The sequence below is a fragment of the Marmota monax genome, unplaced genomic scaffold, assembly GCF_021218885.2.
Source record: "Marmota monax isolate L192 unplaced genomic scaffold, Marmota_monax_Labrador192_F-V1.1 WCK01_AAM20220418_F8-fsc00499, whole genome shotgun sequence".
Taxonomy (NCBI): domain Eukaryota; kingdom Metazoa; phylum Chordata; class Mammalia; order Rodentia; family Sciuridae; genus Marmota; species Marmota monax.
Window position 1 is genome coordinate 4,290 of NW_026693013.1, and position 72,089 is coordinate 76,378.

The 72,089-nt window shown below is 44.0% G+C and overlaps 4 gene segments (V, D, J or C); all 4 read right to left on the reverse strand.

Moving 5' to 3' along the window:
* Positions 1-12,823: 12,823 nt before the first annotated feature.
* Positions 12,824-13,390, reverse strand: LOC124098436 (immunoglobulin heavy variable 3-74-like; the record flags this gene model as incomplete). The annotated part of the segment is given in 2 exon segments: positions 12,824-13,178; positions 13,283-13,390. Coding segments are annotated over 2 exon segments (401 nt in total), but the record flags the coding sequence as incomplete, so codon positions are not given.
* Positions 13,391-20,978: 7,588 nt separating this feature from the next.
* LOC124098425 (immunoglobulin heavy variable 4-30-4-like) lies at positions 20,979-22,032 on the reverse strand. The segment is given in 3 exon segments: positions 20,979-20,996; positions 21,538-21,851; positions 21,937-22,032. Coding segments are annotated over 3 exon segments (378 nt in total).
* A 19,996-nt stretch (positions 22,033-42,028) lies between these two features.
* Positions 42,029-49,786, reverse strand: LOC124098426 (immunoglobulin heavy variable 4-38-2-like). The segment is given in 4 exon segments: positions 42,029-42,115; positions 43,039-43,349; positions 43,435-43,483; positions 49,640-49,786. Coding segments are annotated over 4 exon segments (594 nt in total).
* An 11,675-nt stretch (positions 49,787-61,461) lies between these two features.
* Positions 61,462-62,021, reverse strand: LOC124098427 (immunoglobulin heavy variable 3-23-like; the record flags this gene model as incomplete). The annotated part of the segment is given in 2 exon segments: positions 61,462-61,802; positions 61,907-62,021. Coding segments are annotated over 2 exon segments (387 nt in total), but the record flags the coding sequence as incomplete, so codon positions are not given.
* Positions 62,022-72,089: the final 10,068 nt, after the last annotated feature.

A 72,089-nucleotide genomic window follows, 5' to 3' on the forward strand; every position in this document is an offset into this window, starting at 1 on the left:
CTTATACAATGAAAACTACAGAACCCTAAAGAGAGAAATAGAAGAAGATCTTAGAAGACGGAAAAATATACCCTGTTCATGGATAGGCAGAACTAAAATCATCAAAATGGCGATATTACCAAAAGTTCTCTATAGGTTTAATGCAATGCCAATCAAAATCCCAACGGCATTTCTTGTAGAAATAGAGAAAGCAATCATGAAATTCATATGGAAAAATAAACGACCCAGAATAGCAAAAACAATGCTAAGCAGGAAGTGTGAATCAGGCGGTATAGCGATACCAGACTTCAAACTATACTACAGAGCAATAGTAACAAAAACAGCATGGTACTGGTACCAAAACAGGCGGGTGGACCAATGGTACAGAATAGAGGACACAGAAACCAATCCACAAAACTACAACTACCTTATATTTGATAAAGGGGCTAAAACCATGCAATGGAGGAAGGATAGCATCTTCAACAAATGGTGCTGGGAAAACTGGAAATCCATATGCAACAAAATGAAACTGAATCCCTTTCTCTCGCCATGCACAAAAGTTAATTCAAAATGGATCAAGGAGCTTGATATCAAATCAGAGACACGCCGTATGATAGAAGAAAAAGTTGGCTACAATCTACAGTCGGTGGGGTCTGGCTCCAAATTCCTCAATAGGACACCCATAGCACAAAAGTTAATAACTAGAATCAACAAATGGGACTTACTCAAACTAAAAAGTTTTTTCTCAGCAAAAGAAACAATAAGAGAGGTAAATAGGGAGCCTACACCCTGGGAACAAATCTTTACTCCTCACACTTCAGATAGAGCCCTAATATCCAGAGTATACAAAGAACTCAAAAAATTAGACAATAAGAGAACAAACAACCCAATCAACAAATGGGCCAAGGACCTGAACAGACACTTCTCAGAGGAGGACATACAATCAATCAACAAGTACATGAAAAAATGCTCACCATCTCTTGCAGTCAGAGAAATGCAAATCAAAACCACCCTAAGATACCATCTCACTCCAGTTAGATTGGCAGCCATTATGAAGTCAAACAACAACAAGTGCTGGCAAGGATGTGGGGAAAAGTGTACACTTGTACATTGCTGGTGGGACTGCAAATTGGTGCAGCCAATTTGGAAAGCAGTATGGAGATTTCTTGGAAAGCTGGGAATGGAGCCACCATTTGACCCAGCTATTCCCCTTCTCGGTCTATTCCCTAAAGACCTAAAAAGAGCATGCTACAGGGACACTGCTACATCGATGTTCATAGCAGCACAATTCACAATAGCAAGACTGTGGAACCAACCTAGATGCCCTTCAATGGATGAATGGATAAAAAAAATGTGGCATTTATACACAATGGAGTATTACTCTGCATTAAAAAATGACAAAATCATAGAATTTACAGGGAAATGGATGGCATTAGAGCAGATTATGCTAAGTGAAGCTAGCCAATCCCTAAAAAACAAATGCCAAATGTCTTCTTTGATATAAGGAGAGTAACTAAGAACAGAGTAGGGTCGAAGAGCATGAGAAAAAGATTAACATTAAACAGGGATGAGAGGTGGGAGGGAAAGGGAGAGAGAAGGGAAAATGCATGGAAATGGAAGGAGACCCTCAGAGTTATACAAAAGTACATACAAGAGGAAGTGAGGGGAAGGGGAAAAATAATATAAGGGGGACAAACGAATGTCAGTAGAGGGGGCAGAGAGAGAAGAGGGGAGGGGAGGGGAGGGGAGGGGAGGGGAGGGGGGATAGGAGAGGATAGGAAAGGCAGCAGAATACAACAGACACTAGTATGGCAATATGTAAATCAATGGATGTGTAACTGATGTGATTCTGCAATCTGTATATGGGTTAAAAATGGGAGCTCATAACCCACTTGAATCAAATTGTGAAAAATGATGTATCAAGAACTATGTAATGTTTTGAACAGCCAACAATAAAAAATAAAAAAAAATGGCGATATTACCCAAAGTTCTCTATAGGTTTAATGCAATGCCAATCAAAATCCCAATGGCATTTCTTGTAGAAATAGATAAAGCAATCATGAAATTTATATGGAAAAACAAAAGATCCAGAATAGCAAAAGAATTCTAAGCAGGAAGTGTGAATCTGGAGGTATAGCGATACCAGAGTTCAAACTATATTACAAAGCAATAGTAACAAAAACAGCATGGCACTGGTACCAAAACAGGCAGGTGGACCAATGGTACAGAATAGAGGACACAGAAACCAATCCACAAAATTACAACTTTCTTATATTTGATAAAGGGGCTAAAAACATGCAATGGAGGAAGGATAGCATCTTCAACAAACGGTGCTGGGAAAATTAGAAATCCATATGCAACAAAATGAAACTGAATCCCTTTCTCTCACCATGGACAAAAGTTAACTCAAAATGGATCAAGGAGCTAGATATCAAATCAGAGACACTGTGTCTGATAGAAGAAAAAGTTGGCTACGATCTGCATACTGTGGGGTCGGGCTCCAAATTCCTTAATAGGATACCCATAGCCCAAGAGTTAATAACAAGAATAAACAAATGGGGCTCTGGGCTGCTTTCCCATCTTGAGTGGGCACGGAGCCCCAGCATGCTGGTTCAATAAATCCCCCTTCTGCCAATTGTATGAGTGGTCACTTGGTGGTCTCTTTCTCTGACGTTTCGCGCGACCCTTACATTTGGTGCATGGGCCGGGAAAAGCGCATTGCCGGACAAGGAGACCTCCAACAGACTCCTTTAGGGGACTTAAGGCTCTTGAACAAACCCAACAATTCCTGTGGAAGCAGCTGGCTACTGTCTATCAGCCCGGAGACGAAGGAACCCCACATAGATATCAAGTGGGAGACTTCGTCTACGTGAGACGGCATCAGGTGTCATCCCTAGAACCCCGCTGGAAAGGACCATACCAGGTGCTACTCATAACACCTATGGTGGTGAAAGTGGATGGAATCACTTCTTGGATCCATGCCTCCCATCTCAAGCCTGCACCCTCCCCAGACTCCAGCTGGAAACTGGAAAAGACTGCTAACACTTTCAAATTGCATATTTGCTGCATGGATAGGGCTATGGATTCTCCCCATGACCAGCAGCAGTCCTAATCCCCATCAACCTGTTCAGCAACAATGGCAAGTTATAAACCCCACTGGACAAGTAGTATGGTCCATTTCACAGACAGCCCCCTTATGGACTTGGTGGCCATCCCTACATCAGGACATTTGTCAACTGGCCATAGGCCTCCCTAACTGGGACCTCCCTGACATAGAGGACCCCGCGCAGATCCCGTTCAACCCCAAACTAGGGTAGCGTTCCCCAGGCGGACATATGCACTATGGATGTCATCGCCCTCATCATAGGTGTAGACTAGCCAGTCTTGATTATTATGTGTGCCCAGCTGATTTCCGAAGTTGCAAACAGGCCCGAACCTGTGGAGGGCCCAATGACTTTTATTGCAAATCTTGGGGTTGTGAACAAACGGGAGCTGCATGGTGGAAACCAAACTCCCCAGACAGTATGATTCAGGTAGGGCGAAACGACACCTGGATAAACCCTAAGAACTGTTTAGTTAGCCAAGTGTCAAGGACTCGCTGTGGAAAAAGTAGTCTATGTAACCCCCTCAATATAACTTTCACTTCCAAAGCAAGGGACTACCTCAGAACGACATGGCTTATGGGAAATACCTGGGGAATGCGATTCTATGTTTATGGCCCCACTTATGACTTTGGTCTCTGGTTCACAATCCGACTTAAGCAGGAAGAAAATCCTACCGCAATAGGGCCCAATCCCCTCAAGCCAGGAATTAAGCCTCCTAAACCTCCCATGCCTAGGGCTACCAGACCCCCCCTGCCATCTCATCCCACCCGGTTTCCGTCTTTGCCTACTCCCCCAGTCAGGAGTATAGCTGACTCCTCCCCCTGGAAATTGATTAAAGGAACCTTCATGGTACTGAACTACACACAGCCAGATCTCACCCAATCCTGCTGGCTATGCCTTATTATGAAGGGATAGCAGTTAATGGGACTTATGCTGTGAAGACGCAGAGTTCCAACTGTAGTTGGGGCGAAAATCCTAAGTTAACTCTCCCAGAAGTGACCGAGGCAGGTTTATGTCTAGGGTCCCCACCCAAAAGTAAACAACACATATGTTCCCAGATAGGAGAAATCAATGCTACACAGGTCTTTCTAGTCCCTGAGAAAGGAACTTGGTGGGCATGTGACTCAGGATTAACTCCTTGCATTTCAGCCCAGGTGTTTGACAGCTCCGTAAACTATTGTGTAATGGTGCAAATACTCCCCAGGGTGCTTTATCATGATGCAGAATCCTTTGAAGGTCTAGTAGGGGGACAAACAACCCGTTTCCGCCGAGAACCAGTGTCCCTCACTCTAGCCATCCTATTGGGAATAGGAGCGGCTGCAGGAGTCGGTACGGGAGCAGCCGCTATGATCCGGGGGTCACAACAAATGGCCCAGTTAGAAACAGCAATAGATCAGGACTTGAAGACATTAGAGACCTCTATCACAGCCTTACAGGATTCTCTAACCTCTCTCTCTGAGGTTGTTTTACAGAACAGGCGAGGATTAGATCTTCTCTTTATGAGGGAAGGAGGCCTCTGTGTAGCAATAAGGGAAGAATGTTGTTTTTACGCTGACCATACTGGAGTTGTAAAAGAATCCATGAGTAAGTTAAGAAAACGCCTTGATGAGGGACAGAGAGAAAGGGAGACTCAACAAGGGTGGTATGAGTCTTGGTTTGCCCAGTCCCCCTGGTTAACTACACTCCTATCAGCCCTAGCTGGACCCTTGATTATTCTTATGCTGTTACTGACTGTGGGACCCTGTTTGCCTAACCGTATAGTTTCTTTTCTCCAGGCTCAGATTGGACAGGTGAAACTCATGGTACTCAGACAGCAATATGCTCCACTGGCAGTAATGGAACATGAAACCCTTCAATAATTGTGATGCATTACTTTTAAGATTAAAAGTAGTCAGAAAAAGGAGTGGGGAATGTAAGGGTAAAAGAAATTGAAGTTAAAGCGTAAAAGTTAAAGGGTAAAAGACCGGGTGTTGTAAAGTTTATAAGCTGCAAGGTCTGAGTTAAAATGTAAAGGATTAGGTATTGTTAAGTTTCTATGCTACCTGCAAAACCTGAAATTTCTGTAGCTGTTGAGACAATGCTTGGAACTGCCCAGTAAATATTTCCCCTGAATATTGGTTGTTTAATAAGGGCTCTGTGTGGTCGCACGTAGGCATTGCAGGGCCTGGACCAATCAGTTTAAATGTAACCCCCTCCTTAGGAATGACCTATCACTCCAGCGTGACCTGTTCCCGCCAATGAATGAACCAATCATGTTTAGGAGTTGTTATTCAGTTTTCCCGTGCCTCATGATGATTTGTTCTGATGTATACAAAGCCCTCCGCCCTCCCCAAAAAGTGTACTTAAGCAGTGCTCAGCCCCTGCTCGGGGCTCTGGGCTGCTTTCCCTTCTTGAGTGGGCACGGAGCCCCAGCATGCTGGTTCAATAAATCCCCCTTCTGCCAATTGAAAAAAAAAAAGAATAAACAAATGGGACTTACTTAAACTAAAAAGTTTTTTCTCAGCAAGAGAAACAATAAGAGAGATAAATAGAGAGACTACATCCTGGGAACAAATTTTTACCCCTCACACTTCAGATAGAGCCCTAATATCCAGAATATACAAAGAACTCAAAAAATTAAACAATAAGATAACAAATAACCCAATCAACAAATGGGCCAAGGACCTGAACAGAAACTTCACAGAGGAGGACATACAATCAATCAACAAGTACATGAAAAAATGCTCACCATGTCTAGCAGTCAGAGAAATGCAAATCAAAACCACCCTAAGGTACCATCTCACTCCAGTAAGATTGGCAGCCATTATGAAGTCAAACAACAATAAGTGCTGGTGAGGATGTGGGGAAAAAGGGTACACTTGTACACTGCTGGTGGGACTGCAAATTGGTGAGGCCAATTTGGAAAACAGTATGGAGATTCCTGGGAAAGCTGGGAATGGATCCACCATTTGACCCAGCTATTGCCCTTCTCGGACTATTCCCTGAGGATCTTAAAAGAGCGTACTATAGGGATACTGCCACATCAATGATCATAGTGGCACAATTCACTATAGCTAGACTGTGGAACCAACCTAGATGACCCTCAATATATGAATGGATTAAAAAATGTGGCATCCATACACAACAGAGTATTACGCAGCACTAAAAAATGACAAAATCATAGAATTTGCAGGGAAATGGATGGCATTAGAGCAGATTATGCTAAGTGAAGCTAGCCAATCCTTAAAAAACAAATGCCAAATGTCTTCTTTGATATAAAGAGAGCAACTAAGGACAGAACAGGTAGGAAGAGCATGAGGAAAAGATTAACATTAAACAAATACGAGTGGGGGGAGAGAAAGGGAGAAAGAAGGGAAAACATATGGAAATGGTAGGAGACCCTCAATGTTACACAAAATTACATATAAGAGGTTGTGAGCGGAAAGGGGGGGGGAAACAAGGGAGAGAATTGAACAACAGCAGATGAGGTAGAGAGGGAAGATGGGAGGGGAGGGGAGGGGGACAGTAGGGGATAGGAAAGATAGCAGAATACAACAGTCACTAATATGCCATTATGTAAAAATGTGAATGTGTAACTCATGTGATTCTGCAATTCATATTTGGCGTAAAAATGGGAGTTCATAACCCAATTGAGTCAAATGTATGAAAGATGATATATCATGAACTATGTAATGTTTTGAACAACCAATAAAAAAAAGAATAAAACTTAAAAAAAAATTTAAAAAAACCAGCATGGATAAATCTCAAAATTTTTTGTTCTATGATATAAGCCTTCCCTAGAATATATATTGAATAAATGATTTCATTTATATGATTTTGTAGAACAAATAAAATTATTTGTGCAGATTCAAAAATAAATAAATAAATACATATATGTGTATTTTTATGTATTCTACTCTCACCCCACATACTTTTCTACCCTAAATTACTTCCTGTCTATTTTCTTGGTACTAACCCTCTTCATTAGATTTCTCTTTCACACTTCCTAAGATACATTAACTCTATATCCTCACATCCTTTCTCCTCAGCATATTGTCCTACTCCTCACCCCCAGTTCATTGTCCAACATCAGAAACTATAATCCTTTTTATGAAACTATTGATCATATTTTAGATAATAATTGAATCCAAAATTTCTGCACATTGAGACTAAACTGTAAATTTCTTAATAAGAACAAATTGTACATAGTGATATATTGTGGATATTGGGAATAGTTAATATTGTCCTTCCCCACAAAAGTGGGATCTTGAAACCCTATAAGGGCAATACAGACCTATAGAGTAATAACACACCAGACTTGCAGAGCTGGAAAGGAAGACACATGAGCAACATGAAAGATAAGGGAAGAAAGTAACAGAAACAAATCAAGACACCACATCATTAGAATCATTGGCAGCCACAGCAGAAAAAATGACAAAAAAAGAGTTCAGGATATACATGGTTTAAATATTCTGTGAACACAAAGAAGATATAAGAGAGCAAATACAAGCAGTGAAAGATCACTTTGACAAGGAGCTGCATAAACAAATCTAAGAAGCAAAATATAACATCAACAAGGAGATAGAGGTTCTAAAAAACAAAAGAAAAAGAAAAAAACAGAAGTCCTTGAAATAAAAGAAACAATAAACCAAATTAAAAGCTCAAATAAAAGCATCACAAACAGAGTAGACCACTTAGAAGACAGGACATCAGATAATGAAGATAAAATATGTAATCTTGAAAAGAACATAGACCACACAGAGATAATGGTAAGAAACTAGAGCAGAGCATTCAAGAAATATCGGATACCATAAAGAGACCAAATTTAAGATGCATTGGGATACAGGAAGGCATAGAGGTCCAAAACAAAGGAATGAACAATCTATTCAACAAAACTTAAAGAATGAATTGGAAATTCAAATTCAAGAAGCCAAATGTACAAAATCACAACAGATTCACACCAAGGCATATTATGATAAAAATGCCCAACATGCAGAATAAGGAGAGAATTTTAAAAGTCACTAGAGGAAGGAATCAAATTACATATAGGGGAAAACAAATTAGGATAACAGCAGATTTTTCAACACAGACCCTGAAAGTTAGAAGATCCTTGAACAACATATATCAAGCTCTGAAATAAAATGAGTGGCAACCAAGAATCTTATATCCAGCAAAATTAAGGTTTAGATTTGAAGATGAAATAAAAACATTCCACAATAAAAAAAAAGTTAAAATAATTTATAGCTAGAAAATTGGCACTACAAAACATCTTTGACAAAATATGCCTTCAAGAGGAAATGTAATACAACAATGAAAATCAGCAGAGGGAGGTAGTACCCTAAAGGAAAAACAAATCCAAAAAGAAAATCAAGGCAAGTTAAATAACAATAATAAATAAATATGGCTGGAAATACAAACCATGTCTCAATAATAACCCTGAATATGAATGGCTTAAACTCACCAATCAAAAGACACAGGTTAGCAGACTGGATTTAAAAAGCCCACTTATATGCTGCCTATAGGAGATTCATCTGATTGGAAAAGACATGCACAGACTGAAGCTGAAAGATTGGGAAAAATCATACCACTCACAAGGACTGAGGAAGCAAGCAGGGGTTTCCATCCTCATATCAAATAAAGTAGACTTCAAGCCAAAGTTAATCATAACAATGGACATTAAATACTGCTCAACGAAACCATACACCAACAAGACAAAACAATCATAAATATATATGCCTCAAACATTGAAGCATCTGTTCATCAAACAATTTCTTCTCAAGTTCAAGAGTCAAATTGACCACAACACAATGATCTTGGGTGACTTTAACACACTTCTCTCACCACTGGATAGATCTTCAAAACAAATTTGAATAAAGAATCTATAGAACTCAATAATACAATCAATAACATAGACTTAACTGACATATATAGAATTTTTCAACCTGCATCAAGTGGATACACTTTCTCCTCAGCAGCACATGGATTCTTCTCTAAAATAGACCATATATTATGCCACAAAGCAACTCTTAGCAAATACAAAATTGTAGAGATACTACCATGCACTTTATCAGGTCATAATGGAGTGAAACTGAAAATTAACAAAAAAATAATAAAAATTTCTCCATTACCTGGAGACTAAACAATATGCTACTGAATGAACATTGGGTTACAGAGGTTACATCAAGGATAATATTAAAAAATTCTTAGAGGTAAATGAGAACATAGACACAACATATCAAAATCTCTGGACACTATAAAAGCAGTACTAAGAGGAAAATTCATTGCATGGAGTTCATTCCTTAAAAGAAGAAAAGGTCAACAAATAAATGACCTCACACTACATCTCAAAGCCCTAGAAAAAGAAGAATAAATCTACAGCAAAAGAAGTAGAAGGCAAGGAATAACAAAAATTAGTTATTATTAGAGATGAAATCATGAAACAAAACATAACAAACAATTGAAAAAATTGACTAAACAAAAAGTTGTTTTTTTAAAAAAATAAGTCAAATTGAAAGACCCTTAGCTATGCTAATAAAGAGAAGGAGAGAGACAACTCAAATTACCAGCATAAATTATGAAAAAGTTAATATCACAACAGACACTACAGAAATACAGAGGATAATTAGAAATTACTTTGAAAACTTATACTCCAATAAAATAGAAGATAGTGAAGGCATCAATGAATTTCTTAAGTCATACGACTTTCTCAGATTGACTTCAAGCCAAAGTTAATTGTAATGATAGACATTACATACACACATTAAGATAAACACAATTTAAGCAGACAAATATCAAGTGATGAAATAGAAGATCCCAACAAAAGAGTACCAACCAAGAAAAGCCCAGAACTGGATGGTTACACAGCCGAGTTCTACAAGACCTTTAAAGAAGAACTAATACCAACACTCTTGAATTTATTTCAGGAAATAAAAAAGAAGTACTGCCAAACTCATTCTACTAGGCCAATATCACCCTGATTCCAAAACCAGGCAAAGTCACATGAAAGAAAGAAAACTTTAATCCAATATCTCTAATGAACATAGATGCAAAAATTCTCAATAAAATTCTGGCAAATCAAATACAAAAACATATCAAAAAGATCATGCAACATAATCATGTGGGATTCATTCCAGGATTGCAAGGTTGGATCAACATATGGAAATCAATAAATATAATTCATGACATCAATAGATTTAAATATAAGAAATTATCATTTCAATAGATGCAGAAAAAGCATTTGACAAAATACTGCACTCTATGTTCAAAACACTATAAAAACTAGGGATAACAAGAAAATAACTCAACATCGTAAAGGCTATCTATGCTAAGCCCCAGGCCAGCATCATTCTAAATGGGGCAAAATTGAAATCATTCCCTCTAAAAACTGGAACAAGACAGGGAAGCCTTCTCTCACCATTTCTACTTAACATAGTCCTTGAAACACTGGCCAGAGAAATTATACAAATGAGAGAAATTAAAGAGATATGTATAGGAAAATAAGAACTTAAATTAACACTATTTGCTGATGATATGATTCTATACCTAGAAGTCCCAAAAATCTCCACCGGAAAACTTCTAGAACTAGTAAACAAATTCAGCAAAGTAGCAGGTTATAAAATCAACACCCATAAATGAAAGGCATTTCTGTATATCCGTGACAAATCCTCTGAGAAGGAAATAAGGAAAATTATGCCATTTACAATAGCCTCAAAAACATAAAATACTTGGGAATCAACTTACTGAAATCACTGAAAGATCTATACAATAAAAACTACAGAACCCTAAAGAGAGAAATCAAAGAATACCTTAGAATATGAAAAGATCTACCTTGCTCTTGGATAGGCAGAATTAATATTATCAAAATGACCATGTTTCCAAAAGCACTGTATAGATTTAATGCAATTCTGATTAAAATACCAATGGCATTCCTCATAGAAAAGAAAAAGCAATCATGAAATTCATCTGGAAATATAAGAGACCCAGAACAGCTAAAGCAATCCTTAGCAGGAAGGGTAAAGCAGGTGGCCTCACTATACCAGAACTTAAACTATACTACAGAGCAATAGGAAAAAAAAAGACAGCATGGTATAGGCACCAAAACAGACTGGTAGACCAATAGTACAGAATAGAGGACACAGAGAAACTATAATTATCTGAGACAAAGGTGCCAAAAACATGCATTGGAGAAAAGATAGCCTCTTCAACAAACGGTGCTGGGAAAATTGGAAATTCATATGCAACAAAGTTAAATTAAACCCCTATCTCTCACCATGCACAAAAGTTAACTCAAAATGGATCAAGGACCTAGTAATTAAACCAGAAACCCTACATCTAATAGGAAAAAAAGTAGGCCTTAATCACCATCATGCAAGATTAGGCCCCAACTTCTTTAATAAGACTCCTATAGCACAAGAATTAAAACCAAGAATCAATAAATGGGAAGAAACCAAACTAAAAGTTTCTTCTCAGCAAAAGAAACAATCTGTGAGGTGAAGAGAGAGCCTACATCCTGGGAGCAAATTTTTACCCCTCACACCACACATCAGACAGAGCACTAATCTCTAGGGCATATAAAGAACATAAAAAGCTAAACACCAAAAAAACAAATAACCCAGTAAATAAATGGGCCAAGGACATGAACAGACACTTCTCAGAAGAGGATATTCAATCAATCAACAAATATATGAAAAAATGTTCATCATCTCTAGAAATTAGAGAAATGCAAATCAAAACCACTCTAAGATTTCATCTCATTCCAGTCAGAATGGCAGCTGTTATGAAGACAAACAACAAGTGATGGGGAGGATGTGGGGAAAAGGTACACTCATATGTTGCTGGTGGGACTGAAAATTGGTGCAGCCAAATTGGAAAGCAGTATGGAGATTCCTTGGAAAGCTGGGAATGGAACCACCATTTGACCCAGCTATCACTCTCCTGGGTCTATACCCAAAGGACTTAAAAACAGCATACTACAGGGACACATCCACATCAATGTTTATAGCAGCACAATTCACAATAGCTAAATGGTGGAGCCAACCTAGATGCCCTTCAGTGGATGAATGCATTAAAAAAAATGTGACATATACACACAATGGAATTTTGCTCATCAATAAGAGAAAAAAGCCATGGCATTTGAAGGTAAATGGATAGCACTGGAGAAGACAATATTAAGTGAACTTAGTCAATCCCAGAAAATTAAATGTTGAATGTTTTCTCTAATATAAGAAGGCTGCCTCATAGTGAGGTAGGGAGGGGGAGCATGGGAGAAATGGATGAATTCTAATTAGGCAAGGGGGTGGGAGGAAAAGTGAGGGGGCACAGATTAGCAAGGATGGTGGACTCTGATAGTCAATGTTATCCAAAGTACATGTATGAAGACATGAATTGGTGTGAATGTAATTTACATACAAACAGAGGTACGAAAAATTGTTCCATATGTGTAATAAAACTTGTGATGCCTTTTGCTGCCATGTATTTAAAAAAATAAAACAAATTGAAAAAAAAACAAATATATACGCACAGGGACACAAAGATTAACATGTGTACTGTGCAGCCTGACCTGAGAAGGTGGAGAGAGACACTCCTGACTCCATAAGAGAACAGCATGGGATGATCTGAGGCAGAAGAGACCTCCAGATTCTCCATGATGGGATCCAGGGACACACTGATCACCTGGAGAGAAACCATCCACTCTCCTATGCTGCTCTGAAGGGGGCACCTGAGGTCCTGTGTGCTGAGCGCCCTCTGCTGGCCCTGGGCACCGTGCAGGAGGTTTGTGTCTGGGCTCAAACTGAGATCCCCTCACTGTGTCTCTGGTACAGTAATAGGTGGCCGTGTCCTCAGCTCTCAGACTGCTCATTTGCAGGTAAAGTGTGTTCTTGGAGTTCTCTCTGGAGATGGTGAATCGGCCCTTCACAGAGTTGGCATAGTTTGTTGTACCACTACTTGGGTTAATTTCTCCAACCCACTCCAGCCCCTTCCCTGGAGCCTGGCGGACCCAGATCATCCAGTAGTTACTGAAGGTGAATCCAGAGGCTGCACAGGAGAGTCGCAGGGAACCCCCAGGCTGCACCAGGCCTCCCCCAGACTCCACCAGCTGCACCTCACACTGGACACCTGCAAACACAGAGGCAGCCTGGTCAGGACACTGGCACTCATCCACTCTCCCTCTGACTCCTGTCCACTCACACACTCAGGATCTCTGGTTCTCCATTCATTACCTTTGAAAACAGCCACCAGGAAAACCCAGCTGAGCACACTCTCCATGGTGAGCAGCTGTGTTCAGTCCTGATCACTGAGTGGGCTGAGCTGGGAGTCCAGGGCTGGGCTCCTGTGCAGAGCTGCAGGGTCAGGTGGGCTGGTTTTCATGAGCAGAGGGAGGCCCTATTTGCATGTCCTCCTGCTATATAGCAGCTCTTGTTGGAGGCCTTAGAGACATCTGTGCTCAGAGAAAACTTGAACATGTTAGAGAAGGTTGGTGGCATTTTATTCATGAAAGATTAGCTCATAGTATTAAACTTGTTGTTCACACTGTCCAGGAAGATGTAAGTGACAGGAATAGCCCAGTGTCTAGGCATGTGATTGTCCCTTCAATTCCTCTGCTCCATGAAGCAGTTCATGGACAGTACTGGACAGGGCTTGTGGGGTCTCTGGAGCCCCTTCTTGGATGAAGAACAGGGTGTGGGTTTGCAGAACCCAGTGTCCATCTAAGGATCATGAAGGTCCTGGTGGATGACAGTCCATCTTCAGAATTCTGGGCCACTGTCAGCTCACTGCGTCTGCCTCTGGCTTCCCACTCCCCTCTGCACCTTTGGCTGACTTGAAGCAGCTGTACTGATACATAAGAGTGTGAGCACAGCTGTGCCATCGTCCCCACCAGGGCAGCATTGAGGTCAGTGTGGAGCACAGGTCCCTGGACCCTTGTCCTCTCAGCTTCAGTCTGTGATGGTGCAGATGAGGAAAGTCCTTCAGCTGGGACCACAGATGTGGACAGCTCAGCTTGGCCAGCTCTCCCCTCTGCTCTACAGACCCATATGCTGTGTCCCCAGGCAGTATATCCCCACTGTCTGCAGCAGCTACAGCGTCCCAGATACCAGGAGCATCCCTGCAGTGCACCTGGATTTGGGCTTCTCCTTCATCCTGGAACAAAGTGCATGGACACTGTGCAGCCCTCCCCAGCCCACATGTGAAGCACCTGTCCTGCATTCCCTGGTCTTTGGGCCTCTCTGTCTCTGGGGACATCTGACTGGGGCAGAGCAAGTGGAAACCAGGCTGCTCTTCCCAGAGTCACTGCTGCTGTCCCTCAGGGTCAACCAGACACTTGGCCTCTGATCACCTGAACAGGATCTCAAGTGTTCTCAGACATTGGGCTTCTTGGCCTGTGGTTCTGGGGGCAGAGCTAGTGCAGGAGAAGCCATGTGGGTCACACTGGGTCAACCAGGAGAGGACAGGTCCACTTTTCAAGGTCCTGGGCTTGAAGAGGGTTAATCAAGTGAGTCCCTGTCACTGGTGGGTCAGCTCCAAGGTGGCTTTGTTTCACCACAGATGTGCAGTGGGTCTCCTTCAGTTCAGGCAGTCACATGATAAGGAAGGTCACCTTGTGGAGGCAGCCCTGTGTGTCCTTTATGGTCATGGTGGAGATGCCCTGGCATGTCACAGAGGTCACTGTGGGAGGTGAAGCAGCACAGCTGGTCACTAAGGTCACAGAGCTGTGATCTCCTGCTCTCTCAGACCCAGGAGAGAACCTTACCATCACCAGGAGCCTTTAGTTCCCTTTAACTATTGATGTGTCTCATGGAGACCACAGTTGAACTGTGTCCTTGTGAAATTTGATGACATCTTTGTCAATGCAGGTAATTAGGAATCTAGCAGATGATGGGGTTTACTGGTGATGCCCCAGGTGTGGATCAATGCCACTTCAATGGGAGACTCCCCAGGGCTGGTAGAGGCTTCCTGGCACCCTGAGCCCCAGTGCGACCCCAGCACCACTCAGGGGTCCAGCCTCGTCTGCCTCTCTTTGCCTCCTGCCTCCTGCCATGTGGTGCTGCAGCCTCAGGAGCCCTGGTCAGCAGCAACACCTGGGTGTTTGTACCCTGGTCTCCAGAACCTGCTGCAGCACAGCTCTTTCCTTGTGAATCCTCAGCCTCAGGAGTGACCTAGAGTAGTAGGGACTGATGCTGGACAGGACCTCTGCCCAGTGCGCACAGCTGTTGGAATGTACAGTCCACAAGATGTTTCCTTACTCCTCTCCCAGGGCTGTTGAGCCTTATTCTTGATCACATATTGGCCCTTAATGCACTTGTAGAAAATATGCATTCTATACAGGAAGATTGCAATTTAGCACAAAAGAATGGCATTCTGTCCCTCCTGGCATGGCCAGGAGCACATGGACCTAGCTGTAAGGCAGAGGGAGACCATCACCACACCATCCCTCATGTGGGGAAGCTACTGCAGCAGGTCCTGGAAAGAGAGAGGACAGTGGCCTCTTGAGATTGGAAGGTGCAGGGAGGGTAAGGGTGAGGGTGGGTGGTGAGGGCCATGTGCAGAGAGGGCCTTGTCCTGGGGCTCTGCAGATCACAGGGCAGCTGTGGCCCACAGCCAGGCTGTGCTTCACAGTGACTGGAGCAGAGCAGCTGGTGGGCTCCCCACACCAAGGAGGCACAGCCTGGGATCCACCATGGCACCTGGCATCTGGCACCCCTGTGTCAGGGTGCTGTCCTCTGCCTCAGTAGAGCTAGGTTTAGAGTAACTGTGAAAATTCGGCTGGAATCACCAGCTGTTGTCTGATGGAGTGAGATGCTGACATTCTTAATGATGTGGCTGATGAGATATCATTACATATGTAAGAAAAATATAACATATAATTGCTCATTCTGCCATCGAAGATAGCTGAAGAAGGAATTTTTCATTATTTCCATGGATTTAGGTTTCGAGATAGAGAAGCACTGTATGCCTGGGGTTTATATTTAATAGTGCCCATCTACAGTTGCTTAGCTTAACATGTTTGGCAACACAAAAATTGGGGTAATTGAATCCACTAAACTACTGATGAGATCAACATGGCATAAAATAAAAACAAATGAAATGGACTATTATTCCATGCATGGCTGTGAACTAATCTGTAGCCTAGTCTGAGGCAAAATTTGTGAAATCCATTATTTGACCACGTAAGTAACCAATTGGTTTATGTTGGAATAACTTTCCGTTTACAGCTAGCAGCTAGCAGCTATGAGCAGCTTGGAGTGCTTGAAGAATCTGCACTCGTTCAGGCCTGATAGGAAGGCCTGCAGGATGGGATGCTCTGCTCTAGTGAGCCGTCAGTGAAACCACATCCTTAGCTTTGTGGTTAGCATTGCCAAGCTGCCAGGCCAGGAAACTGATAGCTAGTGTTAGACCAGGACACAAGAAAAGACCACTGACTCCAATTAAAATCAAATTAAAGCAAGCTTATTATTTCAACAAGCCGGGCTGCCTCTCCCACCCAAAACCACAGGAACAAGACAGCCCCGCAGCTTTCTTGCAGTATAGCTTTATAGCCCAGAAAGTTACACAAAGGGGGTTACAGATAACAAAACTTTGATGAGCATAACATTTTTGCTGGCCCCGGCATCAGAATTTATGAAGGTCATTAGAGCCTCAGAGAGGGTCATTATCCGGCCAGGGAAGGCCAAGATTTAGGAGGCATCACTAAATTTCAGAGGGCTGGTATCTGGTCAAAGAGCCAGGCATGTGTGAGTTCAAGGCATGGGCAGACATTCCAAGTAGGCTCAAAATTTGCAGTAATTTATAATGAAGCTGAAGTTAGCTTTTCCTGGCTTTGTGGTGAGATGGTTCCCAATTTTAAGAGAAAATCAGGTTGGGTCTATCACTAGGAGCTTCAACATGGAACTCCTAACATAGAAACCCCCTCCTCTAGGGACAAAGACCCTTCCTGATGATAGCAATATTTAGAACATCCTCCTAGTGTGGTTACATTAGGCATAAGATGATTGGCTTATGGATACTATCTTGCTTGTGTATGATTGATGGGCACGCCCCATTTAAACCCTATAACAATTGTATGCATTCCAAAAATAAACTGAGCTACTGGACGACGACATGAGGTGGGTCTCCAGCCAGTTCTGTCACCAGCTACTGGAGTCTTTGTGTTGATTCCACATCTCTACCCCCCACCCCCACCCCCCCACTACCCCCCACTCCTGAGACATGGTAGCTGAGCAACTAATTGACAAGAACCACAGCAGGTTTATCTCAGCCTGAATTTGTATATAATGATTATGCAACTCTGAGAAGCTAAAGCTTTAAAAACATCTCACCACATTTATTTTATCTTCAGTTTCTTTTGCTAAGTCATCATAATTACCTGAATGTAAAGAAAATCATTTACATATCAACTAATGTGCTCATATTTTTAAAAATTCTTCTTTTTATAAAAAATTAAAAAAAATTCTCATTGATTTCTAATTATTAAATTGTGCACTTTTGTTTGTTGTGAGATTTTAGGAAGTTTGCAACTATCAACTACTTATTTACTATGGAAATTTGCTTAAAATTTATACTAAATTAAACTGCGTTTACTGGCAAAACATTTATGAGTAGTCTATCTACTAGCAGCTTCTTTCTTTAATCCCAAATGTTGAGATATTTAAAACTGTTGATATCTTTTCAGGATTTATTTAAAAGTTTTAAAGTACATGTATTTATTGAATTATATATGAGCCTATGTGTTTTATATATGTGTTCATATTTGGAATTTAAAAGTGCAATGGATAATTTGTTTAGATAAAATTAATTGGATATGAAAGAAAAAAAAACCTTTTCAACCTACAAATTCCTGAAATCTAATTTACATAAATACATTCTAATATTATACTCAGAATAGCAGGCTTAAACTCTAATACAGACTCTCTGCAGATGAAGGAGGTCATGTTTAGCGAAGGTGACCCCAGTATTCACCAGGGCTCAGGAGATAGCTGAGTGATCCCCCTGAGCAAGTCTTGAGGTTTCAATGAGGCAGAGGACACAGGAAGTAGAACATTGTGGAAATTGAAGCACTCAGAAAATGCCCTGTGGATGCAGATGCAGTATATACTGTTTTGCAAGAGCAAAACCTTTTATTTAAAAAATAGAACAGAGAGAGAGGGACAGAGGGTCCTCTGCAGAGGAGGGGTCCAAGTTGGTGCCTGAGGGAGTGGGGGTCCTGCCCCTTACAAAGAGTTTAGATTTCCTCTGTTCTCATCCCCTCCTCCTCCCAACCTGACCCTGTGACACAAAAGGTGGAGGGATCCAGAGTGGGAAAGGAGCTCCCCAAGGGTGCAGCAGGAAGGGAGCTGCCCAGGGCTACTCACTAACACCTCCAAGCAGGGAGGAGCAGGTCCCTGGAGGCAGGGATCCTTGGCAGCAGCTTGGAGGAGGGAGGTGCCCTGGAGGTGTTAGCATTTTATCTCCTGCAGAGTCAGCCCCCATCTTGCTGACCCAGTCACTCATCACCTACACTGAAGGACCTGTGCCACCCCCACCTGACATCAGTCCCCCTCTGAAAATGGAACCCTGACTGCTGTAAGGGGAAATGGGTGACTGCCTTGGCTGATTCTGTGTGACAGGGGGCGACGAGGGGCAAGAAGCTTGGGTTTTCCTTTAGGAATGGTTTGGATTAGTCAAAGGATCTGTGGCAACATTCTGGAAATATGATTTTTGTTCCCTAAAACACTAAAATACAAAAAAAATTGCACATTGTATTGTTATGGCCAAGCTATATGGGCAATGACCAAGCAGACTCCACTTTGCCCTGAGACCCCACATCATGTAACACATGCTTCTCCCAGGAAAGCCCCACCTCTGTCCCCATCTACAGTTGCTTAGCGTAGCATGTTTGGCAACACACAGTGACAAGTCTTACACAATGTAACAGTGTTCTTCCTTTGGTTGCTGTTTTTCTTGGACAATGTGCCCTGTCAGAGATTGAGTGTGTAGACATTGGTAACCATTCTTTATCTTGTGCCCAACTGGGGACGTGTTGGCCCACTCTCTTTTCTTCCTATGATTTTAGATCTTATGATATTTATTTATGGTTTTGAAATACAGCAGCAACCCCTTATGCTTTAATGTGGTTTTGGACTATAAAAGGTGTACTCAAACCCCAGGATGGGGTCAAAGGGTGTACTTGCAGCCTACCCCTTGGCCCACCAGCTGGTGGATCTGAACCTCCAACTGATGAAAAAATGCTCCATCTCCTACTTTAAGATCAACATGGAGATTTATTGCAATCTGACTTGAACATTTTGAAGGCCCCAGTGAGATGATCCTTGGAGTCAAGACTGTGGCTCTGGGACACAAGGGAATCCTGGATCCTCTGAAGATACCAGAGGTGACCCCACTCATAGTTTTGGAGCTCTCTGTGAAGTGCTGGACATTTTGTGGTGACTGATTTGAGTGTTCCTATGAAAGCTCTGGTGTGATGCACATCTGTAAATCCAGAGGCTTTGAAGGAGGATAGTGATACTGCAGGTTATCGGTGAGGAGTCCTGCTTCCCCACAGGTTGAAGTTTGAACGTTAGAGAAACACAGGGAGGCAAGCATATGAAGCAGGGTTTGCTTAAAAAGGGGTGACCTAGACTTCTCCTACGAGGGAGAAGGGGCCCTAGCTGGTGTCCTGGTATCCCGAGAAGTGAGGTGTTCTGCACTTTTATATGTCCCAGGATTCCTTTGTTCTCCTGTCTTTCCCCCTTATCTTTCTCCTTCCTGTGGACATGACTAGGCCCAGGAGTGCTGGGTGGGAGGGCCAAAGGTGGGAACCAGGTGGGCTGAAGGGGGAAGGGCAGGTGGAGTAGACAAGGATATATTAACAACCCTAGAGCACCCTGGAGGGAGGGGCAATTCCTGGGGCAGGTTACCCTGGCAACAGGTTGGAGCAGGGGCAGGTTCTACATAAGATCCCTCAGGGGACAGTGTCCAACTTCCCAGATTCACTCAAAATTGGCCTCCTTGACTGACCTGACTCAATTTACCTGTCTACACTGACTGCCTAATTCTGGCTTCAATGGAAGTGCATGTGTTGGGAGGTCCCTCATTTGCTCTATCTTAATTGTAAAGCCTCAGAGGTTCCAAGTGCCTGATAGTAAATGTTTTGAAGTGTGTCAGGGGCTCCTCTGGGGGTGTATCAGCACTTGATTGTAAATCTTTCCAAGTGTTTCAGGTGCTTGATTGTAAAGCCCAAAGGTGTATAAAGTGATCTTGAGCCTGAGGAGGCCTTGGTCCAGACCCAGCAGAGCTCCCATAAGTGGATCCTGAGGAGGGTCTGGAGGCTGGGATTATGTGGAGGAGAGTGACTTTCTTGTGTTTTTGTCTTGTCCTATTTGTTGTTTGCTATGGTTTGTTCCCATGTTGTCTGTTTAGGTTGATCTCCATTTCAGTTTGCTCATAACTTTTTTTCCCCCAACTTTTTCACTAGTGAGACAAGATGGGGACTGGTGACCTACCACCTTTGGACACAGTCACACTCGCTGCCTGGTTAAATTCTTGTCTCTCACCTTCCTTTTATTTCTGCCCATTGTTTGACTGTTAGCCTCCTTGTGGGAAACCTAATCCCACCTGGCCTGACACCTACCTAAAAAACAATGGTTAAAAAGATTTTCAACTGGGCTGACTAAAGCTTGCATTGAAAGGGCTGCCAAGAGATGTTAAAAGTAAAAGCCAAAGGTCATAAAGCATGTGGAGATTGCCTTCATTTAGGAACTGGCCAGGTGGTCAGCAGAGTAGACAGACAGTTCCTACAGAGGTCAGCTTAGAACTAGAGAGTTTTTAGGATCATCATTTCTAAGATATATAAAGTATCCTTTTGTCTAGGAAACTTGGCTTTTGTCTCTCAGCCCCAGATACTCACAGCAGCAACAACAAAACCTCAAAAAACTTAAAGGGTTACAGAATCACTTCCAACTATTGGAGGTGACCCAAAAGAGTTTTTAACTGTGACAGTCCAGGTGCTAAATGTGTTTCAAAATGCCAGGCTAAGATTTTTGTGGCCCCTATGAAGAGACCAGAAACAACAGTTTAGAATGGGACCCTGACTTGCGGGAACTCTCCTGAGGGGACCCATGGATCTGCCTATTGAGGAAGTTCCTTCAGGGAGAAATAAGTCCCTGGCCTTTGTCTATGTTCCCTTAACTCTTGTCACCTCTGATGACAAAACCTCATCAGGAAGGAAGCCAGGAAAGCTTTTAAAATTCTGACCTGAGACAGGTGGAGAAAGACACTCCTGACTCCATAAGAGAAGAGCATGGGATGATCTGAGGCAGAAGAGACATCCAGATTCTCCATGATGGGATCCAGGGAGACACTGATCACCTGGAGAGAAACCATCCACTCTCCTCTGCTGCTCTGAAGGGGGCACCTGAGCTGCTGTGTGCTGAGCGCCCCCTGCTGGCCCTGGGCACCCTGCAGGAGGTTTGTGTCTGGGCTCACACTGAGGTCCCCTCACTGTGTCTCTGGCACAGTAATAGGTGGCTGTGTCCTCAGTGGTCAGGGAGTTCAGCTGCAGGGAGAACTGGTTCTTGGACGTGTCTCTGGAGATGGACACTCGGCTCTTGAGGGATGGGCTGTAGTAAGTGCTACCATCATAACCTATGCACCCTATCCACTCCAACCCCTTCCCTGGGGGCTGACGGATCCAGTTCCAGCAGTAAACACTGGTTGTGATGGAGAATCCAGAGACAGCACAGGTGAGGGACAGGGTCTGCGAGGGCTTCACCAGGCCAGGTCCTGACTCCTTCAGCTGCACCTGGCACAGGAAACCTGGGGACAAGGAGAGTCACACTCTGTCAGTCATCTGCAGTCACAACCTCCCTATGGACCCAGATCTGACACTGGGGACACTCACCTTGGGGAGCTGTGACCAGGCACAGGACAAGACCCAGCAGCCTCATCTTCTAGACCACACCTGCCTTCCCAGAGACCTCAGCCCTGTGTGAGCAGAGAGCTGGGAGCTCCCACAGCCCAGAGGGCCTTTGAACCCAGAGCAGGAGGAGGGATTTGCATGTGGGGGAGGCTCTTCTGATATCTGGAGAGGCTGAGGTCAGGCTGCCCAGGTCCTCTGTGCTCCTGAGATGTGTCCCTGTCTTGAACCCAAGTGGAGCTTTACCTGTGAGAGGAGAGCAGGTGGTTTCAGGGGTGCTGGAAGGCTGTCAGAGGGGGAGCCCACCCTGCTGAGCCCACCCTGCCTCCTCCAAGCCCTTCCTCCCTGCACCTGGGAGGGTGTCAGAGTGGCAGGAACATGCCCAGCATGCAAGAGGCCCAGGTTCACCTCCCAGCCCTGAAGGAGAAGCCCTCAGTGATGACTGAACAGAGCCCAGGGCTGAGGATAGGGTTCCCCACATCAAGGAGAAGAGCCCCCTTTGTTCTCAGGACTAGTTCTTCTCTTTCATCTCTGAGATTTGGGGCTACAGACTGAGCAGGAGAGGAGGGAGCAGGGTCTCAGGAGGGGAGGGGCTTCCTGCTGTGTGCCCACTGCCCTCCCCACCCTGTGCCCTGCTTGTCCTCCTGACTGTCCAGCCAATGCCTGTGGACAGCAGTGGGTGGGAATCTGCCCTGAGCTCTTCCCCTCACCTGTCCGGCCCTCTGGTCTCCACCAGGAGAGGACAGGATGGAGGTGCTGGGCCAGGTGAGAGTCCTGGGGGCAGAGGCAGCTCTCAGCTGCAGCCTGAGGCTGAGAGCCCCTGAGTCCCCCAGAGCAGCAGAGCCAGGCTGACAGCGGACAGGACGGCATGCAGGGCAGGCTGGGTGAGGGAGGAGGCCCAGTCCCCTTCCCTGTGCAGCATCCCTGCAGTGAGACCTGCCTTGCCCACAGCCCAGCATTTGGAGAGAACAGTGGACACTGTCTTTAGTGAGGTGGGGTCACTGAGAGGGCAGGTGTAGTGGCTGACCTCCTGATGAGGTTCAGGAATTGACCTCCTGCCTAACTGAGTGAGCACAGCACACTAATAAGACATGTGGCTCCTCTCCTTGTTCCCTGTGGTGTTGACCATGAACTCCCTGCAAACACTGAGCCTGCAGCACCCACCTCCTGGTCCTGGGGTGGCTCAGGTAAGACCTGCTGGTCTCCATGTTTTCACCACCTGCAAATCCATGTGTGCCCCTAAGTGAAGTTTCCAAGTCCTAGCAAATCATCTGATTAGAAAGCTGTTCTTCCAGGCATCTGACTAGAAGGCATCCTAAGATGACCCCACCTCCTGACATGGGGATCCTGGAGCCCTCCATGTGACAGTCTTACCCATCTCACCTGTGCCAGGTGTGGGGTCTTCCCCACTTCACCTCTTCCAGGGCTTCAGTTTGCTTTCACCATTCAGCACAAAGTGTTCATGAAAATAAGCAAAACTTAGTGGATGTACGATGTGGCATAAGAAAACCTCCTAAAATATATCAATATTTGACAGCATTTTAGCACTTAACCAAATTTCTGAGAATACAGAGGAGGAAAAGCTTCCTTTGGGTTATGACTTAGGATGTTGGAGTACATGGTGGCAAGTCCTTAGCTCTGGCCAGGGAGGGAGAACACCATGGCAGAAGGGCGTGGAGGAGGAAAGCATCTCAGGACATGGCCACCAGGAAGCAGGTGAGCTCCATCCAACAGGGACACAGAGTGACCCCCAAAGGCACTCCACACTGATCCAAGTATTCCAGCCACCCCCACCTGCCTACAGTTGCTGCAAGTCAATCCATGTTAGTGGATTAATCCACTGTAGGTTTGAGCTCTGGTAATCTAGTCCTCTCTTCTTTGTCTCACAAGTGAGTTTGTGGGCCACCTCATATGTGAACCATGACAGCAAATGCCTGGTCCTGGTAATCCTTCCACCTGGTCAGTTTCCAGGGGATTTAATCACCTCATTTCATATTGACATAAAGTTCCCAGGGAAATAACCGATTGTGTGAGATGTTACGGTTACCTCCTGGATATATAAATCAGGATCAATAAGGTTGAAATTATTGGAAAAGAGCTTGGATAAAGCCTGTCCCAATTAGCAATAGCCAGAAGGGGTGGTCTAGTGAGCAGGGCCCAATTTACCTGATGGGGGCTTCACTGTTAGCAGTGAGCATTGCACACAGTAGGACCACCATCATAGGCCCAGGGATGGGTTTGCACCAGGCAAAGAGGCCGATCTGGTGGCTTGGTCAACAGGACCTTTAAGATCAACCCAGTTACTTTACGTGAGGTCTGCTTGTGTTGTTGAGGTCTTTGCCTGTGAGGTTTTTCCTCCAGAGTTAGTTCCTTCATCTCCTTGGTTGGTGGTTCTGGGGGTCCAGGGCTTGACTTTTTTAGCAGGCACCCAGCTGGGGTGAGCTCCTGTTAACTTATGCAAACCCTCCACCTGTGGTTAGGAGAGACCCCAGACCATCAGATGCACTTGTTATGGGATCCCTCCATGAGACCATAGGTAGAGGGAGAGCCCCGTGAGGGGACCCCATGTTTATAGGCTGCTGTGTCTGTAGAACATTTTGACATTGAAAGAAAATTTGAAGCAAGTAAGGTTATTTTCAAGGCATCATGAGGGGACTTGGTATAGCTTCTCTCTCTGTTTGGTAGCATGTCTTTAATTCCTTGTGTGTTCTTTCTATGATGCCTTGAGCCTAAGGGTTGTAGGGGATCCCAGTTAAGTGCTGTATATGCCATTCACTGCAAACTGCCTGAAATGCCTTGCTAGTACAGTCTGGCCCATTGTCAGCTTTAATAGAAATGGGAACGTTTGTGATTCCAAAACATTGAAGTACATGGGTGATGACCCTTTTTTTGGTGTCTTCTGTGGGGACTGTGGCCATTACACAGCCTGAATAGATATCAATGATTATACAAATATATTTTAAATTTTCAAAGGTGCATAATGAGTGACATCCATTTGCCATAAAGCACTATATGTTAACCCTCAGGGATTCACTCCAGCAGGTTGTAAAGGGCCAATGGGGAGAGAAGGTGCACATTTTTTGCAGTCTCTGACTAGCTGTCTGCAAGCCTCCTTAGTCCTGCTTTTATGCAGCTGTCATGGCTGAGGCCAGCAGAGAGGCTTGAGCTGGTGGTGTCCCTGTATCCTGGGTGACCAAAATCCAGTCATCCATTGTGTCATTGTGTACTGGTGCCACTCCTGCTCTGTGTTCTTCTTTAGTCCATCCCAGATCAACTCCTTGGCTAAGGCTGTTCTAGGTCCTTCATGAGACACCTTACCTTCTACACCTTGTTTACTCTCTCAGTAAACTGGCAAGTCCTCCATGGCTCTCTACCTTAATCACTGTATAGAGACAGTACCTGCCCCAGCTTGTAATGTCCCCAGGCTCTCAGAGCACAGAGCCACACCTGGTCACAATGCTTTTGTGGGCCAAATTATTGCTCTTCAAAAGGAGGTCTGCCTCCTGGAATGGGTTCCTGGGAGACCATGGCTTGGGCCTGCCTGGTGGCCTGGTCATTTCTAAGCTGTCATAGTCCCTTGCTGGCTTGGGCATTGCCCCATAAGGAGGCAGTTGCCATGGACTCAGGGAAGGATATAACCTTTGCCTGTCAGTAGAAGGTGCCCCTGCACATTTGTGGTCACCTCTTCCTGCACATGAAGGCCAGCAGCACCATGTCCTGCCTCTCTCCCTCCTGCAGCTGTGGGGTTGCTGGCTGTGAAGTAGATTCTCACCCCTTTCCTGTGCCTGCTGTGGGTGCTTGCTTTGAAGTAGATTGCCACCCCACCTTTTTCCTCTTGCCTGTGTGTTTTCTTGACCAGTCTCACCAAAGATTTGTCCATTTTATTGATCTTTAAAATGACAGAGCTTTTTTTTCATTGATATTTTGTACTGTTGGTTTTATTCTCTGTTTCATTTATGTCCACTTTATGTCAACAAGACTTCTATATTTTTAATATTTTATTTGATCAGCTCAATTACATATAATTATTTGGCATATTAAAAATTAAAAATGCATAAACAAAATGTTATGAGTAATTTCTGCCTACCTGTATTTTCTATATGAAATTTCTCTGTCATAACCTTCTCAAATTATTACCTGTTCTTCATACCAAATATAAATACAGTAATTTTCATTTGCCTTACGTCCCTAATATCATTATATATCTAATTAATAATCATATTGTGTACAATACCTTTTCATAAGTGAACAAACATGATATTGCAACTGATTAACAGAGTTTTCCCAATTGTTTACTTTCCCAGTGGATTAGTTTCTGTCTCCTGTGCTTCACTGAAACCTCAGGACTTGCTCTGGGGGCCTCCCTCAGCTCCTTCCAGGGCCCAGTTGGATGCTGGGATCTCTTTCCCTAAACATGATCCCTCACTTGCACACAGTCTGTGTGTGATTGCTTAGGTCTGCTTTATTTCTAGGGGTGGGTTTCAGGGGTTCTCTAGCTCTGAGCCACATCCCCCACTGATTTGTATGTTATTTAGAGGTAGGAACTTATTTATTTTCTTAGTGCCTTGCCTTTTCTGAGGCTTTGAATTTACAATCCTCCTGCCTCAGCCTCCTGAGCCACCGGGAGTACAAGGGTGTGTCATTGCACCCTGCCTATGCCTGCTTCTGTGAGTGTAATATTTGGACTTAGTTATATGAATTAATTTCAGGGATTTGACAGTTGAAAACCTTTTATTTATTTGTTTTTCTTCTAATTTGTTATATGTGACAGCGATATGCTGACAATTTATATTACAGATAGAGAACACAAGTTTTTCATATTTCTGGTTGTACACAAAGTATAGTCACACCATTCATGTATTTACACATGTACTTAGGATAATGATGTCCATCTCATTCCACCGTCTTTTCTACACCCATACCCCTCAATTCCCCTCCCACCTATTTGCCCTATCTACAGTCCCTCCCATGCTCCACTCCTCCCAATGCAATTATGAGTCAGCATTATTATATCACAGAAAACATTCAGCTTTTGGTATTTTGGTATCAGCTAACTTCATGTAACATTGTATTCTCCAACTCCATCCATTTACCTGCAAATGCTATGATTTTAATCTTTTTTAATGCTGAATAGTATTCCATTGTGTATATATACCATGTTTTATTTTTCCATTCATTTACTGAAAGGTATCTATGTTAATTCCACCATTTAGCTATTGTGAGTTGTGCTGCTATAAATAATGATGTGGCTGTGTCTCTGTATTATGCCATTTTAAAATCCTTTGGTTGTAGTCCAAGGAGAGGGATAGCTGGGTCAAATGGTGGTTCCATTCCCAGATTTCCAAGGAATCTCCATACTGCTTTCCATATTGGCTGCACCAATTTGCAGTCCCACCAGCAATGTATGAGTGTGCCTTTTCCCCACATCCTCCCCAACACTTATTGTTGTTTGTATTCTTGATAACAGCCATTCTGACTGGAGTGAGATGAAATCTTAGAGTAGTTTTGATTTGCATTTCTCTACTAGCTAGAGATGTGGAACATTTTTCTATGTTTGTTGATTGATTGTATGTCCTCTCCTGAGAAATGTCTGTTGAGTTCCTAAGCCTCTTTATTGATTGGGTTATTTGTTTCTTTGGTGTTTAGATCTCTGGGTTCTTCATATATCCTAGAGATTAGTGCCCTATCTGATGTGTGTGTGGTAAAAATTTGCTCCCAAAATGTAGGCTCTCTATTCCCTGCACTGATTGTTTCTTTTGATAGGAAGGAGATTTTTAGTTTGAATCCACCCCATTTATTGATTCTTGATTTTAATTCTTGCACTACAAGTGTCTTATTAAGGAAGTTGAGGCCTAATCAGACATGATGGAGACTTGGGCCTACTTTTTCTTTTATTAGATGCAGTGTCTCTGGTTTAATTCCTAGGTCCTGATACACTTTGAGTGGAGTTTTGTGAATAGTGAAAGATAGAGTTTTAATTTCATTAATTTCATTTTGTTGCATAGTGTTTTCCATTTTTCCCAACACCATTTGTATAATATACTATCTTTTCTCCAATGTATGTTTTTCTGCCATTGTCTAATATTCGATAACTGTAATTATGTGGGTTAGTCTCTGTATCTTTTGTTCTGTACCATTGATCTACAGGTCCATTTTGGTAACAATGCTGTTTTTGTTACTATTGCTCTGCAATAGGGTTTAAGGTCTGGTGTAGTGCTATCACCTGCTTCACTCTTCTTGCTAAGGACTGCTTTAGCTATTCTGGATCTTATATTTTTATAGATGAATTTCAGGACTGTTTTTTTCTATTTCTATGAGGAATGTCATTGGGATTTTAATTGGAATTGCATTATTAAATCAGTATAGTGCTTTGGTATTATGGTCATTTTGACAATATTAATTGTGCCTATCCAAGGACATGGGAGATCTTTCCATCTTCTAAAATCTTCTTTAATTTCATCCTTTAGCATTCTGTAGTTTCTGTTACAGAGGTCTTTCACCTTTTTCATTCAGCTGATACACAAGTGTTTTTATTTTTTTATTTTTTGAAGCTGTTGTAAATGGTCTTAGTTTTCCTTGTTTCTCTTTCAGAGGATTTGCACTAATACACCAAAATGCCTTTGACTTATGGATGTTGATTCTATATTCTGCTACTTTGCTGAATTCCAGAACTAGTTCTAAAAGTTTTCTGTTGGAATTTTTTGAGTCTTCTAGGTATAGAATCATATCACAAGTAAAGAGTGCTACTTTGAGTTCTTTTCCTATCCATGTTCCTTTAATTTCCTTTCTGTCTAATTGCCCTGACCAGTGTTTCAAGAACTATGTTATATAGAAGTGGTGAAAGAGAGCATCCCTCTCTTTTTCCAGTTTTTAGAGAGAAATCTTTCAATTTTTCTCTGTTTAGAATGATGTTGGCCTGGGGTTACCATAGATAGCTTTTGTGATGTTGAGAAATGTTCCTGTTATCCCTAGTTTTTCTAATGTTTTGAACATGAAGAGGTGCTGTATTTTGCCAAATGATTTTTCTGCATCCATTGAGATGATCAAACGATTCTTATCTTTAAGTCTATTGATGTGATTAATTACATTTATTGATTTCCATATATTGAACCATCCTTGCATTCCTGGGATGCACCCCACTTGGTTGTAGTGTACTATCTTTTTGATATGTTTTTATATTTGATTTGCCAGAATTTTATTGAGAATTTTTCATGTATGTTCATTAGAGATATTGGTCTGAAATTTTCATTCTTTGATGTGTCTTTGTCTGGCTTTGGAATCAGGGTGATATTGGCTTCATAGAATAAATTTGGAAGTGCTCCTCTTTTTCTCATTTATGAAATAATTTGAAGAGTATTGACATAAGTTCTTTTAAAAGGTCTTGTAGAACTCAGTTCTGTATCTTTCTGGTTCTGGGATTTTCTTTCTTGGATGGCTTCTGGTGAAATCTTTTTTTTCACTTGAAATTGATCTGTTTAAACTGTATGTAGCATCCTGATTCAATTTGGGCAAATCATATGTCTCTAGAAATTTGTCAGTGACTTTGATATCTTCTATTTTATTGGAGTACAAGCTTTCAAAATAATTTCAAATTATCTTCTTTATTTCTGTAGTGTCTGTGGTGATGTGTTCTTTTTCATCATGTATGTTAGTAACTTGAGTTTTCTCTCTCCTTTTCTTCATTAGTATGGCTAAGGGTCGGGCAATTTTTCTTAAGTTTCTCAAAGAATCAACTTTTTATTTTGTCAATCTTTTCAATTGTTTCTTTTGTTTCAATTTCATTGATTTCATCTTTGATTTTAATTATTTCCTATCTCATACTGCTTTTGGTGTTGATTTCTTCTTCTTTTTCTAGGGCTTTGAGATGTAAAGTTGAGTCATTTATTTGTTGAGTTTTTCTTCTTTTAAGAAAAAAAAATTCCATGCAATAAACTTTTCTCTTATAACTGTCTTAATAATGTTTCAGCGATTTTGATATGTTGTGTCAGTGTTTTCATTTATCTCTAAGAATTTTTAAATCTTTTTCTTGATATCTTTTGCAATACATTGTTCATTTAGTAGCATATTATTCAGTCTCCAGGTGTTGGAGTTGCTTATATTTTTTATTTTATTATTAATTTCTAATTTTATTTATTTATGATCTGATAGAATGCAGGGTAGTATCTCTACATTTTTGTATTTTCTAAGAGTTCCATTGAGGCATAATACATGTTCTATTTTAGAGAAGAATCCAGGTGCTGCTGAGAAGAAAGTGTATTCATTCATTGATGGATCAAATATTCTATATATGTCAGTTGAGTCTAAGTTATTGATTGTATTATTGAGTTCAATAGTTTCTTTGTTCAGCTTTTGTTTGGAAGATCTATCCAGTGGTGACAGAGGTGTGTTAAAGCCACTCATAATTATTGTGTTGTGGACTATTTGACTCCTGAACTTGAGAGGAGTTTTTTTTTTTTTTTTAATGTAGATTCTGCATTTTGGAGGGCATATAAATTTATAATCATTATGTCTTGTTGATGAATGGTTCCCTTAAGCAGTATGAAATATTCTTCTTTATACCTTTTGATTGACTTATGTATGAAGTCTACTTTATTTGATTTGAAGATGGAAATCCCTGCTTGCTTCCACAGTCCAGTTCAGTGGTATGATTTTCCCCAACATTTCACCTTTAGTTTGTGTATATCTCATCCTCTGAGATGAGTCTCCTGAAGGCAGCATATTCTTGGGTCTTTCTTTTAATCCAATTGGCTAGCCTATGTCTTTTGATTTGTGAGTTATACCATTTACATTCATGGTTATTATTGAGATATGATTTCTATTCCCAGGCATTTTGTTTATTTTTGGTATTTAACTTGACTTGTTTTTTCCTTTGATTGGTTTTTCCTTTGGTGCAATACACCCTCTGTTGATTTTCCTTAGTTGTTTTCATTTTCTCTGCATGGAATATTTTGCAGAGTATGTTTTGTAATGCAGGGTTTCTAGCTGAAAGTTCTTTTAACTTTTGTTTATTATGAAAGGTTTTTATTTCATCATCAGTTCTAAAGATTAATTTTGCTGGGTACAAGATTTTTGGTTGGCATCCATTTTCTTTCAGAGCTTGATGTATTTTTTTTTCAGGATCTTCTAGCTTTCAGGGTCAGGGTTGAAAAATCTGTACGTAACCTAATTGATTTTTCTCTGTACATATTCTGATTCCTTTCTCTTGTAGCTTTTAAAATTCTCTTCTTATTCTTTACACAAGGCATTTTTATTATAATGTTTCATGCATGGATCTGTTGTGGTTTTGTACATTTGTCATTCTGTAAGTCTCTTGTATTTGGTTTTCCAATTCATTCTTCATGTTTGGAAAATTTTCTCTTATTATTTTATTGAATAGATTGTTCATTCCTTTGTTTTGGAACTCTATGCCTTCCTCTATCCCAATAACTTTTATTTTTTTAATTTTTTTTAAATTTTTATTGTTGGCTGTTCAAAACATTACATAGTTCTTGATATATCATATTTCACACTTTGATTCAAGTGGGTTATGAGCTCCCATTTTTACCCCATATACAGATTGCAGAATCACATCAGTTACACATCCATTGATTTACGTATTGCCATACTAGTGTCTGTTGTGTTCTGCTGCCTTTCATATCCTCTACTATCCCCCTCCCTTCCCCTCCCCTCCCCTCTTCTCTCTCTGCCCCCTCTACTGACATTCATTTGTCCCCCTTGTATTATTTTTCCCTTTCCCCTCAATTCCTCTTGTATGTACTTTTGTATAACTCTGAGGGTCTCCTTACATTTCCATGCAATTTCCCTTCTCTCTCCCTTTCCCTCCCACCTCTCATCCCTGTTTAATGTTAATCTTCTTCTCATGGTCTTTGACCCTACTCTGTTCTTAGTTACTCTCCTTATATCAAAGAAGACATTTGGCATTTGTTTTTTAGGGACTGGCTAGCTTCACTTAGCATAATCTGCTCTAATTCCATCCATTTCCCTGTAAATTCTATGATTTTGTCATTTTTTTAATGCAGAGTAATACTCCATTGTGTATAAATGCCACATTTTTTTTATCCATTCATCTATTGAAGGGCATCTAGGTTGGTTCCATTGTCTTGCTATTGTGAATTGTGCTGCTATGAACATCGATGTAGCAGTGTCCCTGTAGCATGCTCTTTTTAGGTCTTTAGGGAATAGACCCAGAAGGGGAATAGCTGGGTCAAATGGTGGCTCCATTCCCAGCTTTCCAAGAAATCTCCATACTGCTTTCCAAATTGGCTGCACCAATTTGCAGTCCCACCAGCAATGTACAAGTGTACCCTTTTCCCCACATCCTCGCCAGCACTTGTTGTTGTTTGACTTCATAATGGCTGCCAATCTTACTGCAGTGAGATGGTATCTTAGGGTGGTTTTGATTTGCATTTCTCTGACTGCAAGAGATGGTGAGCATTTTTTCATGTACTTGTTGATTGATTGTATGTCCTCCTCTGAGAAGTGTCTGTTCAAGTCCTTGGCCCATTTGTTGATTGGGTTGTTTGTTCTCTTATTGTCTAGTTTTTTGAGTTCTTTGTGTACTCTGGATATTAGGGCTCTATCTGAAGTGTGAGGAGTAAAGATTTGTTCCCAGGATGTAGGCTCTCTATTTACCTCTCTTATTGTTTCTTTTGCTGAGAAAAAACTTTTTAGTTTCAGTAAGTCCCATTTGTTGATTCCAGTTATTAAATTTTGTGCTATGGGTGTCCTATTGAGGAATTTGGAGCCCGACCCCACCGACTGTAGATCGTAGCCAACTTTTTCTTCTATCAGATGGTATGTCCCTGATTTGATATCAAGCTCCTTGATCCATTTTGAATTAACTTTTGTGCATGGCGAGAGAAAGGGATTCAGTTTCATTTTGTTGCATATGGATTTCCAGTTTTCCCAGCACCATTTGTTGAAGATGCTATCCTTCCTCCATTGCATGGTTTTAGCCCCTTTATCAAATATAAGGTAGTTGTAGTTTTGTAGATTGGTTTCTGTGTCCTCTATTCTGTACCATTGGTCCACCTGCCTGTTTTGGTACCAGTACCATGCTGTTTTTGTTACTATTGCTCTGTAGTATAGTTTGAAGTCTGGTATCACTATACCGTCTGATTCACACTTCCTGCTTAGCATTGTTTTTGCTATTCTGGGTCGTTTATTTTTCCATATGAATTTCATGATTGCTTTCTCTATTTCTACAAGAAATGCCGTTGGGATTTTGATTGGCATTGCATTAAACCTATAGAGAACTTTTGGTAATATCGCCATTTTGATGATGTTAGTTCTGCCTATCCATGAACAGGGTATATTTTTCCATTTTCTAAGATCTTCTTCTATTTCTCTCTTTAGGGTTCTGTAGTTTTCATTGTATAAGTCTTTCACCTCTTTTGTTAGGTTGATTCCCAAGTATTTTATTTTTTTTGAAGATATTGTGAATGGAGTGGTTGTCCTCATTTCCATTTCAGAGGATTTGTCGCTGATATACAGGAATGCCTTTGATTTATGCGTGTTGATTTTATATCCTGCCACTTTGCTGAATTCATTTATCAGCTCTAATAGTTTCTTTGTAGACCCTTTTGGATCTGCTAGGTATAGAATCATGTCATCTGCAAATAGTGATAATTTAAGTTCTTCTTTTCCTATTTTGATGCCTTTAATTTCTTTCATCTGTCTAATTGCTCTGGCCAGTGTTTCGAGAACTATGTTGAACAGAAGTGGTGAGAGAGGGCATCCCTGTCTTGTTCCAGATTTTAGAGGGAATGCCTTCAGTTTTTCTCCATTCAGAATTTTGCTAGCTTGAGGCTTAGCATAGATTGCTTTTACAATATTGAGGTATGTTCCTGTTATCCCTAGTTTTTCTAGAGTTTTGAACATAAAGGGATGCTGTATTTTGTCAAATGCTTTTTCCGCATCTATCGAGATGATCATATGGTTCTTATTTTTAAGTCTATTGATGTGGTGAATAACATTTATTGATTTCTGTATATTGAACCAGCCTTGCATCCCAGGGATGAATCCTACTTGATCATGGTGCACAATTTTTTTGATATGTTTTTGTATCCGATTCGCCAGAATTTTATTGAGGGTTTTTGCATCTAGGTTCATTAGAGATATTGGTCTGTAGTTTTCTTTCTTTGAAGTGTCTTTGTCTGGTTTAGGTATCAGGGTGATGTTGGCCTCGTAGAATGAATTTGGAAGTTCTCCCTCTTTTTCCATTTCCTGAAGTAGCTTGAAAAGTATTGGTATTATTTCCTCTTTAAAGGTTTTGTAAAACACTGCTCTATACCCACCCGGTCCTGGGCTTTTCTTAGTTGGTAGTCTTTTGATGGTTTCTTCTATTTCCTCGATTGATATTGGTCTGTTTAGGTTGTCTATATCCTCCTGACTCAATCTGGGCAGATCATATGACTTAAGAAATTTATCTATGCCTTCACTATCTTCTAATTTATTGGAGTATAAGGATTCAAAATAATTTTTGATTATCTTCTGTATATCTGAAGTGTCTGTTGTGATATTGCCTTTTTCATCCCGTATGCTAGTAATTTGAGTTCTCTCTCTTCTTCTTTTCGCTAGCATGGCTAAGGGTCTGTCGATTTTGTTTATATTTTCAAAGAACCAACTTTTAGTTTTGTCAATTTTTTCAATTGTTTCTTTTGTTTCAATTTCATTAATTTCAGCTCTGATTTTCATTATTTCTTGCCTTCTACTTCTTTTGCTGTTGTTTTGCTCTTCTTTTTCTAGGATTTTGAGATGAAGTATGAGATCATTTATTTGTTGTTTTTTTCTTTTTTTAAGGAATGAACTCCAAGCAATGAATTTTCCTCTTAGAACTGCTTTCAATGTGTCCCATAGATTCCGATATGTTGTGTCTGTGTTTTCATTAATCTCTAAGAATTTTTTAATTTCCTCCTTGATGTCTTCTATAACCCATTGATCATTCAGTAACCTATTGTTCATTCTCCAAGTGATGTATTCTTTTTCCTTCCTTCTTTTATCGTTGATTTTCAGTTCCATTCCATTATGATCAGATAGGATGCATGGTATTATCTCTACTCCTTTATATTGTCTAAGAGTTTCCCTGTGACATAATATATGATCTTTTTTTGAGAAGGATCCATGTGCTGCTGAGAAAAAAGTGTAACTGCTTGATATTGGGTGGTATATTCTATATATGTCAATTAAGTCTAGGTTATTAATTGTGTTATTGAGTTCTATAGTTTCCTTATTCAACTTTTGTTTGGAAGATCTGTCCAGTGGCGAGAGAGGTGTGTTGAAGTCTCCCATGATTATTGTGTGGTGGTCTATTAGACTCTTGAACTTGAGAAGAGTTTGTTTGATGAACAAAGCTGCACCATTGTTTGGGGCATATATATTTATGATTGTTATGTCTTGTTGGTGTGTGGTTCCCTTAAGCAGTATGTAGTGTCCCTCTTTATCCCTTTTGATTAACTTTGGCTTGAAATCTATTTTATTTGATATTAGTATGGACACTCCTGCTTGTTTCCGAAGTCCATATGAGTGATATGATTTTTCCCAACCTTCACCTTCAGCCTATGTATGTCTTTTCCTATCAAATGCGTCTCCTGTAGGCAGCATATTGTTGGGTCTTGTATTGTGATCCATTCTACTAGCCTGTGTCTCTTGATTGGTGAGTTTAAGCCATTGACATTTAGGGTTATTATTGAGATATGGGTTGTTCTAACAGCCGTATTTGTTTATTTATGTTACTAAACATGGTTTGTTTTCCTCTTTGATTATTTCCCCCCTTTAGTGTCCTACCTCCCACTGTTGGTTTTCATTGTTATTTTCCATTTCCTCTTCCTGTAATGTTTTGCCAAGGATGTTTTGAAGAGATGGTTTTCTAGCTGCAAATTCTTTTAACTTTTGTTTATTGTGGAAGGTTTTAATTTCACCTTCATTCTGAAGCTTAATTTCACTGGAAACACAATTCTTGGTTGGAACCCATTTTCTTTCAGTGTTTGAAATATGTTATTCCAGGATCTTCTAGCTTTCAGAGTCTGTGTTGAAAGATCAGCTGTTATCCTGATTGGCTTACCTCTAAATGTGATCTGCTTCCTTTCTCTTGTAGCTTTTAAAATTCTCTCCTTATTCTGTATGTTGGGCATCTTCATTATAATGTGTCTAGGTGTGGGTCTCTTATGATTTTGCACATTCGGCGTCCTGTAGGCTTCTAGGATTTGGGATTCTGTCTCATTCTTCAAGTCTGGGAAGTTTTCTCGTATTATTTCATTGAATAGATTGCTCATTCCTTTCTTTTGAAACTCTGTCCCTTCCTGTATCCCAATGACTGTTAAATTTGGTCTCTTGATGTTATCCCATATTTCTTGGATGTTCTGCTCATGGTTTCTTAACAGTCTTGCTGAGCTGTCTATGTTCTTTTCAGGTTGAAATACTTTATCTTCATTGTCTGATGTTCTATCTTCTAAGTGTTCTACTCTGCTGGTAGTATTCTCAATTGAGTTTTTAAGTTGGTTTATTGCTTCCTGCATTTCTAGGATTTCTGTTTGTTTTTTATAACCTCTATCTCCCTGTATAGTTGATCTTTTGCTTCTTGGATTTGTTTATGTAATTCATTGTTGAAGTGATCTTTCATTGTCTGATTTTGCTGTCTGATGTCTTCCTTGAGACTCCAGATCATCTGAAGCATGTATATCCTGAATTCTTTAACTGACATTCCATCTGCTGCAGCTATTACCTCTTCTAACGTTGAGTTGACCTGCATTGCTTGTGGTCCTTTCTTTCCTTGTCTCTTCATACTGTTCGCGTTCCTTTCTACTTGGTGCAACTGTTGTGCTATTGAATTTTCCCCCTATATATTTATATTGGTCTTGTATAGTTGCAAAGTCTCCCTCGCAGGCGCGGGCGGCGGCTCTGCCCCTCCTCCAATTGGGGCAATGTGCCTACCATGCCGGCAGGCTGCTGGGCCTGCTCTGCCGGTCGGTAGCAGGTCCGCCTACTTTGCAGGCGCAGGCAGCGGCACTGCCCCTCTGCAGGCCTCTGGGGCTGTTCTGCCAGTGGGTCGCAGGTCCGCCTACCTTGCAGGCGTGGGGGTGGGGGAGCGGCTCTACCCTTCCTCAGGCCACTGGGCCTGTTCTGTCTGTTGGTTGCAGGTCTGGCCTGTTCTGATGGTGGTCACAGTTCCGTCTACCTTGCAGGCGCGGGGGGAGGGGGCGACTCTGCCTCTCAGCAGGCCGCTGCTCCTCTTCTGCCGGTGAGTCGCAGGCCCGCCTACCTTGCAGGAGTGATTGGAAGCTCTGTCCCGCCGCGGGCCACTGGGCCTTTTCTGTCGGTGGTCACAGTTCCGCCTACCTGGCATGTGTGGGGGGTGTGGGGCAGCTCTGCCGCTCAGCAGGCCGCTGGGCCTGCTCTGTGGGTAGTCACAGTTCCCTCTACCTTGTCGGTGCAGGGGGAGGGGGCGGCTCTGCCTCTCAGCAGGCCGCTGCTCCTCTTCTTCCGGTGGGTCGCAGGCATGCCTACCTTGCAGGAGTCCCCAATAACTTTTAAATTCAGACTTTTCATGCTATCCATATTTCTTGAATGTCCTGCTCATGGTTTCTTACCATTTTCACTGTGTGTTCTACATTCTTTACAAGATTATATATTTGTCTTCATTGTCTGACATCCTGTATTCCAAGTGGACTAATATATTGGTGATGCTTTCAATTGGAGCTTTAATTTGGTTTATTGTTTCTTTCATTTCAAGGATTTTTGTTTGCTAATTTCTTAGAACCTCTATCTCCCCATTGAAGTAATCTTTTCTTCCTGTATTTTCTTATGTAACTCTCTATCAAAATGATCTTATGCTCGTGTAGTTGCTCTCTTATATTATCCATTAATCCACAGAACATTTTAATTATGTGCATCGTGAACTCCCTCACTGTGATTCATCTGTGGTGCTGGCCATGGATTCTAATAATGCCATATCTTGTTTTGTTTCGGGCACTTTCTTCCCTGGTCTATTTATGTTGATTGTGTGTCTTCCCTTCTAGCACTGTGGATCTATGTCGTTAACATTTTAACCCTATTGGTTTATAGTGCCCCTTCAGGGTTCCAATATCTCTTGTTTAAGGGGAAAGACAATGTTAACAGATCCCATTACAAACAGTATATAACCTTAAGTTGTATACAACCTCAAATTGTTGCTATTAAGATGTTAATACTTTGGTCATGATGTACAGAAATGGTGAATTCTATTATTATCTACAATGTAATCAGTAGGTTTGCAACAGGGCTTACAGGTTGTGATGGTGGACAAAGAACCTGAGGTGAGGTGTAGGATGTTATGCCTACAGAACTGGTGAAACATTGTGGTTATTTTAGCAAGGAAGTTCCTTCATTCCCAGGAGCTTCTGGACCTGAGGAAGAGGTCAAGGCAGATAAGATTCTAACATGGAGGAAATTTCTATAGCAACGAGGCATTCTATGCCTTTGCCCAGAAACTTTCCCAGTCACCAAGTATGCCACAGCCATGAAGTCATCAGGGACCCCAACATCAGACACTGGTCTCCCAGTAACTGTTAAACTCCCCATGCTTTATCCTGGTGCTCTGCAGCTCACAGGGCACCTGTGGCCCACAGGCAGGCTGTGCTTCACAGCAACTGGGGCAGAGCAGCTGGTGGGCTCCCCACACCAAGAAGGGATGGGTGATTGACAGCTAGGTGTGCACAGCCTGGGACTTCTCATGGTGCCTGGCACCCCTGTGTCGGGGTGCTGTCCTCTGCTTCACTAGGGCTAGGTTTCAGTGTAAGTATGAAATTATAGCTGGAATCACCAGCTGAGTGTCTGATGGAGAGAGATGCTGACATTTTTAATCATATTAACAATGAAACACCATCACACGTAAAAGAAAACAAAATACAACATATTAATTTATAATCAGGTTTTTAAAAATATATTCAACTGTCAATACCTAAATCTCATTTACTTACCTGAGTACAATTTTTATAGTCAGAAATGTGAGATTAAGCAATCAAACACAGGGTCTCTGCAAGTGAGAGGCACAGTGTTTAGAGGAGATAATCCCTGCATCCACTGAGCTCAGGCATGGGCTAAACAAGACCCCAGAGCAAGTCCTGAGGTTTCAATGAGACAAAGCAGACAGAAAATATAGCATGTCAGAAGATAGATATTGGGAGAATTATGTCTTTATTTAGATGAAATGTCCCTTTTGTTCACTAAATTACAATAAATTGTACAACGTAAACTATTACTCAGGTATGTCTCAGGCCACCATAGGTATACAACAAAGAAACATCATTGTATTTGTACTTAATATGAAGAAAAATAGAGAGTAAATTGCAGAGATGATAACAGGCAGGAAAATTTCAGGTAGGAAATAGGGACAGGGAGCAAGTACTCTGCTATAAAATTTTGCTTATTTATCTATAAATTCATCAAAATGAACCACACATTTTGCACAATTACATCCAAAATAAAATATTAAAATATAGAGAAAATTGGAAGTATCATTGACAGAAATATAAGTGGCACAAGTTGTTATAAAACATAACACTCTAACTTGGCAACTTACAAATTTATTATGCAAAATCAATGCTATAGCTCTAAACACATATTTTTAAACTACATAAATTATTAATTCTGTGGAATGAACAAAAGACTAATTTAGGACAATCTGGGATATAAATATTGCCACTGCTCATCCTCACCCAGACTGTAGCTGGTCTCTAGGACAGGGTGGGCACTAACGTGAGCTGGGACAGGGCCCAGGGTGTCCCTGTCTATGACACTGCAATGCAGCCACACTGGCTGGAAACCCAGGCAGGCTCCAAGCTGCCTCTCCCCAGCAGCCAGCTGTCCTGGGGCTTCTCAGGCTAAGGGTCACCTCACAGGAAGATGGGGTCAGAGTGGTCCTGGGCACAGTGTTTCTTGAGAGTCCTTAGGTCAGGGGCAGAGCTGACCCACAGTCAGACCAAGAGAAGAAACACCTCCATGCACAGCTGACCACTCTCTCTCCTGGGTCTTTGCAAATGGAGACCCTGTCTCTCCAACATCTTGTTCAGGTCACCTCTGTCCACAGGGCATGCACAGCTTCATGATGAGTGGGAGTATCCACACTTTGGAGCCCTGGGTGTGAGGTGTGCGTGTCATAGAGGCTCATCATGAGGGGCAGACAGCTCCCACACACCAAGGTTCACTCTGAATATGTACATTTTTATGCATTTTAATAAGTTTTAAGGTTTTCTGTCAACATTTTCAGCTCAGTCCATGGATATTTGTATCAGATAATTCCTTTACAATTCATCCTTAACATGTGAAAACAACTCCCTCTAGACATTGCCAATGGTCCCCAGGGGTAGAAAGTTCTGGCACTAAGTGGGCTCCAATAATGTGTGCACTGTGTCCTGATCCATCAAAGGAAGAACAGTAGATGAAGTGGGAATGGGAAGGAGTCATGGGAAGGGGACAGGGGATCCACCTGAAAAGGCAGGGACCAAGACATGGCGTCAGGAGGTTGTAAAGTTAAGCAGGTGTGGGGGAGCTCACCTGGAGCCCCAGGGACACTGAGGGCTGAGGCAGGAGAATCATAACTTCAAGGTCAGCCTGGGCATCTTAGGGAGAACCTGTCTCAAAATAAGACACAAATAAGCCAGGAATGGAGCTCAAGGGTGGAACTCCTTGGATTCAATCCCCGGTGATGAAAAGAAAAATCTGTAAACTTCACTTGAACTACGCTGTTCAGGAAATGTCACTGAAAATTCATCTCCATCTGCAAAACTGCCTGGTCTGTGCTGAGAGAATTCCAGAGAAGACTTAGAGACGAATCACCTCACAGAGGGTCTGGCAGAGGAGGGACCTCGAGAATCTGCAGGCAAGGTGGAGTCCGGAGGTGCTGGTGGCAGGGATCTCAGGGCCTGAGCTGAGCTGCTCCCTCCTCCCTCTGCACCTGCTCCTGGGTGACCCTGAGTTCCCTGTGTGCTGAGCGCCCCCTGCTGGCCCTGAGGGCCCTGCAGAAGGTTTGTGTCTGGGCTAAAACTGAGGTGAGCCCTGTGGGTAAAGCAGAGAATGCCAGGTGCCCAGGTGCTGGACACGGAGCTACAGGACCTGCTTGTCCAGCTGGACTTTGGTCTCACTTTGCTCCCATCCCTTTATTCTATGCCTCATTTCTAACTTTCAAACTGGAGATGTTGACTCTGCACCTTTATATATCAGACACCTGGAACTTGGTTTTGAACTTTACTCCCACAGTGAGGAGTTTCCATTGGGCCTCAGAAGAGATTTTGTGCCTTGGCTTTGGGTCACCCTGGGGCTGTTAGGACAGTGCTGACTCTTGAAGGTGGGCTCAGTGAGTTTTGAAATGTGAGATGGGCCTGAATATTGGGGGCCTGGGGAAGAACACTAAGGTTTAGAAATGAAGTGTCCCCAAGAGATTGTGTGCCAATGCAATGATTTGTAGAGGTGGAAAGATTAGATCATGAGCATTGGAACATAATAAGTGGACTCATGCACGTATGTGTATCACCTGGGTGGCAACCAAATGTGGGAAGGCTGTGTTGGTAGAGGTAGGTCACTGGGCGTGTGCTTTTGGGGTTGTAATTGTGTCCCTGGTGAGCAGAGCTCTCTCTAAGCTTCCTTGTTACCATATCCTGAGCTGGTTTCCCTTCTGCCATGATGGTCTCCCTCACCTAGGACCAGAGCTGTGGAGTCAGCTGACTGTGAACTGAGACATATGGAGGTCTTGAAGGAGCTCAGGATGGGCAGAGTGGGCTTCAGCTCCCACAGGGGTGTGGCCTTGCCCTGTCCTGCACCTGTGTCTGCTGTGGGCACCCTGCTCCTTCCTGGGTGCACACTCAGGTCACTCACCCCACACTCCAGGGACACAAGGGTGAGGAGTGGACCCAGTGCCCTCTGTGCACACTGAGACCAGGTGAGCTGAGGGTGTCCAGGTCAGTGAGTCACAGCCAAGTCACTTTGTGGGGTGAACTGAGATGAGGCTTAAGGTGGGCACAGGGTTCCTGAGCCTGGCAGAGCTGGCATTTGGGCTCTGGGATTGTGAAGTGGGAGGCAGCAGGGAGCTCTATACCACCCAGAGTCAGGAGAGGCCCACTGCCCTGCAGACACCCAGACTGACACCAGACACTGCCATGGTCCCTGAGGTGGAGCCCAGCAGCAGCAGGACCTGTGGACACCACATCCACATGCAGGACATCACCTCTCAGGTAAAGGCTCAGGCAACTCATGAACCAGGGTGGGAGAGGTCACCAGGGAGAGATGAGGTGGAGATGTGGCCAAGGGTGGAGGGCAGATGTGCAGTCACCAGGAGAACCACTGTGTCAAAGTTGTTTCTATGATGACAGCTAAGGACACTGTGTGGTAGGCTGAGTAGTGTGTGTGTGTGTGTGTGTGTGTGTGTGTGTGTGGTGGGGTGGCTGAGGACTCTGGGATCCCGTGCTCTGGTCTGGAAGAGGAGGCTGCAACCTTGGTGTGAACTGACAGCTGCCTGCCCTGGGGAGGGTGAGCCCAGGTCAGTGTGTAAAGAGCACCTGGCAGGGTCAGGTTCATGGCTGTGGTGGGTGGAGGTGTCTGAGAGCCTGCTGAGCCTTCCCCATGTGAGTCCTCTGCAGCGGCCCAGGAACTGGCTGCTGGAGCAGGGGGCAGGCCTGGAGCTCAGGGACAGCAATGTGACAAGGTAGCAGAGTCTGCCTTCCAGGGGTCTAACCCATACAGTGTCACACAGAGACACACACACACAACACTCCTGCACACACACACACACACACACACATACACACATAACCTACACACATATATACACAATTGGACACATAGACTCACACGTGTACTGTGCAGCCTGACCTGAGAAGGTGGAGAGAGACACTCCTGACTCCTTAAGAGAAGAGCATGGGATGATCTGAGGCAGAAGAGACCTCCAGATTCTCCATGATGGGATCCAGGGAGACACTTATCACCTGGAGAGAAACCATACACTCTCCTCTGCACTTGCTCAGGGGTGACGGAAGCTCCTGTGTGCTGAGCGCCCCCTGCTGGCCCTGGGCACCCTGCAGGAGGTTTGTGTCTGGGCTCACACTGAGGTCCCCTCACTGTGTCTCTGACACAGTAATAGGTGGCCGTGTCCTCAGTGGTCAGGGAGCTCAGCTGCAGGGAGAACTGGTTCTTGGACGTGTCCCTGGAGATGGACACTCGGCTCTTGATGTATGGGTTGTAGTAAGTGCTACCATCATAACCTATGCACCCTATCCACTCCAGCCCCTTCCCTGGGGGCTGACGGATCCAGCTCCAGCAGTAACCACTGGTGATGGAGTAACCAGAGACAGCACAGGTGAGGGACAGGGTCTGTGAGGACTTCACCAGGCCAGGTCCTGACTCCTGCAGCTGCACCTGGCACAGGACACCTAGGGACAAGGACAGCCACACCCTGTTAGTCACCTGTAGTCACAACCTCCCCATGGACTCAGGTCTGACACTGGGGACACTCACCTTGGGGAGCTGTGACCAGGCACAGGACAAGACCCAGCAGCCTTATCTTCTAGACCACACCTGCCTTCCCAGAGACCTCAGCCCTGTCTGAGAGAGAGCTGGGAGCTCCCACAGCCCAGAGGGCCTTTGAAACCAGAGCAGCAGGAGGAATTTGCATGTGGGTGAGGCTCCTCTGATATCTGGAGAGGCTGAGGTCAGGCTGCCCAGGTCCTCTGTGCTCCTGAGATGTGTCCCTGTCTTGAACCCAGGTGGAGCTTTACCTGTGAGAGGAGAGCAGGTGGTTTCATGGGTGCTGGAAGGCTGTCAGAGGGGGAGCCCACCCTCCTGAGCCCAGCCCTGCTCCTCCAAGCCCTTCCTCCCTGCTCCTGGGAGGGTGTCAGAGTGGCAGGAACGTGCCCAGCATGCAAGAGGCCCAGGTCCACCTCCCAGCCCTGAAGGAGAAGCCCTCAGTGATGACTGAACAGAGCCCAGGGCTGAGGATGGGGTTCCACACATCCAGGAGAAGAGCCCCCTTTGTTCTCAGGACTAGTTCTTCTCTTTCATCTCTGTGAGATTTGGGGGCTGCAGACTGAGCAGGAGAGGAGGGAGCAGGGTCTCAGGAGGGGAGGGGCTTCCTGCTGTGTGCCCACTGCCCTCCCCACCCTGTGCCCTGCTTGTCCTCCTGACTGTCCAGCCAATGCCTGTGGACAGCAGTGGGTGGGAATCTGCCCTGAGCTCCTCCCCTCACCTGTCCTGCCCTCTGGTCTCCACCAGGAGAGGACAGGATGGAGGTGCTGGGCCAGGGGAGAGTCCTGGGGGCAGAGGCAGCTCTCAGCTGCAGCCTGAGGCTGAGAGCCCCTGAGTGCCCCAGAGCAGCAGGGCCAGGCTGACAGCAGACAGGACGGCATGCAGGGCAGGCTGGGTGAGGGAGGAGGCCCAGTCCCCTTCCCTTTGCAGCATCCCTGCAGTGAGACCTGCCTTGCCCACAGCCCAGCATTTAGAGAGAACAGTGGACACTGTCTTTAGTGAGGTGGGGTCACTGAGAGGGCAGGTGTAGTTGCTGACCTCCTGATGAGGTTCAGGAATTGACCTCCTGCCTAACTGAGTGAGCACAGCCCACTAATAAGACATGTGGGCTCCTCTCCATGTTCCCTGTGGTGTTGACCATGAACTCCCTGCAAACACTGAGCCTGCAGCACCTACCTCCTGGTCCTGTGGTGACCCAGGTATGTCTTTGCTGATCTCCATGATTTTGCTGTCTGCAAATGCACATGTCTCTTTTTGTGTTGTTTCCAATTCCTAGCAAATCATTTGATTTAGAAAGCTGTCCTTCCATGTGTACTAATGGAGAGATTTCTATATGCTTCCTCTTCCTACCTGGGGAATCTGAAGCCCCCTCTGTGATAGATTTCCCAACTTTTCTTGGGCCATGGGTAACCCAGTGGGCTCCAGCAAGCCTGAGATGCATGTGGATGTGCTTCATGTAACTTGTCCTTCCACTGCATTGACCACCAGCCTCCCCGGAGACTTCCCATTCATTTCTGTGTTGATCAAAATTTCATGGATCCAACATCTTGGTCTCTTCAGTCTCCTCAATGACTTCCTCACCAATGACGCTTGTTTCTTTGGAACTTTCCTGAGTGACCTCTATCTCAGTTAAGATGATTACTCCTCCAGTTCTTGGGTGATTCACCTGGTTGACAAACAAACTCAGGACCCATGGACAAAATTGCTGTGAGTTATATTTAGAAGAAGATTTCCTGTAAGTCACTTGCTTCCTTTCTAAGCACATCCATCTTGCACCAGGGACAGACTTGGGGATCATTGCAAACACAGCAATCACAATGCACACACATGGCAGGGACTGTGACCTTCCTTAGCTGCTCAGAAAAACTTTTACTCTCAGCAGGAGACAGACACAAGAGGATGGGGATGGGGTTGAGAAACTCTTCTGGGAATTGGGCCTTGGGAGGAAATTGCCTTCTCAGGCAGCTGAGGTCCATGGCCTCTCTGCCCACAGCCATGGTGCCACAGCCAACTACAGGACAGGGGGATGGCCCAGGACCCACCAGGTCTGCCAGGACTGCACCTGGAAGAAGAAAACAGCAGGCACAGAGACATGGCAGGAGGGACTGATGGTGACTAACAATGAATGAATGAGCAGAGCCAGGGTAGGGGGCCTCAGGATGGTCCTGCAACACATGAGAGGAGAACTGATGGGAAACCACCTTAGGAGGACAGACACACGCTGGTCCAATACCCAGATGACCACAGTGAGGCCAACTGCAGTCCAACAGCCATGATGAACTAGGGGCTGGAACTCTGCAGAGAAGTCCTGGCAGGCTGGAGCTGAAGGGCAGGGCACAGTGAGAGAGCCACACCTTGACAGGGGCCACCTGCCTGGGGTGCAGGGAAAGCTAAAGGAGCAGCCCACTGTGGTTCCCCCCTCAGGACTGCAGAGGCCAATGTCACAAGAGCATTTCAACTAACCTAGAGTATACCACTGGGAGAAATCCAGCACTTTCCATGATGAAAGGAACCAGCACCATACTCAGAGGAAGAACAGCAGAGTGAGGCTAAGGATGAGGCCAGGGGGCTCTGTGCAGCTGGACTGTGTAGTGGGGCTGCCCAGAGCCCTCACCCCTGTCCCCCACAGCTCTGAGGACAGAATTGGAGCACTGGATTTAATGTCAGGCCTGCTGGGCTTCAGTCCCTTTCTACATGTCTCTGCCTTTTTCCTTCTCAATGAGAGTACTCACCCCTGCCATACGACTTGGGAGTATAGGACCCCTCTTTGATTTTAAGGCACATGGTAGAGAGTTCCCTGAATCCTGCAGAATCTTGTAGTGGTCAGACATGCTGACCTCTGTTCTGCCTCCCCACATTGTGCAGCTGGTTTTCACAAACTAAAACCACACGCCTGGGGCATGGCTACTATATAGTAGGCTTCAGTGTGCACAGGGCTCTGGGGTCCACCTGGACTTCTGAGCTCTGCTGGAGGATTTGTGACTTTAGGGACTCCAGGATGAGGACTGAATGTGCTCTGCCTTATGAGATGGATGTGAAAGCTTTGTGTCCAGGTATAGAATGACTAGTGTCATAATTGTCCTCCCAAAATAACATGTGCTAAGGTTGTTCTGCAGCCCTGTGTGCTGTTGGAGAGCTGGGGATCCCTCAGGATATGGGGACTTTGAAATTTATGTCAATCACTGTGGACATGAGCTGCAAGTGTGTGGTCAGACCCCATCTCTTCTTCCCTCCCTTTTGATTCCTAGAAACAGGGTGAGGGTGAGCAGCTGTCCCCACAGTGGGCTCTCTGCATTGCCCCCAGCACACCCAAGAAAGGTGTAAATGCAGTGGACTCCTCTCTTCATGGACTAGAACATTGGAAGTCATGAGTCAAAGGAAAGCTCCTCTTCATGTGTTGATGGCCTCAGGCATTTGCCACAGGGGTGCACAGCTGAGGAACCCAATTTAGGTTACAGTGCTAGGAGAAAAGGCCAGGCCTGAAGGACAGCCTCTTCCTGGCCTCATTCTCCTGTCCATGTAAGAAGCTGGCCTCACAGGGGCAGTGCTGGACAGTGGCTATGGTGGTGAGCAAGGTCAGGAGAGGGAGTGGCTGAGACAAGAGGCACATGGCCATGGCTGACACAGGAGCTCTTCTCTGTCCTCACCCAGAGGGTGGCTGTGGGCAGCACACTCACCCTGCAGACCCAGCAGAGCCAGCAGGAGGGATCAGGAGGGCTCTCCTCCCAGGAGGGAGAGTATTGGGTGATGGGTGGACCACGTGTCCTGAGCTGACCACAGGCCATGCTCAGGCACCTGGACCTCTGCTCCTGCCTCCCCAGGATGTGCAGCCACTTTTCACAAACTGAAATGACAGTCCTGAGGTGTGGCCACAGGTAGAGCATGCTCCACCTAACACAGGGCCCTGGGGTCCACAGGAGTACACAAAGATCCTAAAGTCATTTGATTATGATGTTGAGACCTGCAAGGAAAATGTCCCCAAGTCCCAGGATCAGAAAGTTAGCAGAAGCTGGAGGTGGAAACTGAGAGACAGAAGCCAACAGAAATGCAGCACAGGGAAGCACCAGAGGGGCCCAGTGAGTATCAGGTGCACCAGGACAGGGAGCAGGTCCTGAGCAGTTTCCAGTCAGACACCAAGAATCAGTCAGTGACCGTGTCCCTGGGAGTTACCTGAACACATTAAAGGAGGACAATCCACAACTCCAGCAGAGGGAAGCTGAGGAGGTGCTGCTCACCCAGCACAGACTGGACTCAGCACACACAGGCTGGTCCTGAGGTGGGCACACTGAACTTCCAAGGATGTGAATCCAGCCCTGGGAAGGAGTAAGTGTTGGTCTGTGCCACTCTGGTCTGGAGATCAACACCCAACTGCCAACCTGGCAGCTCCCATGGTGCTAACTCTGCAGGCTAACAGGGTGCCCGAGTGTGGAGGTGGGTCTTCGCCACCCTGATTCCAGAAGATTCACTGGGTAGCCCTGGGACACTGGCAGAACTAGAGTATTGGGAGCAATATCCCCTAAGGTCCCAGTACTCTATTTCTACCAGCTACAGGGCCAGCTTGGAGGGCAGCAGGCAAGAGAGCTCACCCTGTGTAGCATGTCCTGAGGCCAGCAAAGACATGGGGTGGGACAGCCTGAGGCTTGGGCACAGGACCTCTCTTCATTGTGCACAGAAGTTGGGACATGGAGTCTAAGCATCCTGTCATTAACTCATTAACATGGTTGTTGAAGCACTTTTAATAATCACATTTTGTCGCTTGTATATGTCTATATGTGGAAAATATGCTGTGCACAGAGGAAGAAGGTAATTTAGGCTGTCCCTGCTGGCCCTGGGCATGGCCCTGGAGCACATGGACCTGGCTGAAATGGGTCAGGCAGAGGGAGACCATGACCACACCATCCCTCATGTTTTTGTTTGGTTGCATCAGGTCCTGGAAAGAGAGAGGACAGTGGCCCTGCAGATGGGAAGGTGCAGGGAGGGCAAGGGTGAGGGTGAGTGGTGAGGGCCACGTGCAGAGAGGGCCTTGTCCTGGGGCTCTGCAGCTCACAGGGCAGCTGTGGCCCACAGCCAGGCTGTGCTTCACAGTGACTGGGGCAGAGCAGCTGGTGGTCTCCCCACTTCCAGGAGGGACAGATGATGGACAGCTGGGTGTGTACAGTCTGGGACCCATCTTGGTGCCTGGCACCCCTGTGTCAGGGTGCTGTCCTCTGCGGCAGAACATCTACGTTTCACTGAAAGTGTGGAAGTACAGTTGGAATGGCCAGCTGTGTGTCTGATTGTTTGGGCTTTCTTTCTCCAGCCAGGAGGTCCAAGGACCAGGGTAGAGGAGAGTATGTCTTCACAGTCACTAATTAAGACCTCAGGACACCAAGCAGGAAGCAGGTCTGATTTTATTGTGCAGTTATTGTGTGTATATATACTCAGGCAGTACCTTAGCAGATTACAGGCAGCCACCAATGCAGTTTCTGCTAAATGTCCTTGCAGCGACCAATCGAGGAGTGGCCCATGGAGCAAACACAGGGACTGCACACAAGGTCTCAAGCCCAGGGCTATGCCCATGGGGTAAGCAGCCTGCCTCTTACATGCCTGGCACAAAGGGAGTGGCCTGCCACTCAGACACCCTCAACATATGCCACATATGCAGTACTCCATGCACCTGTCCCCGCATATCCCCCCTCTGACTGTGCCACAAGGACCTCAGCCAGCATTGATGTTTTTCATTTGGTTGCCCTTACATGGCTACATAAACATCTAAAAACACAAGAAAAAGTTATCACTATTATAAACAGTAGGGCCAGGGTAATAGCATTATAAGGATTAGTTAATTTAGCTATCAGGGTTTCAGTTAATCCCTGGAAGAAAGAAGAGGTTGTCAAAATAGACACCTTAGTCTCACTGATTTTGATAGTGTCTTAGAAGGTTTTGCATAGCCATAATACAGTTAGCATCCCAAGTTCCCTTAATATACTGAGAAAAACTGGAGAAATTTAAGGTTACATTTTAAGATACAGCATATTGGGTGACACAAATACTATGAAACTCAGGGTAACAGTGAGCCTTGCAAAATAAACAGAATATCTAGTTGTTCCTGGTGGAGGTCTGTTTCTTGCTGAATGATTAAAATAGCACCTCAGGACATTTTATTTAAGTCATTTTGAAATACAAAGGCTTCTGCTGTGGCAGTAGACACATTGCTCACAGTCTGAGCAGTCTGGATACTCTTAGTGAGTGAAGCAGTGGCAGTGGCTATGGTGGTGATGGTGGCTACCAGGTTGATAATTCCAGCAATGATGAGGCTAATTGCACACCTTCTCTGGTGCAGGATGTCATTCAGAAGACTCTTCATCTCCCTGTTACAAGGTCTCTTCCACTCTCTGGACAAGTTCACTGGAAGTCAGATTGCTGGGGGCAGTTTAAGGGTAAAAAATACATTTAGCTTTCATATCAGGGGTTAGAAAATTTGTGAGCCAGCAGGATGTGGTGACTGAACAAGGGACCTCTGTATGAGTGCTATTTATGCCATCAGTATCATTGATTATTAGCATGGCAAAGGTGTCATAATACAAGCTTGTGCCTTGTGGGTATGGGCATAATTTGGAACAAGGGCAAATCCATGGTCAGAGTCTGGACTCAATATCGACCCATTCATCCAGCCAGCTGCTGCCCATTTGTGGGCCTAGCCACCAGCAATATTGGCGTGATATCCATCATCCATACTGATTTACTGCATACCAGTTCGTAATAGCTCATCCTGTGTAACAGGTAGTGCAGTGCCCCATGTGATTTTGGGGCACAACAGTTACATTCCAGGGAGCTGCACCCACCTAGGCACATAGGTGTTATACTTTCCCAGAGAAATTCCTCTTATCATGGAGATAAGGAATGATAGTGACACATTATTCCATGGGATGATATCATTATCTGAGGGGGGCTTTCCAAAAAGCATTGTTGGGCATGTTGGCAGCAAGGGTTTCTGCATTTGCCATGGGGGAGTCTGTGGCTATAGGTAGTATTAACTAAACCTCTAAGGTCAGTGAGAGACAATCCAACATGTGACTTATTACAGTTATCTACAATAGTTTCATTGGCAAGAGCAAAACAGAGGGGACTGTCTAGATTATAGACTTCATTATCTACTATGGAGAAAAAAGTAGGCACAGTGGGTATAGAAATGCTGATATTGTAGGGGACAGTTACCTCCTGGATGGATAAATCAGGATCAATAAGGTTGGAATTATTGGAAAAGAGCTTGGGTAAAACCTGTCCCAATTAGCAATAGCCAGAAGGGGTGGTCTAGTGGTCAGGGCCCAATTTACCTGACAGGAGGCTTCACTGTTAGCAGTGAGCATTGTACACAGTAGGACCACAATCATAGCCCCAGGGATGTGGTTGCCACCAGGCAAAGGAGCCAATCTGGTGGCTTGGTCAACAAGTCATTTAAGATCACCCCAGTTACTTTACCTGAGGTCTGCTTGTGTTGTTGAGGTCTTTGCCTGTGAGGTTTTTCCTCCAGAGTTAGTTCCTTCATCTCCTTGGTTTGTGGTTCTGGGGGTCCAGGGCTTGACTTTCTGACAGGCACCAGCTGGTGTGAGGCTCCTGTTAACATTTGCAAACCCTCCACACTTTATTAGGAGGGAAGCCAGACCATCCCATGCACTTGTTATTGGATCCCTCCATGAGAGGGAGGGCCCCGTGAGGGGGGCCTATGTTTATAGGCTGCTGTGTCTGTAGAATATTTTGACATTGAAAGAAAATTTGAAGCAAGTAAGGTTCTTTTCTAGGCATCATGAGGGGACTTGGTATAGCTTCTCCCTCTGTTTTGTAGCATGGTCTTTAATTCCTTGTGTGTTCTTTCTATGATGCCTTGAGCCTAAGGGTTGTAGGGGATCCCAGTTAAGTGCTGTATATGCCAATCACTGCAAACTGCCTGAAATGCCTTGCTAGTACAGGCTGGCCATTGTCAGCTTTAATAGAAATGGGAAACTTTGTGATTCCAAAACATTGAAGTATGTGGGTGATGACCATTTTTTGGTTTCTCCTCTGGGGACTGTGGCCATTACACAGCCTGAATAGATATCAATGATTATACAAATATATTTTAAATTTTCAAAGGTGCATAATGAGACATCCATTTGCCATAATGCACTATATGTTAACCCTCAGGGATTCACTCCAGCAGCTTGTAAAGGCCAATGGGGAGAAAAGGTGCACATTTCTCGCAATCTCTGACTAGCTGTCTGCAAGCCTCCTTAGTCCTGCTTTCATGTAACTGCCATGGCTGAGGCCAGCAGAGAGGCTTGAGCTGCTTGTGTCCCTGTATCCTGGGTGACATTAATCCAGTCATCCAGTGTGCCATTATGTGCTGGTGCCACTCCTGCTCTGTGTTCCTTCTTTAGTCCATCCCAGATCAACTCCTTGGCTAAGGCTGTTCTAGGTCCTTCATTAGACACCTTCCCTTCTGCACCTTCTTTACTCTCTCAGTAAACTGTCAAGTCCTCTGTGGATCTCTACCTTAAGCCCTGTATAGGGACAGTACCTGCCCCAGCTGGTAACATCCCCAGGCCCTCAGAGCACAGAGCTGCACCTGGTCACAATGCTTTTGTGGGACAAATTATTGATATCCAAAGGAATCCCTGCCTCCTGGAATGGGTATCTGGGAGACCATGGCTTGGGCCTGCCTGTTGGCCTGGTCATTTCTAAGCTACCATAGTCCCTTGCTGGCTTAGGTATTGCCCCATAAGGAGGCAGTTGCCATGGACTCAGGGAAGGATATAACCTTTGCCTGTCAGTAGAAGTTGCACCTGCACATTTGTGGCCACCTCTTCCTGCACATGAAGGCCAGCAGCACCATGTCCTGTCTCTCTCCCTCCTGCAGCTGTGGGGTTGCTGGCTGTGAAGTAGATTCTCACCCCTTTCCTGTACCTGCTGCGCGTGCTTGCTTTGAGGTACATTGACACCCCACCTTTTTCCTCTTGCCTGTGTGTTTTCTTGATCAGTCTCACCAAAGATTTGTCCATTTTATTGATCTTTAAAATGACAGAACTTTTTTTCATTGATATTTTGTACGGTTGGTTTTATTCTCAGTCACACCACTCATGTCTTTATACATGTACTTAGGATAATGATGTCCATCTCATTCCACCGCCATTTATTTATGTCTCTTTATGTCAACAAGACTTCTATATTTTTAACATTTCATTTGATCACCTAAATTATACATAATTATTTGGCATATTAAAAATAAAAAATGCATAAACAAAATGTTATAAGAGTCATTTCTGCCTACCTGTATTTTCTATATAAAATTTCTATGTCATAACCTTCTCAAATTATTACCTGTTCTTCATACCAAATACAAATACAGTAATTTTCCTTTCCTTATGTCTCTAATATCATTATATATCTAATTAATAATCATATTTTGTACAATACCTTTTCATAAGTGAACAAACATGATATTGCAACTGATAAACAGAATTTTCCCAATTGTTTACTTTCCCAGTGGATTAGTTTCTGTCTCCTGAGTCTCACTGAAACCTCAGGACTTGCTCTGGGGGCTTCACTCAGCTCCTTCCAGAGCCCAGTTGGATGCTGGAATCTCTTTCCCTAAACATGATCCCTCACTTGCACACACTCTGTATGTGATTGCTTAGGTCTGCTTTATTTCTAGGGGTGGGGTTCAGGGTTTCCCGAGCTCTGAGCCACATCCACTACTGATTTGTATGTTATTTAGAGATAGGAACTTATTGAGATTCTTAGTGCCTTGCCTTTTCTGAGGCTGGCTTTGAATTTACAATCCTCCTGCCTCAGCCTCCTGAGCCACTGGGAGTACAAGGGTGTGTCATTGCACCCTGCCTATGCCTGCTTCTGTGAGTGTAATATTTGGACTTAGTTATATGAATTAATTTCAGGGATTTGACAGTTGAAAACCTTTTATTTATTTGTTTTTCTTCTAATTTGTTATATGTGACAGCGATATGCTGACAATTTATATTACAGATAGAGAACACAAGTTTTTCATATTTCTGGTTGTACACAAAGTATAGTCACACCATTCATGTATTTACACATGTACTTAGGATAATGATGTCCATCTCATTCCACCGTCTTTTCTACACCCATACCCCTCACTTCCCCTCCCACCTATTTGCCCTATCTACAGTCCCTCCGATGCTCCACTCCTCCCAATGCAATTATGAGTCAGCATCATTATATCACAGAAAACATTCAGATTTTGGTATTTTGGGATAGGCTAACTTCATGTAACATTGTATTATCCAACTCCATCCATTTACCTGCAAATGCTATGATTTTATTCTTTTTTAATGCTAAATAATATTCCATTGTGTATATATACCATTTTTTTATTTTTCCATTCATGTACTGAAGGGTATCTAGGTTGATTCCACCATTTAGCTATTGTGAATTGTGCTGCTATAAACAATGATGTGGCTGTGTCTCTGTATTATGCCATTTTAAAATCCTTTGGTTGTAGTCCAAGGAGAGGGATAGCTGGGTCAAATGGTGGTTCCATTCCCAGATTTCCAAGGAATCTCCATACTGCTTTCCATATTGGCTGCACCATTATGCAGTCCCACCACAATGCATGAGTGTGCCTTTTCCCCACATCCTCGCCAACACTTATTGTTGTTTGTATTCTTGATAACAGCCATTCTGACTGAAGTGCGATGAAATCTTAGAGTAGTTTTGATTTGCATTTCTCTACAAGCTAGAGATGTGGAACATTTTTCCATGTTTGTTGATTGATTGTGGATCCTCTCCTGAGAAATGTCTGTTCAGTTCCTGAGCCCCTTTATTGATTGGGTTATTTGTTTCTTTGGTGTTTAGATTTTTGAGTTCTTCATATACCCTAGAGATTAGCGCTCTATCTGTGTGTGTGTGGTAAAAATTTGCTCCCAAAATGTAGGCTCTCTATTCCCTGCACTGATTGTTTCTTTTGGTAGGAAGGAGATTTTTAGTTTGAATCCACCCCATTTATTGATTCATGATTTTAATTCTTGCATTATAAGAGTCTTATTAAGGAAGTTGAGGCCTAATCAGACATGATAGAGATTTGGGAGATTTGGGCCTGCTTTTTCTTTTATTAGATGCAATGTCTCTGGTTTAATTCCTAGTCCTTGATACACTTTGAGTGGTGTTAATAGTGAGAGATAGGGGGTTCATTTCATTTTGTTGCATAGTGTTTTCCAGTTTTCCCAGCACCATTTGTTTTAGACACTGTCTTTTCTCCAATGTATGTTTCTGTGCCATTGTCTAATATTAGATAACTGTAATTGTGTTACATCACAACATCACAAAAGCTATCTATGCTAATCTACAGTAATCTGTACCTCTACTCTGTACCATTGATCTGCAGGTCCATCTTAGTAACAATGCTATGTTGTTTGTGTTACTATTGCTCTGCAGTAGAGTTTAAGGTCTGGTATAGTGCTGTCACATGCTTCACTCTTCTTGCTAAGGATTGCTTTAGCTAATCTGGATCTTATATATTTCTAGGTGAATTTCATGTCTGCATTTTCTATTTCTCTGAGGAATGTCATTGGGATTTTAATTGGAATTGCATTAAATCTGTATAGTGCTTTTGGTATTATATTCATTTTGACAATATTAATTCTGCCTATCCAAAAACAAGGGAGATCTTTCCATCTTCTAAGGTCCTCTTTAATTTTGTTCTTTAGCATTCTGTAGTTTCTGTTGTAGAGGTCTTTCACCTCTTTCATTCAGCTGATACACAAGTGTTTTTATGTTTTATATTTTGAGGCTGTTGTAAATAGGGTTAGTTTTCCATGTTTCTCTTTCAGAGGATTTGTCACTAATACACCAAAATGCCTTTGACTTATGTGTGTTGGTTCTATATTATGCTACTTTGCTGAATTGATGCGCTAGCTCTAGAAGTTTTCTATTGGAATTTATTGAGTCTTCTATGTATAGAATTATATCACCAGTAAAGAGTGCTACTTTGAGTTCTTCTTTTCCTATCCATGTTCCTTTAATTTCCTTTCTGTCTAATTGCTCTGGCCAGTGTTTCAATAACTATGTTATATAGAAGTGGTGAAAGAGGTCATCTCTGTCTTGTTCCAGTTTTTAGAGGGAATGCTTTCAATTTTTCTCCATTTAGAATGATGTTGGCCTGGGGTTAGCATAGATAGCTTTTCTGATGTTGAGAAATGTTCCTGTTATCCCCAGTTTTTCTAATGTTTTGAACATGAAGGGGTGCTGTATTTTGCCAAATTATTTTTCTGCATCTATTGAGATGATTAAATGATTCTTATCTTTAAGTCTATGATGTGATGAATTATATTTATTGTTTTCCATATATTGAACCATCTTGCATTCTTGGGATGCACCCCACTTGGTTGTAGCATATTATCTTTTTGATATGTTTTTGTATTTAATTTGCCAAAATTTTATTGAGAATTTTTGCATGTATGTTCATTATAGATATTGCTCTGAAATTTTCTTTCTTTGATGTGTCTTTGTCTGGCTTTGGAATCAGGGTGATATTGACCTCATAGCAAAGTTTGGAAGTGCTCCTCTTTTTCTTATTTGTGAAATAATTTGAAGAGTATTGATATAAGTTCTTTTTAAAGGTCTTGTAGAACTCAGTTCTGTATCTTTCTGGTCCTGGGCTTTTCTTGCTTGGATGGATTCTGATAGCATCTTCTCTTTCATCACTTGAAATTGATCTGTTTAAACTCTGTAGCGCATCCTGATTCAATTTGGGCAAATCATATGACTCTCGAAATTTGTCAGTGCCTTTGATATTTTCTATTTTATTGGAGTAAAAGTTTTCAAAATAATTTTAAATTATCTTCTTTATTTCTGGATTGTCTGTGGTTATATTTTCTTTTTCATCATGTATGTTAGTAACTTGAGTATTCTCTCTCCTTTTCTTTATTAATATGGCTAGGGGTCTGTCAATTTTATTAATTTTCTCAAAGAACCAAGTTTTGTCTTGTCAATCTTTCAATTGTTTCTTTTGTTTCAATTTCATTGATTTCAGCTTTGATTTTTAATTTTTTCCTGTCTTCTACTGTTTTTAGTGTTTATTTGTTCTTCTTTTTCTAGGGCTTTGAGATGTAAAGTTGGGTCACTTATTTGTTGACTTTTTCTTCTTTTAAGAAATAAATTCCATGCAATAAGCTTTTCTCTTAGAATTGTCTTAATAATGTTTCAGAGATTTTGATATGTTTATCAGTGTTCTCATTTACCTCTAAGAATTTTGAAATCTCCTTCTTCATATCTTTTTCAACACATTGTTCACTTAGTAGCATATTATTTAGTCTCCAGGTGTTGGAGTTGCTTTTATTTTTTATTTTATTGTTGATTTCTAATTTTATTTATTTATGATCTGATTGAATGCAGGGTAGTATCTCTACATTTTTATATTTACTAAGATTTCCTTTGTGGAATAATATATGTTCTATTTTAGAGAAGAATCCTTGTGTTGCTGAGAAGAAAATGTATTCATTCATTGATGGATCAAATATTATATATATATATATATATATATATATATATATATATATATATATATATATATATATAATCAGTTGAGTCTAAGTTTTTGATTGTATTATTGAGTTCTATAGTTTCTTTGTTCAGCTTTTGTTTGGAAGATCTATCCAGTGTTGACAGAGGTGTTTTAAAGCCACTCTGAGTTATTGTGTTGTGGTCTATTTGACTCCTGAACTTGAGAGGACTTTTCGTGATAAATGTACATTCTGAATTTTGGAGGGCATATATATTTATAATCATTATGTCCTGTTGATGACTGGTTCCCTTAAGCAGTATGAAATGTCCTTCTTTATCCCTTTTAATTGCCTTAGGCCTGAAGTCTACTTTATTTGATATGAAGATGGAAACCCCTGCTTGCTTCCTTAGTCCATGTGAGTGGTATGATTTTTCCCAATATTTCACCTTTAGTCTGTGTATATCTCATCCTCTGAGATGAGTCTCCTGAAGGCAGCATATTATTGAGTCTTTTTTTTTTATCCAATCTGCTAGCCTATGTCTTTTGATTGGTGAATTAAACCTTAATATTCATGGTTATTATTTTGATATGATTTCTATTCCCAGGAATTTTTGTTTATTTTTGGTATTTAACTTGACTTGGTTTTTCCTTTGATTGGTGTTTCCTTTGGTGCAATACACCCTGTGTTGATTTTCCTTGGTTGTTTTTCATTTTCTCTCATGGAATATTTTGCGGAGTATGTTTTGTAATGAGGGTTTGTAGCTGGAAGTTCTTTTAACTTTTGTTTATTATGAAAGATTTTTATTTCATCATCAGTTCTAAAGATTAATTTTTGTGGATACAAGATTTTTGGTTCACATTCATTTTCTTTCAGAGCTTGATATATTTTTTTCAGGATCTTCTAGCTTTCAGGGTCAGGGTTGAGAAATCTGTACATAACCTAATTGATTTTTCTCTGTATGTAATTTCTCTGATTTCTTTCTCTTGTAGCTTTTAAAATTCTCTTCTCATTCTTTACATGAGGCACTTTTATTATAATGTGTCTTGCATGGATCTCTTGTAGTTTTGTACTTTTGGCATTCTGTAAGTCTCTTGTATTTGGTTTTCCAATTCATTCTTCATGTTTGGAAATTTTCTCTTATTATTTTATTGAATAGATTGTTCATTCTTTTGTTTTGGAACTCTATGCCTTCCTCTATCCCAATAACTTTTAAATTCAGACTTTTTATGCTATCCATATTTCTTGAATGTTCTGCTCATGGTTTCTTACCATTTTCACTGTGTGGTCTACATTGTTTACAGGATTATATATTTTGTCTTCATTGTCTGACATCCTGTCTTCCACGTGTTCTAACCTGTTGGTGATGCTTTCAATTGGAGGTCTAATTTGGTTTATTGTCTCTTTCATTTCAAGGATTTCTGTTTGGTAATTTCTTGGAACCTCTCTCCCCATTGAAGTAATATTTTCTTCCTGTATTTGCTTATGTAACTCTCTATCAAAATGATCTTATGGTGCCTGAAGTTGCTCTCTTATATTATCCATTCATCCACAGAATATTTTAATTATGTGCATCCTGAACTCCCTCACTGAGATTGTTCTGTGGTGCTGGCCATGGATTTTAATAATGCCATATCTTGATTTGTTTGGGTTACTTTCTTCACTGGTCTTTTAATTTACAATATAATTATATGTTATTTACAATTCTATTATTATTTACATTATATATTATATTGTAATCAGTTTGCACAGGGCTTACAGGTTGTGATGGTGGACAAAGAACCGGAGGTGAGGTGTAGGATGTTATGCCTACAGAACTGGTGAAATATTGTGGTTATTTAGCAAGGAAGTTCCTTCATTCCCAGGAGCTGCTGTGCTGAGAAAGAGGTCAGGACTGATAAGACTCTAGCATGGAGGACATTTCCATAGCAACCAGGCATTCTTTGCCTTTGCACAGAATCTTTCCCAGGCACCAAGTATGCCACAGCCATAAAGTCATCAGGGACCCCAATATCAGACCCTGGTCTACCAGTAACCGTTACCACTCCCCACGCTTTGTCCTGGGGCTCTGCAGCTCACAGGGTACCTGTGGCCCACAGCCAGGCTGTGCTTCATAGTGACTGGGGCAGAGCAGCTGGTGGGCTCCCCACACCCAGAAGGGACAGGTGATGGACAGCTGGGTGTGCACAGCCTGAGATCCACCATGGCACCTGGCACCCCTGTGTCAGGGTGCTGTCCTCTGCCTCACTAGATCTAGGTTTAAGTGTAAGTGTGAAAATACAGCTGGAATAACCAGGTGTTGTCTGATGGAGAGAGATGCTGACATTTTTAATCATGTTAACAATGAAACACCATCACACATAAAAGAAAACAAAATACAACATATAAATTTTATAATCAGGTTTTTAAAAATATATTCAACTGTCAATTCCTAAATCTAATTTACTTACCTGAGTACAATTGTTATAGTCAGAAATGTGAGCTTAAGCAATCAAACACAGAGTCTCTACAAGTCAGGGGCACAGTGTTTAGAGGAGATAATCCCTTCATCCACCAGGCTCAGGCATGAGCTGAGAGAGGCCCCCAGAGCAAGTCCTGAGGTTTCAATGAGACAAAGCAGACAGAAAATAGACCACTGGGGAAGATAGGTATTGGTTCTGTCTTTGTTCAGATGAAATATCCCTTTTGTTTACTAAATTACAATAAATTGTACAAGGCTAAACTATTGTTCAGGTTTGTCACAGGTCACCAGAGGTATACAACAAAGGAACATTAATGTATTTGTATTTAATATGAAGAAAAATATAGAGATAATTGCAGAGATGATATCAGGCAGGAAAACTTCAGGTAGGAAATATGGGCAGGAAGCAACCACTCTGCTATAAAATTTTGCTTATGTATCTATAAATTTGTCAAAATGAACCACACATTTTACACAATTATATCCAAAATACAATATTAAAATATAGAGAAACTTGGAAGTATCATTGACAGAAATATAAGTGGCACAAGTTGTTATAAAATATAACACTCTAATTTGGCAAGTTACAAATTTATTATGCAAAATCAGTACTAAAACTCTAAACACATATTTTGAAAATACACAAATGATTAATTCTGTGGAATGAACAAAGACTAGCTTAGGACAATCTGGGATATAAATATTTCCAGTGCTCATCCTCACCCAGACTGAAGCTGGACTCTCAGGACAGGGTGGGCACTGATGTGAGGAGGGACAGATCCCAGGTGACCCTGTCTGTGGTCCAGCAATGCAGCCACAGTGGCTGGAAACCCAGGCAGGATCCAAGCTGCCTCTCCCCAGCAGCCAGGTGTCCTGGGGCTTTCAGGATTGGGGTCACCTCACAGAAGATGGGGTCAGAGTGGTCCTGGGCACAGCATTTCTTGAGAGTCCTTAGGCCAGGGGCAGAGCTGACCCACAGTCAGACCTAGAGAAGAAACACCTCCATGCACAGCTGACCACCCTCTCTCCTAGGTCTTTGCAAATGGAGACCCTGTCTCTCCAAGACATTGTTCAGGTCAACCATGTCCACAGGGCATGCACAGCTTCATGAGGAGTAGGAGTGTCCACACTTTGGAGCCCTGGGTGTGAGGTGTGGGTGTCATAGAGGCTCATCATGAGGGAAAGACAGCTCCGGCACATCAAGGTTTACTATGAATATACACATTTATATTCATTTTAATAAGTTTTAAGGTTTTCTGTCAACATTTCTAGCTCAGTCCATGGATATTTGTGTCAGATAATTTATTTCTGTGGTCTCTTAAAAACTAGAAGCCAGGACAATTCATCCTTAACAGGTGAAAACAACTTCCTCCAGACATTGCCAATTGTCCCCAGGGGTACAAAGTTCTGACACTAAGTGGGCTCCAATAAGAAGTGTGCATGTGACCTGATCAAAGGAAGGACAGTAGAAGATGTGGGAATGGGAAGGAGTCATGGGAAGGGGACAGAGGATCCACCTGAACAGGCAGGGACCAAGACATGGTGTCAGGAGGTTGTAAAGTTCACAGGTGTGGGGGAGCTCACCTGGAGCCCCAGGGACACTGAGGGCTGAGGCAGGAGAATCATAACTTCAAGGTCAGCCTGGGCATCTCAGGGAGAACCTGTCTCCAAATAAGACACAAATGAGCTAGGAATGGAGCTCAAGGGTGGAGCACTCTGGATTCAATCCCGGGTGCTGAAAAGAAAAAAAAAAAAGTAAACTTCACTTTAAAGGCCGCTGTTCAGGAAATGTCACTGAAAAGTAACCTCCATCTGCAAATTGCCTGGTCTGTGCTGATAGAATTCCAGACAAGCAAGACCTAGAGAAGAAACATCTCACAGAGGGTCTGGCAGAGGAGGGACCTCAAGAATCTGCAGGCAAGGTGGAGTCAGGAGGTGCTGGGTGGTCAGGGACCTCAGGGCCTGAGCTGAGCTGCTCCCTCCTCCCTCTGCACCTGCTCCTGGGCTGACCTGAGCTCCTGTGTGCTGAGCGCCCCCTGCTGGCCCTGGGAGCCCTGCAGGAGGTTTGTGTCTGGGCTCACACTGAGGTCCCCTCACTGTGTCTCTAGCACAGTAATAGGTGGCTGTGTCCTCGACTCTCAGACTGCTCATTTTCAGGTACAGCGTGTTCTTGGAGTTGTCTCTGGAGATGGTGAATCGGCCCTTCACAGCGTTGGCATAGTTTATGGTACCACTGTTATAACTAATGTATGAGATCCACTCCAGCCCCTTCCCTGGAGCCTGGTGGACCCAGCTCATCCCATAGCTACTAAAGGTGAATCCAGAGGCTGCACAGGAGAGTTGCAGGGAACCCCCAGGCTGCACCAGGCCTCCCCCAGACTCCACCAGCTGCACCTCACACTGGACACCTGCAAACACAGAGGCAGCCTGGTCAGGACACTGGCACTCATTCACTCTTTCTCTCACTCCTGTCCACTCACACACTCAGGATCTCTGGTTCTCCATTCATTACCTTTGAAAACAGCCACCAGGAACACCCAGCTGAGCACACTCTCCATGGTGAGCAGCTGTGTTCAGTCCTGATCACTGAGTGGGCTGAGCTGGGAGTCCAGGGCTGGGCTCCTGTGCAGAGCTGCAGGGTCAGGTGGGCTGGTTTTCATGAGCAGAGGGAGGCCCTATTTGCATGTGCTCCTTCTATATAGCAGCTCTGGATGGAGGCCCAGGTAGAGCAACTCTGAGAGCAGATGGGGGTGTCATGGAGCTGCATGGTGGATAGATTAGCTTTCAGGAAGGGAGAATTAACTTTGTGATCTATTCTCTTTTCAATTATGGATTTATTTTTACAACCCACTAAAATATATATTTGTGATGGTAACTCCATGATGCAAGTGTGAAGTCATACACAGAAGCATGAGTGCTGGTTCCCTGGTCCAACAGCTCATGTCTGGCAAGAGGGACTGCTATACAGCAATCTGTATTTGGAGGCCTCAAATAGAGCTCAGCCCCAGCAACATAAGCTTGCTTCTTAGCTGGTGGCAGCCATCACATTCCCTTCAATAGGATGCCCTACCATTTCAGGGGCCTTATGGGTCGAAAACCCTTCCTAATGTTTCATTTGCTGCATGTGCACACATCACCTGATGGAAGCTCTACTGTGCTGCACGTTTTTTTTTTTTTTTTTTTGGAAAAATGCAGAGTCATAAACGTCATAAATGGTTGATTTCTGTGTGCAGAGCTCATTCTTTCTGAGCCTTTTACCTAGTGTCTGAGCTGGTGCTCTCCATCACCAGCAGGAGGAGAGCTGTGTGCACAGCCTGGGATCCATCATGCCACCTGGAACGCATGTGTCAAGGTGCTGTCCTCTGCCACACTAGAGCTCGGTTTCACACAGCTGTCCCAAATCAGTCAGTGCCCATGTCCCTGGGAGTTACCTGAATAAATTCAAGCAGGACAATCCACAAGTGCAGCAGAGGACAGTTGAGGAGAGGGACACTGCTGCACACCCCTCCCCTGAACAAGGCCTCCTGGGGCTAAGGATCCTGGACACTGCCCTGAGTCCAGTCAGGCTCCCCTCCCTGCTCCCTCCAGGCAGAGGGGCTGTCCATGGTGGTGGGGTGAATCCAGGGGACATTGAGTCCCCCAGAGCAGCAGAGCCAGGCTGACAGCAGACAAGACGGCATACAGGGCAGGCTGGGTGAGGGAGGAGGCCCAGGTCCCTTCCCTGTGCAGCATCTCTGCAGTGAGACCTGCCTTGCCCACAGCCCAGCATTTGGAGAGAACAGTGGACACTGTCTTTAGTGAGGTGGGGTCACTGAGAGGGCAGGTGTAGTTGCTGACCTCCTGATGAGGTTCAGGAATTGACCTCCTGCCTAACTGAGTGAGCACAGCACACTAATAAGACATGTGGGCTCCTCTCCTTATTCCCTGTGGTGTTGACCATGAACTCCCTGCAAACACTGAGCCTGCAGCACCCACCTCCTGGTCCTGGGGTGACTCAGGTAAGACCTACTGGTCTCAATGTTTTCACCACCTGCAAAGCCAGGTGTGCCCCTGGGTGAAGTTTCCAAGTCCTAGCAAATCATCTGATTTATATTGCTGTTCTTCCAGGCATCTAAGTAGGAGGGATCCTGAGATGACCCCACCTCCTGACCTGGTGATCCTGGAGCCCTCCATGTCACAGTCTTCCCCACCTCACCTGTGCCAGGTGTGGGGTCTTCAACACCTCACCTGTGCCAGGGCTTCAGTTTGCTTTCACCATTCAGCACAAAGTGTTTGTGAAAATCACAGAAATTTAGTGGATGTATGATGTGGCCATAAGAAAACCTCATAAAATATATCAATATTTGGCAAAATTTTGTCACTTGAACAAAATTCTGAGAACATAGAGGAGGAAAAGCTTCCTTTGGATCATGACTTAGGAGGTTGGAGTGCATGGTGGCAAGTCCTTAGCTCTGCCCAGGGAGTTAGAACATCATGGCAGAAGGGCGTGGAGGAGGAAAGCAGCTCAGGACATGGCCACCAGGCAGCAGGTGAGCTCCATCCAACAGGGACACAGAGTGTCCCCAAAAGGCACACCCCAGTGACCCAAGTATTCCAGCCACAACCCACCTGCCTACAGTGGCTGCAAGTCAATCCATGTTAGTGGATTAATCCACTTTGGGTTTGAGCTCTGGGAATCTAGTCCTCTCTCCTTTGTCTCACACGTGAGCTTGTGGGCCACCTCATATGTGAACCATGACAGCAAATGCCTGGTCCTGGGAATCCTTCCACCTGGTCAGTTTCCAGGGGATTTAATCACCTCATTTCATATTGACATAAAGATTCCAGGGAAATAACCGACTGTGTGAGAGGCTCATGTGCAGGTAGGTGCGAGGCATGTCTAGGCTGCTGCTGTCCAGCACCAGCACCGTGTCTGCCAAACCTGTGGTCTGCATGTGGAGTGTGCAGAATGCACCTCCTGTGTCCACACAGACGCAGAGCACAGAGGATGGGAAGTGTCACAGGGAGGACCATGCTGATGTGTTGGATGAGAGAAGAATTACCCAGGAACAGGGAGTGACTGTGGACAGAGAATGTGGACGTGTCCTCCAGGGAAGGCCAGGCCTGAGGGAAAGGCAGCAGGTGCTCCTCCTGGAAGCTCACTGCAGAATAGAGCCAGCAACAGCCACAGCAGCCACATCTCCTGGGCCAGCTCCTGGGGTGCTGGACCTGACCCACCCCTGACCTCACGAGGTGGGAGGTGTGTGTCTCCCATATTTAAATTCCCTCTATGTACAATCCCCGTGCCGTGTGTTCCTCCTTGCAGCTCTGATGAGGCCTGAGGTAGAGACAGTGCAGAGGTTTCCGTTCCCATGTGTCTGCATTGGCTGCAGCTCTGCTTCCTGAGAAGTGCACAGGCCCCTTGCTTCTGGGCACACACAGGGATTCTGGAACCTCCAGTGAATGAGGAGATGTCTGTTTTGTACCTGTGCATGGTCTCCATAGAGCTGCTCCTGACCTTCACAGTGTTGGCAGCTTGAGGTCAGCGAGGTCGCCCTGCAGTCCTGGGTCTCACTTTAGCTCCAGCTTCCTGACAGGATTTCAGAGGAGCAGAGCTACGGAGCTGGGGACACAGGGAAAACCAAAGGGATCACATTCATGCAGCGAGCTCTTGACCTCTCCCTTTACGAGTTTTGTCATCTGCTCCTCTGGGTAAACTAAGGTGAGAGTGTGGGCTTGCAGTTGAGTTTGTGGGTATGAGTGTGTGTTGCTGTGCAAATAACCCAGAAATGCTCTGTGTGTTTGTGAGATTCCTCAATTTACCTCTTGATAGTAATGTAATTATTTGTACTTTTACTGACTTTAAATAAATGCTAGAAAATTATGTGGTAAGTTAGGGAACCTTTAGAATTTTAATTTTAGGAACATTAGACCCAAAGATATTATTGTTTGGAAATTCATTTTGGGACCATGGAATTCACTATTATGACATTAGCACATTTCAATCCACTTCAGTCAATTATTATAATTCTTTTAATTTCACTGTTACCTGTGCTATTCCACAATCATAACTTTAAAAAACTTTCGTAGGAAGTTGAGTAAAGTATACAGAAAAATAATAAAAAGCATGACAGGGAAAAAGTCCGGGTGTGTAGTCAGCAGCTCTTTGCAGAAGCACAGAAATTATTGAAAGGCCATGACTTGAGCACTCAGTGCCTGCTGGGAAAATGCGAATTCTCCAAGACTTCTTCACCTTGGAGGGTTGCAAGTTCATGCTTGGTAAATTTTTATTTCACGCTTTGGATTCTTGAGTTATATATAAAACTCAGTACCTGAAAGAGACATTAAAATTTATCCTCTTTGGAAAAAATGTGGGCTCCGACTTCAAATGTAAATCCGTAATTCAGTTATAATTAAGATTTTTAGAAAGGATGATTTTTGTTTGTTTTTGAACTTAAAACACCCAGACACTTTAGCATATGTGAAAATTGCATTTCTGTTTACGTGACCAGTTTCTTGGGATGCTGACAAATTGGATGAGGTTGCTGCAGAGGCCCCTGCTCTTCTCCCTGCCCATAGGCCTGGGTCAGTCTATGGCCACTGGTGCAGGACAGAGCACTGTGGACAGAGGGAGTGCTCATCCTGCCACCACTACACAGAGTACACAGGTAACAGGCAGGACCTCTGCTGAAGCCACCCTCAGGTGGGGCCCCTTGTGCAGGTGATGCCAGTGCCCCTACCATACAAGGAGCTGTCAATCATCCTTCACCCCTGACAGGGGGCACCTGTGCTGCTGGAGCCACTGAGCCCCCAGCTCCCAGCTCCCAGAACAGTTTGGGAACTTCTGGGAAACAGGCCCCAGCAGTGGTGGGGACAGAGAAGAGACAGCCTGGGCTCCACACCAGGCTCCACTGCACAGAGCCATGCAGGGACCCCACCCAGGGTCCTGGGAAGCAACTGGCTGACTGCTCCCTTCAGCCTCCCTACTCAGCTCTGTGCTGGTCAGGGAGGAACTGTCCATCCACCTGCAGACACAGGACACAGCTGGCCATAAGTTCACACTTGTAAAAGGGAGGGAAGAGCCCTGGACCCTCCCTGAGTGGCAGGACATGCTGAGAGCAGGGCCAGCTGTAAGGGACACACACCTTTCCCAGGACCCCAGGTGGCATTGAAGGAACCTGTAACCCCTAACAAGGTCCCCAGGGCAGCTGAGCAGGCCCTGAGCAGCCACTGCAGAGTCCCTGTGGAGGTGCAAAGCCAGCCCTGGGTGCTGAGAGCATCTCGCCCTTGTCCCCAGGTGCTGCCTGCCCTGTGCTGTCCTCTAATCTGACAGCCACCTCTCCACTCATGGGGCCTGCTGCACTGCTGACCTGGGCCTGCTGGAGGGCCACCCCAGGCAGCCCTTGGGAACAGATGGGCTGCACCTCTGCTGCTCTGCCAACAGCCCCTCAGCTGTCCAGGCTGCCAGAGTGGCCCCAGCACCATGCAGCCCCCAGGACTGTGATGCCCAGCTGCTCCAGGAACACCTGACCAAGGTGCTGTGAATGCACTCCTCAGGTGGAAAGAACAAGGAGCCCATGGGACTCTTCAGCCTCCATTTAGCAAAGAATTATTTATGTTATGGGTGACACAGGGTGGTAAAAGAATGAAAGACATAATACCTGCTCAACCAGGTGTTTCTGAGCCCTTAGGAATACAAGTGGTCATTAGGCCCCCTGTATGTATTTCCCCAATAACATGCAGGAGCAGATGCATGCATTTCCAGAAGTGTGCACCCTGCCCAGCTGAGCCTAGGAGCAGCAGACAGCTTGAGCAGAGCAGGGACAGACACACAGGTCACATCATGAGTCCAAACCCAGGAAAGACAAGGCCGAGGGCAGATGGCTTCACCAGAGGAGCATATGAATGATTAAGGACAGCCAATGCCACTCTAACTGAATTAGGTAGGGTTAGTTTTATACATGCAGATGTTTCCACTGGGACAGGACAAATGGGGATGCTGTAACAGATGAGGGATTACCCACTGTAGAAAGGCAAGCTTGGGGATCAGGTAATACATCATATAGTATCCACTGGGGACAGGGCCAGTGTGTAGATGGGTTATGAGGCCAGATAGTATCCACTGGGGACAGGACCAGCGTGGGGAAGGAGTAAGTGTTCAGATAATATCCACTGGGAACAGGCCAGCATGGGTAACAGCTCAGATGTCATCTACTGTGGACTTACCAGCACAGGGATTGAGGGAGAGGTCAGATATTCTCCACTGGGGAAAGTCAAGTGTCAGATGGTGTGACAGCTCTGATATCATGCCCTGTGGACAGGTTTAGCATGCAGAGGCAGCAATATGTTATATATTATCCACTTGAGATAGAGTGAGCACGGGGTTGGGTGACAGGTCATACAGAATCAACTGGTTTGAGAGAGTATGTGGATGGAGGAACCTGTCAGATTTTGTCCCCTGGGGTAAGGGCCAACATAGAAATGGAGGAACAGGTCAGATATTATCCACTGGGACGGGTTCAACATGGGGATAGATTAACTTGTAATGTGGGGATTGGGCAGTTGTCTAGGAATCCCCTGAACCATCCTAGCAGTGCCCAGGTGGTTATGCCCTTGTCCAGGGAAGGTCTGTGGACATCTGCCAGGGCTGGAATCTCCTGGGCCCAAGATCTCATGGGAAAACAAGGTCTTGAAGGATTTTTCCAGGAGAGAAGCAACACTGGCTCTTCATGAAGAAGATGAAATGGTCAACTTTCCAGCAGAAGCTGTGACGGGCTGCACCCTACAGGGGCTGGTGTAGATGAAGAAAGCTTGGAGTCTGTGCACAGTGGGTCTTCAGCCAGGAAGACAATGGAATGACAGCATTTGCTGGGAAACAGGTGGAACTGGGACCATCAAGCTGATGAAGGAGGCCAGACGCAGAAGCCAAGGGCCCATCTTCTCTCCCAATTGAGGAAGCTGGGGAAGAGGGAGAGGAGAGAAGGGTGATATGAACAGAGAAGGAGATCAGTGGATCCAGGAAGGGCCTGCGGGTGGGCAGAGGGGTGAAGGGAGGAGAGCAGAAGGGAACTCACCATCTATGCTGTGAGCTGATGTGAAGGAGCAAAGTGAACTCCACCTTCATGAACATCCATGAACCTCCAACTCAGACATGTGCAACACATAGAAGAAAGACCAGCAGAGCCCAGGAGTGGAGCAGGGAGGGAGAAGGGCAGGAAGGGGAATGGCTGCCCACAAAAATGGGGGTCCTGATCCAGGTCTGAATCACTATGGAAACCAACTCCAGTGCTCTGTTTCCCTACAGTGCACCCACAGTTATAAATACCACAGGAGAGAGTCAGAGGACACAGCCACAGCTGTGGGGCCAGCAGCCCTGCTCCTGCTTCATGGGCCAGAGGTCATGGTGAGGGCCTGGGCCTCTTCCAAGTGCTGAGGATGACCAGGAAGGAGGATGACCAGGAAGGAGGCAGACCCTTGTCAACATGGACAAGTTATGGGGTCCCTGCTGGCTCAGCTTGGAGGACCTGTTACCCTCTGTCCTTCTGATGTATTGACATGGATGGGGCCATGTGTGCCCTATGTCTGGCCTCCACTTGAGTGTGGAAGCAGGTGGGTCCTGTTCACTTCCCTGGCAGTTGGGCAAATAGCAACAGCAAATAAATGAGAATGATTGACTAGGAGGGAGGCTATGGCCACAGGACCAAGGAGAGGTATTGACTGACTCTAATGGCCCCTGGGGTCTGGAGTCCCCTAGACTGTGTCCTGATTGGCCTGGTGAGGGCTTCCACAGCAGAGAGCTCTTGGCTGTGCTGGTCATGGTGGTGGCTGTTTTCTAAACCAGAGCCCAGCAGGGTAGCAATAGAGGACATCTGAGTCACCCTCTCAGCAGCTCCAGTCACAAGGTTTGTCACACTTCCTCCCTGGATGTCATGAGGCCTCCTCTCTGCCCCACAGAGGGCTGCTGTGGACAATTCAGGGAAGGGCCACCTGGAGTCTCAGGCAGGACATGGGCAGTCAGGCTCCTGTTCTCAGGTGCCAGATCTGGGGTGGGCAGACTTTGGCAAGGACAGGGCCTAGTGAGCAGGCTGGTCAGAGGGTCCCCTGCCACTCACTAGTGCTCAGCTGCTGTGGTAACCCAGCCTGGCTGCCTGTCCCCCTGCAGGAACCTCACCTGATCCTCAGCTCCACACCTTCCATCTTCATTTACAAGCAGCAAAAGTGCCAGAGGACAGTGCTGAGTCTCAGGGACTCCTTGGGGGCCAGGAGGACCATGAGCCTGAGATTCACCCAGTGTCCATCGTATGAACCCTGGACTATCTCGGTGCTTGCTCCACACAGAATCCTGAGGGTGGTCCTAATCTGTGAATCCCCCTGAAATCTCTCTGAGTTGATGGAAAAGACTCCCCAGGGTCCTCTGAGCTTCCTCACCTCTGTCCCTGGTGACCACAGAGTAGTCACTTGAGCCTCAATAATTCTGCACTGCATGTTGTTCCTGTGACAATGCTCCTGTGTCAAAGTGTGCAGTGCAGGGACCCCACAGAATCAGAGTGGGAGAGTGGACATCCTTGTCCTGTCCTCAGCTTGGAGGAACTGTTTTGAGGTCCTCTCCATTAAGTATGGTAGTGGCTTTGGGTTTGTCACATGTAGCCTTTATGAGGTTGAGGTAAGGCCCTTGTACCTCTAGTTTCTCCAGTCTTTTAAACATGATGAGGTAATGGACTGTGTCAAATTATTTTTCCGCCTCTGTTGATGTGATATTATGACTCTTGTCCCCACCTCTATTCATGTAGTGAATCACAGATGGATATGACATTATGGATCTGTATGTTGAGCCAACCTCCCGACCCTGTGGAGAAACCCACTGATCACGGTCCCCACTTTCTCATGTGTCCTTGAGTGCAGGGTGCCAATATTTTATTAAGGAGTCTCTCATCTCTGTTCACCAGTGATTTTGGTCTGAAGTCTCCTCTCTGGATGTCTCTGTGTTTGGTTTTGGTATTCGGGTGTTACCTGCTTAACAGAAGAATTTTTTTCAGTGTTTCCTTCTTTTTCATTTCAGGGAACAACATGAGGAGGTGGGCCTCATCTCTTTGTTAAAGTCTCTTAGAATCAACTGCAAATCATTCTGCTTCTGGGCTCTCCTCTTGTGGAAGGTCTTTAATGGCTGTTCAGCTTCATTGCTTCATGGTTTTCTGTTTTACATTTGTAGATTCTTATGCTTCAGTTTGTCTAGTTCACATGCATTTAGAATTTTGCCGATTTCTTTACGTTTTCCTAGTTTACTGGAGGATATGTTTAAAAATAGTTTCTAATTTCTTGATTTCAGTAGAAATATCTTCTGTTTTATCTCTATTGATGGGATCTTTTTCTTTTTGTTTTGTTTACTTTGTTAGGGGATTATCAATCTTCTTTATGTTTTCTAGAAAACATCTCTTAGTTTATTTTAAAGTTGATATTGTGTCCATAGTGCCTAAAACCTCTAACCAGAGCCATCAGGCAAGACAAAGAAATTAAACTGTGAGAGAGAAAAGAAAGAAGTCTCAATATGCTGCTTGCTGGTGATGTGATCCAATATCTAGGAGAACCAAAATCTCCACCAGAAGGCTTCTAGATCTGATAAACACCTGTAGCAACAGAACTAAATACATCATGCACAGATAAATAACCCACTTTCCTATATTCCAAAATGAGTCATCTGAAAAAAATAAATCAAGGAAATGTTCTCATTCTAAATGACCTTTAAAAAACTTGGGGAAAAATTTCAACTGGTGAGGTGAAAGATCTTTAAAATGGAAATAGTGAATAACTCCAGGAGACTTTGAAGAACTTAGAGATGGGAAGGCCCCCCATGTTCTGCTATCATCAGAATCAATAATATCAAGAAAGTATTTCCACACCTTTGATTACCTCAAATGTTGCCGCAGTCTGGCTGGGCACAAATCACGAGCCACTGAATTCCACCAGCACACTCCACACACGCTCCCCGGGAATTCTCCTGAACGCCACACGGCTCGCCCAGGAACCAGCAACTGGAAAATATCCCTCCTCCAGCACTTGCCCAACCAATGGGAACTCTCCAGGAATCCCCACGAGAGCTCAACTGTAACTCAACGGGAACTCCTCGAGTACTCGCTGGCATCACCTCTCAACCACTACTTCTGGCAAAAATGCCATGCGTCATCCAGACTCAGGTGTGGCCCACAACATCTCCCCCCTTATGTTTACTTACACAACAAGCAATGTGGCTTAGGGACTGTGCCTGTTATGCTATCCAACACTACACATGGTCCTTACCCATCTTTGGATGAGCTGATTTCTAGGCGTCAGCCTCCTGTCTTAGGTTGGTACCACTGCAAATGGATCATTATTACTCCATATACTATGGATCAAATTGATGAGTTAGCTAATGAGTTAAATACTTGGGCAATAATCATGTGTAAATCTAATGTTTCATTTGATAATCACTTACCATCTAATCCTTTGTTGTCTTTTTGTTCTTCACATCCTGTAGTTTTTTCCAAAAATGACAAGAAATACCCCTATCATGAATGCTCCAAATGTATTCACTGATGGGTCAAATAATGGTACAGCAGCAGTACTTACCCCTGATCAAACTGTTACACTTTTAGTACCCAAACAATCAGCTCAAAAGGTAGAGCTTAATGCAGTTTTACAAGCTTTTGTGATGTTTAAAGATTCTGTATTAATTTATTTTC